Source organism: Humulus lupulus, chromosome 2 (assembly GCF_963169125.1).
Source record: "Humulus lupulus chromosome 2, drHumLupu1.1, whole genome shotgun sequence".
NCBI classification, from domain to species: domain Eukaryota; kingdom Viridiplantae; phylum Streptophyta; class Magnoliopsida; order Rosales; family Cannabaceae; genus Humulus; species Humulus lupulus.
Genome location: NC_084794.1, coordinates 227,439,122 through 227,511,210, shown reverse-complemented (window position 1 = coordinate 227,511,210; position 72,089 = coordinate 227,439,122). Strand labels below are relative to the sequence as shown.

At 39.6% G+C, this 72,089-nt stretch overlaps 2 protein-coding genes, 1 long non-coding RNA gene and 1 other non-coding gene across 5 annotated transcripts; 1 reads left to right on the top strand and 3 right to left on the bottom strand.

The window, feature by feature from the left end:
• Positions 1–38,640: 38,640 nt before the first annotated feature.
• LOC133816556 (uncharacterized) lies at positions 38,641–39,410 on the bottom strand. Its single transcript, XR_009885329.1, has 3 exons — positions 39,293–39,410; positions 38,979–39,201; positions 38,641–38,899 (listed from the first exon to the last, which is right to left on the bottom strand). It is a non-coding gene; the product is annotated as an uncharacterized LOC133816556 (long non-coding RNA).
• A 632-nt stretch (positions 39,411–40,042) lies between these two features.
• LOC133816555 (protein phosphatase 2C 70-like) lies at positions 40,043–41,057 on the top strand. 2 transcript variants are annotated; one of them, XM_062248983.1, is made up of 3 exons: positions 40,043–40,227; positions 40,581–40,699; positions 40,779–41,057. In XM_062248983.1, exons 1-3 carry the CDS (start codon positions 40,082–40,084, stop codon positions 40,970–40,972), a joined length of 459 nt encoding a protein of 152 aa, XP_062104967.1. In that variant the 5' UTR covers positions 40,043–40,081; the 3' UTR covers positions 40,973–41,057. The 2 variants fall into 2 exon arrangements, with proteins under 2 accessions (XP_062104967.1, XP_062104968.1); XM_062248984.1 differs by having other exon boundaries at positions 40,058–40,227; positions 40,584–40,699; positions 40,779–41,026.
• A 3,701-nt stretch (positions 41,058–44,758) lies between these two features.
• On the bottom strand, positions 44,759–59,062 carry LOC133815231 (TOM1-like protein 3). Its single transcript, XM_062248087.1, has 6 exons — positions 59,027–59,062; positions 49,667–49,798; positions 46,306–46,407; positions 45,771–45,857; positions 45,544–45,657; positions 44,759–45,075 (listed from the first exon to the last, which is right to left on the bottom strand). The coding sequence occupies exons 1-6, from the start codon at positions 59,060–59,062 to the stop codon at positions 44,908–44,910; spliced, it is 639 nt and encodes a 212-aa protein (XP_062104071.1). The 3' UTR covers positions 44,759–44,907.
• Positions 59,063–60,940: 1,878 nt separating this feature from the next.
• Positions 60,941–61,047, bottom strand: LOC133820698 (small nucleolar RNA R71). The gene has a single exon (XR_009887100.1). It is a non-coding gene; the product is annotated as a small nucleolar RNA R71 (small nucleolar RNA).
• Positions 61,048–72,089: the final 11,042 nt, after the last annotated feature.

The following is a 72,089-nucleotide window of genomic DNA, read 5'->3' as shown; positions in this document are numbered from 1 at the left end:
GGTCTAAAGTGATATAGTAAGGTATCTAAGCATGTCCAAAAAGTTTGAGAACAATTGGAGGTATTTAAGGTCACTTTTGGACAAGTTGGATAGGCTTTGAGGCGATGCATTGCCTCCTTGAAGACGATGCATCCTATGCACGCGACAAGGCTTGTTGTTGTAGGGTGACACATCGCCACACAGTAGGCGACCCGATGCTTGTTGCATCCGTAAAACTTACTTTTTCTGCCTCCAAAATGTGTTTTAAAATGTCTAGTGCTATTGGTTAGACTCAATGTTGGTGCCTGACACATTTGATGGTTTTTTTTAGAGTTTTTGGGATTTGATCACTGATTTAAACTCTCTCTCTCTCTCTCTCTCTCTCTCTAGCTCTCCAAGACTCTCAATTTTCTCCAAGAAATTTATCAAGATTGGTCGACTTGAAAATTCCGTAGGCTTGTTGTATCCACTCCTTATTCCTTCACGGTGGAAGCCTCAAGATACTTTCTATGGGATGTTTGGTATGGGGGTTAGGTTTGGTGGGAATGGGAATGTCAAATGCAACCCATGTTTGGTAAATTTATTTTTAATGGCTTGGGGGTTTGTGTTTCCAGGCAGGTCCCCCTTTTTCACTTGCTTTGATTGTAATCTTGAACCCTACAAACACTCAAGTTCTACATTCTCTTAATCTAAATACCCCCTAACTCTACTACCACAAAACCCAACCCCCATACCAAACACCCCTAGTGGTTTGGAATAAAGGTTTTGGACAAAGATCCATGTCTTGTGCAAGCCTTTGTGTTATTGTTTTCCATTGTTTTATGTTATTATTTTAAGTATTTGTTGAATTCCATTGTGGAGTTATACAACAACCCCCAACAAGCTAGTGGCTTTAGGGTTTTCGAAAGTCACCAGATTAGTTACCCAATTTGTTACAATTTAAATATTCAAATGCAAATAACATAATTAGATATAAGAAAAGTATCTTAAAATGTTTCTTATTTTGGTATAGTTTGACCAATAAACATTCATTTATCTTCTAAATATTGATCATGATATGAATTTGGTCCAAAACCAATGTAAGATTAATTGTGGGATCTGTTAATCTCTTTGCAGCTATAACCACCATACTTAAGCAAGCCTCACAGCCTTGGGCACTATTAACATTGACCTTGTGACCATCCCTCTCCCTTGGAAATTCTCTTTCTATCATACAGATGTGTTCATTTTTTCCAATGCTGGAGCACCTTCATGAATTGGGTATTTTAAGATTGGTTAAATATAATGGTTATGATGTTTACACATTGAGGTGAAAAAACGATTTTCACTTAAGGAGAAATGAAAACATGAGATTGTGTAAAAGACATCTAAAAGTGACATTTTATGGGTCTAAAGTGATACGATGAGGAATCCAAACATTCCCAAAAAAAATTTGTAGCATTTGGAGCAATTTTAGGACCATTGGAGGGGTCCAAAGTTAGAGAGGGCGGCGATGCGTCGCCCCCTAAGTGGCGTAGCATCGCCAAAATGCGAAGGGCTTCAAAAGCCCTAGCATGCAATGCATCGCCTGCTAGTAAGCGACGTATTTCCTGGCATGCAATACATCACCTGGGCAGGTCTTTAAGGGTCGTACAATTACGTAAAATGCTTAAATTATGTGTTTAAATTCTCTAATCCTATTGGTTATACTAATGACAATGCCTGCAGTATAAATATGGGTTATTAGAGTTGTAAAGCCTTGATCCAACTTTCCAACTCTCTCCCTAACCTCTCTCTCTCTAGCTCTCAAAGACCAAATTTTTCTCCAAGAAACTCATCAAGCTTTGCTTGACTTGTATGAGTTTTAAGTCTTGTTAAATCTCAATTCTCATTCTACTTAGTTGAAGCTTCAAGCAATAAGGGAAGGCTTGGAATAGATATTTTGGACAACAATATTCTTATTGTGTATAAGCCTTAGAAATTCCCCAAGTTTGAAGATTCAAGTTGCTCAATACAAAAGATTCTATCTCTCTAACCCTAATCTTATATTTTGTCATTCTATTGAGTTTATGTTATTAGTATTGATGGCTAAATGTTTCTAAGTTTATCTTATAATCATTTAATCACTTAATCCTTTATTTTCAGGAATCACATTAATACCATGAACATGGTTATTTGATTATCAAGATTTGCATTCATACTTTGAAAAAGGTTCTTGATTAGCATCTAAGGTTTCTATTATTGAATTGTTCCCATCATTAATTGTTGATTTAGAAAGTGTAAAGCCATATATTCCCAACAATCAAAACCTATATATCAATTACTTTCATTTTGTGTTTTGCATAATAAACAATGAGAAAAATTTGTTCATCTTCTACAACCTTCAAATCCTTGCTACAAGATTTGGTTTGCGTTGAACACATAACCATGAAAGATCAATAAAAGTTCTATTTGGAAATACTCTACATGAATGTGGATATGGATTCAAAAGTCCTCATCAACAAATGATGAGATAACACAATGGGATTAAATACTTAAGGAGATTGGTATCATAATATTCCTTATTTCTAAATGTGTAGATTTCAAGAATTTGAATGAAAGATTTTTGCTGACATATTTTTGTGAATTTGAGTTTATTGCTAATATTAAGAGTAAAATTGTGAATGTTAATAAATAATTCAAGGGTTATTGCTATACTTGTTTTATTTGTAAAATTATTGATCATCATGTGAGATATGGTAATTGTAAAATTAACCATAATGAGATTAGGGTTAAGATAATTGATGGTTAGATCATTGCACTTCTAAATGAATTTAATTTGGTCACTCTAATTGATGATGAGATCTTTGTGACTTTAATTAAATTTAATGAGGAATGCATTGTAACCCTAATTGAGAATAATACATTCGATGAGGAATGTATGATAACCCTAAAGAGAATTGACATAGTACATGCATGTAGAGATGATACTAATGCAACCTTAAGAGAAGCTGAACATGTCAATCCAATTGATGATGAGATTATTACAAAAGAAAGTGAAGATATTAAGTTCAATGCATTTGATGTTGAGATCATTGCAAACCTTAGTAAAGAGACCGAGGCCAATGCATTTGATGTTGAGATTATTGCAACCTTGAGTGACGTTAATGCAACCCAAGGAAAGGTGAAAGGATGGTGGTATGATACTTGTGCCACCATTCATGCAACCTATGATAAAATTATTTTCATGTAATGCCCCGACTATTTCTAAGACCTCGGACCATTAAAATCTACTATGACATAACTACTATTTTGAAATACATTCATATGAAATATCATAACTTTATTTCAAACCCAAAATATTGTACGAAATACAAAATATGGTATGGGATCCCATTGTTATAAAACATAAACATAAAATTTAAATCAATTGTTTAAAATACTAAGCGCAGAAATACATCAAAACATAAATTTGAAGACTTTAAACAACGGCATCCTCGATCTTCCAGCAGTCCATTCAATCCATTCATCCTCAACACACATGCCAAGCTGCCACAAATCCTTCCCGCCTTCCACGTTCATTTTCCTGCATCATTGTAAAAAGAAATGAATGAGCCTACTGCCCAGCAAGGAAAATCTACCAACAACATATATCATAAATCATAAACTTAAGACTATATCATAAACATATACTATAAAACATATGACTATAAAAACGTATATCATATAGGACTACAATATTAATGGCCATTAACTCATTAACATGGTCTGTGATAAAACCATCTAGGTCATCTGTCTACTAATCGAGGTAGGTTAGATCACAACTATAGTATATGATAACCCATATAGGTCCTTTGTCTACTAATCAAGGTAGGGTAAATCATAACTCTAAACCATGAAAATGATAAAAATTCTAGGGGCTTGCTATCTAAGCAAGGCATATGCCCAAGCGACTATAACATAAATTCTTTGGGCTTGCTATCTAAGCAAGTCATATTCCCAAGCGACTACAAAACATATTTATACATATACATATCATAGCATAAAACATATCATTACATAAACATATAAGCACATATAATCTAACCTATTTTCCTTACCAAAACCGGGATATGGTGACAATAAAGAGATTTGGGAAAACTCCTAAAATCAATAGTAAAAACCATGAGTTTCTAAAGAAAAGGGATGAAAAAGATAACTAAACCATCAAAGAAGAAACTTAAGTTTCAAGAAACTTAAACACCTAACCAAGAATCATAAACAATAGTTAGGATCTGAAAGAAAATAAAAGAAAACTAAAGAATTATGAAAAACTGAACTTAAGGATAGGAATACCTTGGATAACTATGTCTTTGATCTACACCTCGATACTGAAATAACTGTTGCTATGAGTATCCAACTAAGTCCCGGATTGAACCAAAATCCATGAAAACTAACATACTACAAACTAATACTAACTACTACTACTACTACTACTATCTAGCTAAGTAAAAATTCTGGGACACTGCAAATCTCCCCTACTTATAAGAATTTGGTCCCCGAAATTTACTTACCAAACAATTCTGGATACCGTGCTAACATGTCTCCCTCCAACTCCCACGTCATCTCCCGTTCAGAACTATTACTCCACAGGACCTTGACTATCAGAATACTTTTAGACCGTAATTCCTTCATCCCTCTGTGTAGGATGCAAACCAGTCGTTCCTCGTAACTCAAGTCTTTCTAGAGTGCTATCGTATCGTACTTGAGGACGTGAGATGGGTCTGACACATATCTACACAACATCGAGATGTGAAACACATTGTGGCTATCTGCTAGAGCTGGCGGTAGGGCTAATCTATATGCAACTGTTCCCAGCTTGTCCAATATCTCAAAAGGACCTATAAACCGAGGACAAAGTTTGCCTTTCTTCCCAAACCGCTTCACACCTTTCGTAGGAGATATCTTTAAGAAGACTTGATCGCTGACTTTGAATTCCACATTTTTCCGCTTGGCATCCACGTAACTTTTCTGACGACTTTGAGCAGCAAGCATACACTTTCTAATCAGTGCTACTACATCCTAAGCTTGTCTAACAGCTTTGGGTCCCAGAAGTTGCCTTTCTCCTACCTCGTCCCAATGCAATGGCGATCAACACCTCCTTCCATAAAGTAACTCATAGGGTGTCATACCGATCGTTGACTGGTAGCTATTGTTGTAGGAGAATTCTATCAGTGGAAAATACTTACTCCACGATCCTCCAAAGTCTAGTACACAAGCGCGTAACATATCTTCTAAAATTGGTATGGTACACTCGAACTGACCGTTGGTCTGAGGATGAAATGTCATACTAAGACTTAACTTGGTACCCATAGCTTGCTGCAAGCTTCCCCAAAATCTTGATGTAAACACTGATCCTCTATCGGATACTATGGTCTTAGGGATTCCATGTAGTCATACTATTTCTTGAACATAAATGTCTGCGTACTGGTCTGCTGTGTACGTAGTCTTGACAGGCAGGAAGTGAGCTAACTTGGTTAGTCTATCTACCACTACCTAAGTCGAGTCATGTTGCTTATTTGTTTGTGGTAGTCCTGTCATGAAGTCAATGGCTATATCTTCCCACTTCCATTCTGGGATACTAAGTGGTTGCGAAAAGCCTGCATGCCGCTGATGTTCTACTTTCACTTGTTGGGATACTAAGCATTTTGACACATATTCTGCTACATCTTTCTTCATTTCCGGCAAACAATATAGTGCCTTAAGGTCGTGAGTCATCTTGGTTGACCCTGGGTAAACTAAGTATGGGGTATTGTGTGCTTCTTCTAAAATCTTCATTTTAATTCCATGGTCATTCGGAACGCATACCCGACCCTTATATCTCAAGAACCCCTGTCCTGATAAAGAGAAAGTTGTGGCCTTGCCTTCTTTGACTATAGCTATGTGAGATACTAATGCGTCATCATGCCCTTGCCCGATCCATATATCTTCTTACAGACTTGATTGGATGGAAAAGTTAGCCAGTTGACCAATGACTACTTCTATTCCGACATTGATCAGCTCTTGTTGAAGTAGCTTTTCTATTCCGGATAATGCTGCTAGATTTCCGTAATTCTTCTTAGTTAGCGCATCAGCAACTATGTTTGTTTTTCCTGGGTGGTATAAGATTTCACATTCATAATCCTTTACAAGTTCTAACCACCTACGCTGCCTCATGTTGTGCACCTTTTGTGTGAAGAAATACTTTAAGCTCTTGTGGTCCGTATAAATCTCACATTGTTCTCCATAAAGATAGTGGCGCCAGATTTTCAATGCAAAGACCACCGCTGCCAACTCCATATCGTGCATTGGATAGTGTTTCTCGTATTCCTTCAGCTGCCTTGAGGTGTAGGCTATCACTTTGTCATTTTGCATCAGCACACAACCCAAACCTTGCTTCGACGCGTCACAATATACTACAAACTTGTCATTGGGTGTCAGTACACAAAGTACTGGTGCTGAGCATAACTTATCCTTGAGTAACTAGAAACTCTCTTCATGTCTATCCATCCAGTTAAACCTTTGTTATTTCAGGGTTAGGTTGGTAAGCGGAGTGGCTATCTTAGAAAAGCCTTCTTTAAAACTTCGATAATAGCCTGCTAGCCCGAGAAAACTTCTAACCTCTGACGCATTCTTAGGTCTTGGCCAATCCTTCACAACCTCTACCTTAGCTGGGTCAATAGCAACTCCGTCCTTGGATATTATGTGGCCGAGGAATGGTACTTGCGAAAGCCAAAATTCACACTTCTTTAACTTAGCGTCAAGTCAATGGTCCTTCAGTCGCAACATGGTCAATCTTTATTGTTCCTCGTGCTCAACTTTTTCCTTGGAGTACACAAAAATATCGTCAATGAACACTACGATGAATTTGTCCAATTAATCCTGTTATCCAAAAAATTAGCATTGGACACGTGGCTGACACCTGGAAACGTTCTGCTAGAGTATCGACCAGAAGGCACGTTAGAAGCAGTGCGAACCAGTCTTACCTGCGACCAGTCTGGTCAATAGCTCCGCATACAAGGCAACATTAATGGGAAGATCTTTGTAGAATCCCGAATTTATCTCACACAATCTCCTGAGTATCTGATTATTCAAGAAAGAATATCTGTAACAATCTTTTGTAATCCCCCTTGAGCCTATAAATAGCAAGAGATAGCTCAAGGGAGAGGACTTTTTGGCTTTTGAATCATTTGAGACTATAGTAATTCTCTTAGTAATATTGTATTGTTCTTCAGAGATTAGTGAAACTCATTGAACCCTAGTTCTTTGATCACTCATCTGATTTTTATATCAATATCAGCCTAAGTGGACGTAGGTCATTACCAGATCCTGGGGCCGAACCACTATAAAATACTGTGTCTTAGTTACTTTTGTCATTACGTTCTTCTCATTACTTTCATTCATATCAAGCATATAATGACTCCGTGTCAGTTGGCCAAATCGTGGGTCAACATTCTGGTGCTTTCATTGAGAGCTTGATTTATCGTTGTTGAGAAAACTAATGGAGAAAGCTGGAAAGAAAACTGGACAGGCGATCGCCGCTGCACCATCAAACCCGCCACCTCCTCCTCCTCCTGCAAGTATGGCAGAGGATGAGCCACAACTGGACTTTGAGGAGGAGGAAATGGATGATGCAACGTTGAAGAGTACCCTGGGCGCGTTGCAGGAAGAACTGGCTAGTCTGAGAGCCAGTCAGGAGACTGCCGCTGAAGTTATGGCACGGCAGCAGCAAGAAATTGAACGGCAGCGCGCAGAATTGAGCGAAAGGCAGGCGGAGGTGGACCGCCGCCAGAGCGAAGCCATGGCAGCCCTCGAGGCAGCCTTGCTATTGGCGAGAAATCAGGCTGCACCTGCCTCGCAACCTGACCAACCTATGAATGGGCCACCTCAGAGGGGTCCCGATCCTAGCCCACCAATCCAGCCTTCAAGTCTGCAGAGGCCCGAGCAGCCTCAGATGCCTCGTGATGATGTCCCACTGGATCCTGAGGCACAGCCACCATCCCAAGCTGCTCGGGGTAATCCCCCGCAACAGAGGCAGAATAGGGCCGAGCATCAGCCTCGCAGCCCTAGACACCGTAGGGATGATGGGCCGAACCTACCGAACAGAGGTCAGTACCCTCCTGGCAACAGGAGGGACTCAGAGTTAGGCTCTGTGATCCGGGGCCCCCCACAACACGATGATGCACGGGGACACCACGACCAGCGCAGGCCACCCTTTAACGATCGGGATGATTCAGCCAGGAACGGACATCGAGGGAACAGTCGATCTCACCATAGCCAGTCGAGGTTCAGAGATGGCCACGGATATAATGAGGCCGACTCAGGCAAAGGAAATGCCGATGGGAGGAATGAAGAAAGAGGTAAAGGCAGGAGCCAGGTACCTCAAGATGACCAACCAAATAGACAGGATGCTGGGGGGCAGCCTAGGAAAAATAATGTCTTCAACCGGCTCGAGGGTAGCGAGCAGCAGAGAAGAGAAGAGGACCTGAGAGATGTACTCAACGACCGCCGTGAGCGGCATGGCGAGAATGTCCCTCCGGCAATAGAGGCCACAGCGATTCCTGCCGCTGTGCAGGCCCAGATAGACGCCCTCAACCAGGCTGTGCAGCAACTGGTCGGGGGAAGGACTTCTTACATCGACCACGATAGGAGGAAAGGCACTCCTTTCGTACAAAGGATAGCTAACGCCGAAACTCTCAGCAAATTCAAGATGCCTACGCTCCCAAACTTTGACGGATATGGGGACCCAGTGTCCCATGTCAACAAGTTTGAAATTCAGATGGATATTCAGAAAGTGTCCGAAGACGCTCGGTGCAGGATCTTCCCTGCAACACTTTTTGAAGCTGCGCAAGAATGGTTTTTCAAGTTCCCTCCTGCAAGCATAGATTCTTGGGAAATGTTCGTAAGGGAGTTCTACGGACAGTTCTACGCAGGTCGTGTGCATCCGACCGAAGCGAACCAGTTGGTTAAAATTCGCCAACAAGATGGGTAGTCAGTGAAAGACTACATCCAACGTTTTATGCGAGCAGCAGCTGGATTGAAGACGGTCGGGGACGAAGGGAAGATGATGGCCATAACTGCAGGAGTAAAATGTCGTTCTCCCCTCTGGAAGAGTCTCCGAAAGGAAGGGGTGAGAACTACCCAAGAATTTTTGGATCGAGCTGATCACTATATCATGCTTGAAGAAGCCATTGCCGACGACGGAAAGCCCTCAGGCAAGGATAATAAAGCTTCCGAACCCGCCAAGGCCGCCAATGGGTCTAAACCTAGTGGTAATGGCAAAGGCAACGGGAACGGCAATGGTAATGGCAAGAACGGTGGAAAACGGCCGTATAACGAGCCTTCCACCTCCGACAACAAACGAGTCAAGGGTAATCGTTATGAGCCTCGGTTCACTAACTACACTGCCCTCGTTGAGTCTCGGGGAGAGGTTTACCAGGCCACAAGTTCCAGTGTGCCTTACAAGAAACCTGGGCCTATTCGAAAGGACATTTCGAAAAGAGACACCACCAAGTTCTGTCGTTACCATAATGACTACGGACATGACACTAATGAATGCAACCAGTTAAAAGACGAAATCGAGTTCCTTATTAGACAAGGACACTTGAGAAGATACGTACGGGCCTCGGGAACTTCCCAACGAGAAGCTCCTGGTGGCAACGAGCAGGCGTCCACACGCCAACGCTCACCACCATTACAGCCTGCCCTCGTGGCTAGAACACTCTTAACCATCTGTGGAGGCCCGCACCTCGCGGGAAATAGCAGAAAGGCCAGAGAACGGTATGCTCGGACTCTGCGCCACGACCAGGATATCGAGATGATGACTGTGGAGGACCTTGCACCAAAAAAGGCTCGGTCAGAGGGAGGAGAGATAACCTTCTTTGATGACGATGCCCAACACGTCAGGTTCCCACATTCCGATCCGCTGGTCGTGGACATCCAGATGGACAATATGATGGTGAAGAGGGTACTGGTCGATACAGGAAGTTCAGTGAATATCCTGTATAAATCAACACTGGAACGCATGAAATTGTCCGTGAAGGACTTGGAGCCCTGCAATCAAACGATATACAGCTTATCTGGAGAAGGAGTCGCCCCAGTCGGATTGATCAAACTCCTAGTAACGACGGGTACAGCGCCTGCAACAAGGACATTACTCGCCACTTTTGTAGTGGTCGATTGTCCTTCGGCGTATAACGCCGTTATTGGAAGGCCCATACTGGTTGATCTACGGGTTGTCATCTGTATGTGGCACCTAGCCATGAAGTTCCCAACAGATGCGGGGGTAGGACGCGTTTTGGGAAATCAAAGGGAAGCCAGGGAGTGCTACAACGCCTCGATCACAAAGGCAAAAAGTGGAACGCCGAGGAGCACTACCCCAGATAGATTGCAGATGGAAGTTGATACGCAAGCCCAATCCGGTGATGAAGTCACCAAATAGGGTGCTGCCCAAAGTGAGGATGGAGATTTGGATCCTCGCTTTGGGGATTTTGAAGAAAATGTTGGACCCATCGAGGACCTGGAGGAGGTCCAACTCGACAAAGAAGACCCAACCAGAGTCATAAAGGTTGGGAAAAACTTAGAGCCTACCACGAAGCACGCACTGGTGGAATTCTTGCGAAAAAACCAGGAGGTTTTTGCCTGGTCGCATAAAGACATGGTTGGGATAGATCCTGCAGTAATCAGCCATGTCCTGAATATAGACAAAACCTTTCCACCCATGCAACAAAAGAGAAGGTTGCTCGACAAAGATAGATCACGAGCCTTAAAAGAAGAAGTCGAAAGGCTAAAGGAGAATGGGTTCATCCGGGTGGCATTTTATCCATCGTGGGTCTCCAATCCAGTGCTGGTTCCCAAGCCTAACGGCAAATGGCGAACCTGCGTGGATTTACAGACCTCAATAAAGCCTGCCCAAAAGACTGCTTCCCACTCCCAAGGATCGACCAGCTGGTCGATGCAACTGCAGGACATGAGATCCTCTCATTCATGGATGCATATTCAAGCTACAACCAGATTAGCATGCATCCCCCTGATGAGGATCACACCAGCTTTCGGACCGATATGGGCTTGTATTGTTACAAAGTAATGCCCTTCGGACTGAAAAATGCAGGTGCGACTTACCAACGGCTAGTCAACCACATGTTCAAGGAGAAAATCGGTGTAAACATGGAGGTATATGTGGATGACATGCTGGTAAAGTCTAAGAAGGCGGAAGGGCATGTGAGGGATTTACAAGAGTGCTTTGATGTGTTAAACAAGTACCAGATGAAATTAAATCCCCTCAAGTGTTCCTTTGGAGTCGGATCAGGGAAGTTTTTGGGGTTTATCGTAAATTCAAGAGGAATCGAGGCCAACCCCGACAAGATAAAATCCCCGATCAACATGAACTCGCCAGAAAGGATCAAAGATGTACAAAGTTTAATCGGGAGGATCGCAGCCCTAAGTAGATTCATTTCGAAATCAACGAACAAGTGTGTTCCTTTTTTCAATCTACTTAGAGGAAACAAGAATTTTGAGTGGACAGGAGACTGCGAGCAAGCATTCCAGGCCTTGAAGACTCATATGGCACAGCCTCCCATCTTATCAAAACAAATCGAAGGAGAAACTTTGTTAATTTATCTGGCGATTACTGAAGTTGCTGCCAGCGCGGTGCTAGTGCGAGAGGAAGAAGGTGTACAAAAAGCAGTCTACTATGTCAGCAAGAGACTGATCGGGGCAGAATTGAGATAATTGCCAATCGAGAGGTTAGCATATTGCTTGATCCTTGCCTCTAGAAAGCTACGCCCCTACTTTCAAGCCCATCCTATTACAATTCTAACTGATCAACCCCTTCGGCAAGTCCTCCAAAAGCCGGAAGCGGCTGGACGATTATTAAAGTGGGCAGTCGAACTGGGATAGTTCGATATAACTTATTCACTACGAGCAGCAGTCAAGGGACAAGTCTTGGCCGACCTTATTGCAGAATTCACCGAACTCCCAGACAGCGAACAGTGCGGATAGCCTGAAACGCCCGAGCCTCAAGATAAAACTCCTTCGTGGAAGCTATTCACGGATGGCTCATGCAACGAATCCCACGCTGGAGCGGGAGTGATATTGATAACGCTGGAAGGGCATCGATTTCACTGCGCCATCAGGTTCGACTTTACTGCGTCAAATAATGAAGTAGAATACGAAGCACTCCTCACTGGATTTAGAATGGCAAAGGATATGAGCATAAAGACGCTTGATATCTACAGTAATTCACAGCTGGTGGTGAATCAGGTTCTGGGAGAATACCAAGCGCGAGGCTTGAAAATGGTGGCCTACTTAAATAAAACAAAAGACTTGTTAGCCCAGTTCACGAAGTACACCCTCCAGCAAATCCCGCGAGATCAGAATTCAAACGCAGATGCCTTAGCCAAACTCGCGAGCGCAAAGGATGCTGACACCTTGAACATCGTGCCAGTAGAAAGACTGAGTAAGCCGAGCATACAAACCACGAAATCCAGTATGGAGAATTGGATGGAGGATACGTGGATGGCGCCTTACTTGGAATATCTGACAAATGGTTCGCTGCCAACAGATAGAAACAAAGCCAGAACTCTACAAAGACGAGCTGCTAGATACATACTGGTCGATGGCGTTATGTACCGAAGAGGATATTCGATGCCACTACTCAGGTGCGTTACACCGGAAAAAGCTAAGGAATTCATGAAAGAGGTGCATGAAGGCTTCTGTGGGGATCACGCTGGGGGCAGAGTTTGGCAAAGAAGATTCTAAGGCAGGGCTACTTCTGGCCAACGATGAACGAGGATTCGATGGAGTTTGTACGAAGATGTGATAAATGTCAAAGGTTCTCAAAGATTCCACGAGCAGCTCCGAACGAATTGAAACAAATGCAGAGTCTGTGGCCTTTTGCAGTATGGGGGATAGATTTGATTGGATCCCTACGTACAGGGAGAGGCGGAGTAAAATACGCAGTTGTGACAGTTGATTACTTCACCAAATGGGCCGAAGCTGAGCCACTCGCGACCATCACGACCAAGAAATTTCTCGACTTTGTCATCAAGAACATTGTCTGTCGGTATGGTTTGCCCAGAAAGATAGTTTTAGACAATGGGACCCAGTTTGACAGCGACTTATTCACCGATTTCTGCGAAAGGCATGGAGTTATTAAAAGCTTTTCTTCAGTCGCACACCCCCAGGCGAATGGGCAAGTCAAAGCCATAAACAAAACTCTTAAAGACACCCTGAAGAAAAGACTTGAGGAAGCTAAAGGAGCATGGCCAGAGCAGTTGCCTGAAGTCCTTTGGTCGTATAGAATGTCTCACCGAACAGCGACAGGACATACTCCATTTTCCTTGGCCTATGGGTATGTGGCTATGTTGCCTGTTGAGTTAGATCCCCCCTCACATCGGCGTTTGACCTACGACCAGGAACAGAACAGCCAGCTAATGATGGAGTCCCTTGACTCAATCGATGAGATACGAGAGAAATCTCAACTCCGAGTAGCTGCATACCAGCAAAAAGTCGCCCGGTACTTTAACTCCAAAGTTAAAGAAAGGAAATTCAGCGTCGGTGACTTGGTGTTACGACGAGTTTTCTTAAATACCCGCGACCCTACTACTGGAGTACTCGGACCCAATTGGGAAGGACCTTACCAGATTGAAGAAGTCCTTCATCCAGGCACCTACAAACTTGCACGCTTAAACGGAGATCTCGTTCCACGCTATTGGAATGGAGAGCACCTGCGCAAGTATTATCAGTAAACAGCCCTTTTTAAAGGGCTGGCTTGTATTAAATTTCAATTTTTACAAGTTTTGCAAAGAGGGTTAGCCACGTTGTATGGCTAACTGCTCGTATATGTAAGGTTCTATTATAGAATCACTCGTACAAACATGTTTAGTCCATTTTTAATACGAGATTATAAGGGACTGTGCGCAGCCAGTCATTCTTGCCAACCATTGTGAATTTACATTTGCAAGTATTTGTTCATTACGTGTGTTGTTTTGCTGTATTACAAGTATCATTTTTCATACGACCAGGAATGTTCGAACAGGCCATGGTCAGGGCAAGTGACCAAGGACCTAAAGCTCCTCGATCACTTAGGGGGCATATAAGGCACATCGATAGCAAAGCATACTCGCAAGGTATGTAAACACATGAACAAAATGAGTGAAAGCATGCTACAGTACTTAGAGTATTTTTCAAAATTTATGTTTTGTTAAATCATGCCAAAGTACTATGCTAAGTTCGGTCATACGGACAAATGTTATAATAAATTAAGATATTATAGCATCAAGATTTAAGCTTTTACACCGCAAGCATCGCTGCTTGGATGTAACTGTTCAAGTAAAAGAAAAAAAGATTTACTGCCCGTGCAGCAAAGTTTAAAAAGAAAGTATTGTCTTTACATCACGACCCGTGGGTCGTGTAACCAAAAAGAAAGAAAAAACAAGGGAAAAGTTTAAGAGGCACTTGGGGATGGAGGGTCCTGAGCAGCATCCTGGTTGGTCGCATCCTCAACAACTTCTTCTTCTTCCACGGCAACAATGCTTGGAGAGGCGGGGATCCTCGCTCTTGCCTCCTCTTCGGCCAGTTGGGCAGTGCAGCGAGCCAACTCAGCAGTCCTGACGTCTTCAGAAAGATAGCTAAAGTCGGCACCCTGATTATGTTTCCAAAAGTTGTAGAAACATCGGAGCATCATCCTCTTGTACCTCTCCAGATTTTTGGAGTTGTCGAGTTCCAACTGCACGACTTTGCCTTCGAGAGTAGCAATGGCCTCATCCTTGGGCTTGAGCATCTCTTCCAGCCTTTTGATTTCGCAAAGATGGGTTACGCTGGAGTCTCGATACTGCTGTCGCGACTTTATTGCAGCTTCCTTTGCAGCTTCAGCCTCTGACAGCTTAGTCACCGCAGCATCCCTCTCTCGAACCATTGCCTCCAACTCCTTGGCATGCCTAGCCTCTGTAGCCGAAAGCTCCTCAGCCGCCTTCACCTGATGCCTCTCAGTGGCCTTCGCCTTAGCCTGCTCGATGGAGGCCTTGACACGGGTACAAGCAGTGATAGCAGACAGCAAGGCCTGTGAATAAAGGAAAAAGTTAGAGCCTACCGTGAAGAATAAAAGACTAAGGCTTAAGAAGTGAAGAAGTACACACACTGGAGATTTCATTCAGGGTCCTGTTCAGAACCTGGTCGACCCCCATGTTTTCAGCCTCGACCATTGCATCCTTGACGCGGTCACTTTTACTGATGCGTTCAAGGCGATCCTTGGCGGATCGAAGGGCACGACTCATGAGTTTGGCCCCGAGAGCTTCTTCACGAGTAATTTCCTCTCTGGCGGGCGTAGCCGGAGGATTTGGCGGGGCAAGAGAGGTCTGCTTCTCAGTAGGAGCTGGTGGATGGGCAGAAGTTTGCCCAGTTGGTGCATCCTTGGGAAGGTCTTCTGTTCGACCCTTCTTGGCTGGAGGACCTCGGCTGGATTCACCAATTCTCCTCTTGGACCTTCGGTGGAGTTGAGGAACTTCCTCCTCCTCCTCAGCCTGATACATGTCAAAGATGTTGGAAGTGGCCATGTCTGCATACAAGTAAACACAGGAAAATGATAAGATAAGAGGCAGATGAAAATCCATTATACAACAGAAAAGAGGTAACAAAGTGAATACCCGAGCTACAACTACTGGTCGTTACACTATTGACTCTATTAGTCATATACTCATTATCTGGCATGAAGAAGTCTGGCCCTAGGTTTGGAGCATATGTAAAGTTACCCTCCCCGTCAAACATATGACAGGGAATTGGCAAACCATTTAAAAGCGAAATAACTTTACCATTATCATCAGAGGATTCTTCCAAGTCCACAATAGGCTCTTTGGCCTTTTGTTTCCCCTTGCCTTGGGGAGCAGAAGGTCTTTCTGCGGAAGGATTGCCCCGTGGGCTCCCTGATTGTAACCCACGTTGGCCTCCTTCGAGGAGGAGGCACAGGGGGTTGCTGCTCGGGAACCCCCTCGGCAGTGGTTTCGTCCACCACGGACCCTCTAGTTTCATGGCGAGGAGCCAGGAGGCCAGACAGCCTAAAGTTTTCTTCATTCACCAGGGTCTTGACGCTTTTTGCTTCGTCGGACATCCTGGCCAAAGTATTGGACCTCAACACCATGTCTGGTGTTGGGGTCGGACGTAACCAGGGGCCTGAAAAACAGATTACAGTTTAAGAAAAATGAAAGGGAACACATCGACGAAAAGTATCGACCAGTCGAAGACAAGCACTTACCTCCTCGAGCGAAGGCCAAGTTATTGCTGGTTATGTTTGGAGTAAGGAAGTACTCCTTACTATACTGCCCCACATTCGAGATGTGCGTAGTGTCACTCAGGAATGTTCGATTGGTTTCCTGGTGACAGAAATGGAAGAAACCCGTTCCGTGTTGTTGCGGGTTAGACTTATGGTCAAAAAGATAGTTGACCTCATGGGGCAAAGGTTCTGGCCATTTCTTAAGTTTATATAGGATATAGAGTGCGGCCAGCATTCTATATCCGTTTGGAGTTATTTGGAAGGGGGCGACACCGAAATAATTGGCCACCCCCTCAAAAAAGGGATGAAGAGGGAGATAAGCTCCCGCCTCGATGTGATACCGGGACCAGGCGCTATTTGCACCTCCGGGGAGGTTAGCCCTCTGGTCTGCAGCAGGACGTATAATGGAAACCCCTGTGAGAGGGAATTTCCTGAAGCAGTAAGCAACCATCCGAAGGGTCACTGAACTGGCCGGGGAAGTATACCACTCGACATCAGGCAGGTTCTGATGGCGAGGGCGGGCCATAATTTGGATATTAGGGTCAGGAACAAGATTTTCTCGACCACTGGTCAAGGGAGCCCTTGCCTGCGAATCAGGCCAAGCAGGAGAATTTGGGATGTTTTCAGACTCGGGCCTTTTCTTGCCCGAAGATTTGGAACGGGCCATTGGAGGAGAAGGATGGGGTCTGGAAGAGGATCGCGAAAAAGGGATCTCGTGGATACGGTTAGCTGGTTTTTCTTCTCCCTCGAGCAGCTGGGCGAGAAGGTCGTCGTCAATAGGCATTTCACCTCCCCACAAATCTGGCATTAAAGTCTGCATACAGAAGAATGGGGAGGTGAGGATAGAAAACTTTTAAAAGCTTTTTAGAATAATGCTGATCGAGTATAAAAGTTAAGCTTTTATACAATAGCATTCTAACAAAAAGCTAAATTTTTCTACACGAACAGTTTGAAAAACGGATCAAAGGGTGAAAGTAAAAGAATTTCTGAAAAAGCTTTTTCAACTCCCCTTAGGACGGGAAAAACTTATTTTTTCAACTCGCTTAAAGATCGAATTTTTACTTCGATTTTACGTCCTAAAAAGCATGATCCTCGATTTTAAACTAACTTGTAACTCTATTTTGCCTACAAAATATTCTGTCTACAAGCGTCTCAGACAAGAAACAGATAAACTCAAACAGTACACATTCAGAAGCATGCACCACGAAAAATTAGAAGCGTGGGAATTCGAATACTTACCAAGAAAAGTAATCGTGGAGATGGAAGAAGGGTCTGCGGAGATCAAGAAGCTCTCGGACGGGGTCCTGAAAGTACAGAGGGAACGGTCTTCGGGAACGATAAGAGCTCTAGATTTTAGGTTTTCTGGTGAAGACGATGGCGTGCATAAAAAGAAAATAAAGACTTCGAATGTCTTATATAAGTTTGTCTGTGGCATTAAAAAGATGTAATCATCAGTTTCCCTTTTTTCAAAGTATAGGGAAGCGGGATGGCCGTCAAAATCTTTTCTGGGGAACCGAAAGGACATGATTAGACAGAAGTGGGTTACTTTTTTCAAGAACACACGAAGGGTTCTGACACGTCAGGCGGGGTTACCGAAGAGTCGTTCGTCCAAAGGTTTCCAAAGAGTCGTTCGTCCAAAATTTTATTACCGAAGAGTCGTTCTGACACGTCAGGCGGGGTTACCAAAGAGTCGTTCGTCCAAAAGTTTATTTACTGCTCGTGGTAAATAAACTTGGGGGGCAAATGTTATCCAAAAAATTAGCATTGGACACGTGGCAGACACCTGGAAACGTTCTGCTAGAGTATCGACTAGAAGGCACGTTAGAAGCAGTGCGAACCAGTCTTACCTGCGACCAGTCTGGTCGATAGCTCCGCATACAAGGCAACATTAATGGGAAGATCTTTGTAGAATCCTGAATTTATCTCACACAATCTCCTGAGTATCCGATTATTCAGAAAAGAATATCTGTAACAATCTTTTGTAATCCCCCTTGAGCCTATAAATAGCAAGAGATAGCTCAAGGGAGAGGACTTTTTGGCTTTTTAATCATTTGAGATTATAGTAATTCTCCTAGTAATATTGTATTGTTCTTCAGAGATTAGTGAAACTCATTGAACCCTAGTTCTTTGATCACTCATCTGATTTTTATATCAATATCAGCCTAAGTGGACGTAGGTCATTACCAGATCCTGGGGCCGAACCACTATAAAATACTGTGTCTTAGTTAATTTTGTCATTACGTTCTTCTCATTACTTTCATTCATATCAAGCATATTCTGACTCCGTGTCTGTTGGGCAAATCGTGGGTCAACAAATCCTTGAAGACCCGATTCAATAAATCCATAAATGAGGCTGGAGCATTGGTAAGACCAAAAGACATAACTAGAAACTCATAATGTCCATATCGAGTTCTAAAATCTGTCTTTGGAATATCTTATTCCCGTACCTTGAACTGGTGATAACCGGACCGTAGTTTAATCTTTGAAAACACGGTCGCTCCTCGGAGTTGATCAAACAAGTCGTCGATCTGGGGTTGCTGGTATTTATTCTTAATTGTCACCTTGTTTAGCTCGTGGTAATCTATACACATCTGCATGCTTCCATCCTTCTTCTTCACAAATAAACTTACGACTATTTTGTACGTAAGTTTTTCTTAAGATTAGTATAGTATATTTTAATGGTCCAAGTTTAGAATAGTTGGGTTGTTACAGTTGGTATCAGAGCAACGGTTCATCCGCATGAAGTTCTCCTCGATACACACACTCAAAGCTCTAAATCTGACCGCCAAGTAAGTGTTTAAGTTATAGTTATTATGTTTATAAGTATAGATAACGATTTTAGTCTTTATGTCTTCAGTTAAGAATGAAAGGAGCATTGACCTATGAGGATATCCGAGCCATTAAGGCTTTAAAAAGAATTAGAGAACCGATAAACACCATAGGAGTGCAAGAAAGAATCACTCGATTTGTTCCACAGAGAAATAGGTCACCTCCAAGAATCTAAGCAGATTATGATGAGAGCAACGGAGCAATAAGTTTTAGTAATTAGACTATTTCAAGATTATCATACTATAACAGCAGCCTTAGAGGAAATATGGGAAACAATGGATAATGAAGACGAATTTTCGGTAGCAGTGAGATATTATTTTCTCTTAATTAGGTTCACTTCAAAAATGGAATTTCAGTTTACAAATGAGCAAAAGCATAGAATTTTTACGAACCTTCCTCGAGGGCATTTTGAGCCACATGATAATGAGGACTATGAGGAGTTAAATGATGATATGCTAGATGAAGGATCGGATATAGAATATCCCAATTTTTAGAATAATTAGTTTCATTGTTTGTTTTAATTTATTATTTGTTTTATGGTTGTAAATAGTGAAAACTTTCTTTTCCAAATTAATATCATGGTTATTTTGTCATCATGTATGAGTTTGATTTTTCTTTGCTATCATAATAAATAATAAACAAAATAAATAATGACTAAGTACGATGAGGGTGGATACAAATCAATGAACCAAGTTTCTATATTGAGAGTTAGGGGGCCATAGTAGTGGGAACGATTTTACTGATCCCAGTCATCCCTCAATATGGTTAACTTTGGAACAAAGATGAGTTTCGAGCCTGAGAATTAAGTCATATAGGATGATTAGAAATAAACTTAGAAAATAATAAAGATGACTTATTTTTCTAAGTATAGAAACCCACTCTGATAATAAAGAAGTCTTATATAATTTTCATAAGAAGTCATAATTAATAGGTCCGAGTTATGTTTGTTTAGATTAAGCTTTTGCCTTAGAGCCTATTAGGGTAAAGTTCTGACATGTTTCTCTCAATTGTTAAAACTCTAATGCGATGTCTCTCCGAAGATCTACTAGCACCAACGGAAACGCCTCCAACGCTGCTCTGGTGAACAATGAAGCCCCTCTAGTTCGCAGAAAGGGAGTGCTTGCCACTGCCAGCCGCAACGCACCGCCGCCACCAGTTGACAACACTACAGAGATCGCCAGACTGCGACAACAAGTCGAGGAACTATTGCAGCAACAGCGACAACAGGCTCAGCCCCAGACTCAGCCTCCGCCGCAGCCACAGCCGCAACAAATGGCCTCAGCACCCCAACAAGTTGGTCCATATGGAGGATGGCCAGTGGCGAATTATGCGTCAAATCTAGTACAGCACATGGAGCTAGTTTAAGAGTGGTTCCGTAAGCAACACGCTCCAAACTTTGAAGGGACTACAGACCCCTTCGAGGCAGAAGAGTGGCTAAGAAACATGGAGCCAATCCTAACGCACATGAACCTCAGCAAAGCGGACCGCATATCCTGTATTTCGTCCTTGCTCAAGAAAGATGTCAGGATATGGTGGGACTTAGTCCAGCAAATGCATGATGTTGCCACCATGACTTGGACTCGATTTGTGGAGCTGTTCCATAAAAAGTACTATAATTTGGTTGTACTCACTTCAAGAGTTGAGGAGTTCGCTGGCCTGAAGCAGGGAAAATTATCAGTGGCAGAGTATGCTCGGCAGTTCGATCGATTGGCTAAGTTCGCCCCAGAAATGGTTCCAACTGACTATCTGAGGGTGTCTAAGTTCGTTAGAGGACTTCGACCGAAGATCGAGCTAGGGGTTAAGTTAGCAAACCCAGGAAATACTACTTATGCCGATGTTCTAGAAACGAAAATAGAAGTAGAAAGGTTGCAGGCTAACGTTAGTAAGGAAGAAGCTAGTAAGCCTAAGCCTAGACAGCAAGGTCAATCTCAGAAAAATTGGAACAACAACCACCACAACAACAACAATCAGTCCAGCAACAACAACAACAACGGTCAGAAAAGAAGGCATCCTGACAATAAGCAGTCCGACAGCGATAAAAGGGCACGGACAACTAATGGAGGTAGTAGGTCGGGTTATGTAGAATACCCTCCATGTGCTAAGTGCCAAAGGAAACATCCTGGGGAATGCCGGGCAAACACCAAAGGATGTTACAACTGTGGCCAAGAGGGAGACCAAAAGAAAGAATGTCCTCAGCTCAAGACAGAAGGGAAAAAGGAAGATAAAATGGTTCCTGTCAGGGTTTTTGCCTTAACCCAAGGAGAGGCTGATGCTAGCAATAAGGTGGTCACGGGTCAGGTTTCTATCCTCAAAAATATATGTTCTGTAGTATTTGATTCGGGAGCCACTCATTCGTATATCTCGTTAGGAATGATAGAAAAACTAGACAAACCTTGTGAAAGATTTAGAACTAGGTTTGTAACCGAGTTGCCTTCGGGCAAAGTAGTTCTATCATCACGGATAGTACGAGGCGTACCGATCAAGATTGAGGACGTAGAACTAGAGGGAGACTGGATAGAACTGGAGATCAAGGACTTCGACGTGATACTAGGCATGGATTGGCTAGCAAAGCATGGCACGACCATCGGCTGCAAACGCAAGAAGGTGACGTTCGAGACTCCTGACGGCCAGAAATTATGCTTCATGGGACAAGTTTCACGACTACACACACCGTTAATATCATCTCTAAAAGCTCAAAGGATGATGGAAAAAGGATGTCAATCATTCTTAGCCAGCATCACAGATATGGTAAAGGAAACACCACTTAAGGTTGGAGACGTCCGCATTGTAAGAGAATTCCCAGAAGTATTTCCCGATGACTTGCCAGGGTTGCCGCCGACTCGGGAAATTGACTTCACGATTGAATTAGTACCGGGCATCGAGCCTATCTCCAAGGCACCATACTGGATATTACAGAACTCAAGGAGTTAAAGACGCAGCTACAAGAACTCCTAGACTTGGGTTTTATTAGGCCAAGCCATTCGCCATAGGGAGCACCAGTGCTATTCGTGAAGAAAAAGGACGGAAGCATGCGTATGTGCATAGAATACCACGAGCTGAATAAGGTAACGATTAAGAATAAGTACCCATTGCCTCGGATTAATGACTTGTTTGATCAACTCCGAGGTGCAACCATATTTTCAAAGAGTGATTTACGGTCCGGGTACCATCACCTCAAGGTGCGGGGAGAAGATATTCCTAAGACAACTTTTAGAACTCATTATGGGCATTATGAGTTCTTAGTTATGTCTTTCGGTCTTACCAATGCACCAGCCGCGTTTATGGACTTGATGAATAGGGTCTTCAAGGCTACTTAAATAAATTCGTCGTAGTGTTCATCGATGACATCATAGTATACTCCAAGGACGAAGTCGAGCACGAGGAACATTTGAGGTTGATTTTGTCATGACTAAAGGAGCATCAACTCTACGTCAAGTTCAATAGATGTGAGTTTTGGCTTTCGCAAGTGGCGTTCCTTGGGCACATTATATCCAAGGACGGAGTTGCAGTAGACCCATCAAAGGTAGAGGCCGTAAAGGATTGGCCAATACCAAAGAACGCATCTGATGTAAGGAGTTTTCTAGGATTAGCAAGTTATTATAGGAGGTTCATAGAAGGCTTTCCTAAGATAGGCACTCTGCTCACCAACCTGACCCAGAAACAGCAAAGATTCAATTGGAATGATAGATGTGAAGAAAGCTTTCAGTTGCTTAAGTACAAGCTGTGCTCAGCACCAGTACTCTGTGTACCGACACCCAACGATAAGTTCGTAGTCTACAGCGATGTGTCGAAGCCAAGGTAGGGTTGCGTGCTGATGCAGAATGACAAGGTGATAGCCTACGCCTCAAGGCAACTGAAGGAGTGCAAACAACGCTATCCAACTCATGATATGGAGTTGGCAGCGGTGGTCTTTGCGTTGAAAATCTGACGCCATTATCTTTACAGAGAACGGTGTGAGATTTATACGAACCACAAAAGTTTAAAGTACTTCTTTACTCAGAAGGAGCTCAACATGAGGCAGCCAGGTGGTTAGAGCTAGTGAAGGATTACGACTGTGAAATCTTATACTGTAATGCCTTGGATAGCCAAGACCGTTACACTGTGTGTTTATAAAAGTGCTAGACCTGCTAATCAAGTTATTTAATTAAGAACGTGTTTTAGAAACTATAATAGAACTAGGGTTAAAAGATTTTGGTCTTAAAAGTCACTTTTCTTATAAAGAAACATTTCCTGTTTACACGGGATCCCAAAAATATTAAGATTAAACCATTTATAAAAGATTTAAGAATTAAATACAGAAGTAGCCATATTAAGGCAAAATAGACAATTAGGAAATCTTTGTCCGGATCCACTCCACGACCATGGCGACCGAACAGCTAGCTATGTACATTCAACCCCGTAGCTCTCCACCTCAGGATTGGTCCAACTTGCCTTTGCCTTTACCTGCACCACGTAGCACCCGTGAGCCAAGGCCCAGCAAGAAAACACAACAATAGAGCATAAGCAATCAACAACCAATTCAATATCTCATATTGCATAAACATGTTCACAACCACATAAACATTCAGAATAACCAAGTATTCAGCATACTAAACATATCAACTCATATCATGTATCAATTTACAAATGATAACTAGGGTTAGCGCCCTCAAGCCGCACCCTCCATTATCCCACTGACTCCGGCCCGCTTAAACCGAGCTCAGTGAATAATAAGCTGTCCTCAACTACCAGTGGCCAAGCCGCGCCCTGTGCGCAAATATTGAATACGGCACCCTTAGGCCGCTATCACATGTCCCATGGCGTAATACCATCATTGACATTATACAAATATTGGGAGCTCTTAGTCCCATCACAAACATATAACCAGGTGCAGTTTTCTTACCTTTAGGTTCGCTAGCTTTAATCACTTGACTCCTTGAGCACGATCCCTCTCAAGCCCTAGCGCTCACCTAATCACAACCATAGGTCAAAGTCATCACCAAACCTCAAGTCCAAAACCTAGCCTCGGGACCAATCCCGAGCCCCCGGGAAGTCCTAATTCCACCAAACAGGGTGGTGGAATCGAACCCCGAACCTTTGGTCAAAAACCCTTGTAAATAACCCTAAAATCCCTTTCTGGAAACAGGGCAGCACTACAGCACTCTAAGGAGGGCGCTACAGCGCTACAAGCAGAACCAAAATCCCCCAGAAAGCAGGACCTAGCGCTACAGCACCTAAAGGCTAGCGCTGTAGCGCTAGTCTCAGACAGCCAACACCACATTTTCCCTTCCTGCGATTTCCCCGAGCCAAACTCAACCAAAACTTCTCCAAACCTTCACCAAACTTAAAAACAAGCTTATTAACACACTCCACTCATCCCAAGTATCCCAAATACTCAAAACCCAATCACATGCATCCCTAATCTCAAAATTCACCATTGTTCCTCATAGACTTCAGAAACTCAGCAAAACAGTAAGAACTTCAAAGTTTAAAGCTTAGAATTTTATACCTTTGATGGAAATTCGATTTCAAGTTAACTTCTTGACCTCCTTAGCTTGCTCTTCCCCAATTCCTTGGCTTGAATTCCCCTAAAGTTCCCATCAACTCAGCTTAGACACCATAGTTTAAACTAACCAAACCAGAAACTAAAAACTCTAAAGGCTTACCTCAAATATTGATGTGTTCTTGCTAATCCCCTTGCCAACCTTTCGAGTTTAGCTCAATACTCGTGTTGCTCAACCTAATCTAGCTCCCTTCTGAGTCTTGCTCCAAGAAAATTGAAGAGAAATGGTGAGAGAACCACAAACCGACCCTTTGGAAAAACTACTCTGTTTTCTCCCTTTTCTTTTTCTTTCTTTTCCTTCTTTCCTCAGACTTCTACATTACTCTACAATTTCCACTAAGTATAAAGCCTCAGCATACTTATCTCTTGTAAGCCAATTGACCATAATGCCCTCCCTCTTAATTTTAAACCTTTAAGTGTATCTAGGGCATTTTAGTCATTTCACCCCAATTCCCGCTAATTCCTTGAATGTCTCTAATATTTATCGCTTACTTCCTGATACCTAATTAATCACCAATTATATTCCTCATTATCAAAATTAACCTCAATATATTCTCTAAATTCCCATTTATATCCCTAGGCTCGCCCCGAGCCGGGTATAAATCCCCGCCGTGACTTTTTCGCTAATTTTCTCACTAGGATCGTCTTGAGTCACAGATCACAGATATATCCACATAATAATGTGGTCTCAACAATAATCGCATATATATACAATTATGCCCGCAACGGGCCAAAATTACGATTATGCCCTTCTAACCAAATCAGGGCCGACATGCATACTAATACACATAGTCATGCATCTCAAGTATTCAAATAGTCATACAACATGCTTTAAATCATTAAATCACATATATTCCAATTATGCCCTCCCGGCACACTAATCAAGGCCCTTAAGCCTTATTAGTAAATTTGGGTCGTTACATATACCATCTGGGAAAGGCAAACGTAGTTGCCGATGCGCTAAGTAGGAAGAGTTATGGAAGTTTAGCAGCACTAGCAGGAATAGAAAAGCCGCTGCAGCAGGAGCTAATCAATGCTGGAATAGAAGTAGTTGTCGGCAAGCTGGCTAACTTTTCTATCCAGTCAAATCTGCTAGAAGATATCTGGATTAGGCAAGGGCATGACGACACACTAGCGGCACATATGGATACAGTCAGAGAAGGCAAGGCCACAGATTTCTCAACATCAAGTCAAGGATTATTGAGATATAAGGATCGGGTATGTGTACCAGATAATCAAGGGATTAAGATGGCGATTCTAGAAGAAGCGCACAGTACCATGTACTCAGTTCACCCAGGATCAACCAAGATGACTCACGACATCAAGGTGATGTATTGGTGGCCAGGGATGAAGAAGGACATAGCGAAATTTGTGTCTAAGTGTCTAGTATGCCAGTAAGTGAAAGTAGAACATCAGCGGCCTACAGGCTTATTACAACCGCTTAGCGTACCAGAATGGAAGTGGGATGATATAGCCATGGATTTCATGACAGGGTTTCCACGAACGAACAAGCAGCATGATTTCCCTTGGGTAGTAATAGATAGACTAACCAAGTCAGCTCATTTCCTGCCTGTTAAGACTTCATACACGGCAGACCAATATGCAGGCATCTATGTCCAAGAAATAGTAAGGTTGCACGGAATCCCCAAGACAATAGTGTCTGATAGAGGATCGGTGTTTACATCGAGATTTTGGGGAAGTTTATAGCAAGCCATGGGTACTAATTTAAGTCTTAGTACAACTTTTCATCCTCAGACAGACCGTCAGTCCGAGCATACGATTCAAATTTTAGAAGATATGTTGCGCGCTTGTGTACTTGATTTCGAAGGATCATGGAATAAGTACTTGCCGCAGATAGAGTTCTCTTACAACAATAGCTACCAGTCAATGATCGGCATGGCGCCTTATGAGTTGCTTTATGGAAGAAGGTGCAAATCGTCGTTGCATTGGGACAAAGTAGGAGAAAGGCAGCTTCTCGATCCCGAAGTTGTTAGAAAAGCTCAAGAAGCAGTAGTGCTAATTAGACAGCGTATGCTTGCTGCTCAAAGCCATCAAAAAAGCTATGCGGATGCCAAGCGACGCGATGTGGAATTCAAAGTCAGACATCAAGTCTTCCTAAATATATCTCCTATGAAAGGTGTGAAGTGGTTTGGGAATAAAGGCAAGCTTAGTCCCCGATTTATAGGTCCTTTTGAGATATTGGACAAAGTGGGAGTAGTTGCATATAGATTAGCCCTACCGCCAGCCCTAGAAAATAGCCACAACATGTTCCACATCTTAATGCTATGCAAGTATGTGTCAGATCCATCTCACGTCCTCAAGTACGATACGATAGCACTCCAGAAAGACTTGAGTTATGAGTAACGATCGGTTAGCATCCTAGATAAAGGGATGAAGCAATTACGGTCCAAAAATATTCCTATAGTCAAAGTCCTATGGAGTAATAGTTCTGAACAGGAGGCAACATGAGAGTTGGAGGAGGACATGCAAGGCCGGTATCCAGAATTATTTGGTAAGTAAATTTCGAGGACGAAATTCTTTTTAGTAAGGGAGAATTGTAGAGTCCAAGAACTTTACTTAGCTAGTTTGATAGTGGTAGTAATAGTAATAGCTAGTAGTAGTTGTAGTATATTTATTACTGTGGATTTTGGTTCGAGCCGGGACTTAGTTGGACACTAATAGCAACACTTGTAGATTTTATAAGTTTAACCTATAGTTTAAGAATATTAATTATAACCTAAGGTTTGATTAATACGACTGATTATGAAGATGATAATTATTATACTATAAGATTTAGATACACCCAATAAGATATTAACACTTGTCATGTATATGTTTAATGAGAAATTAAGTATTTTTGAGGAATAAGTTTATTAAGAGTAATATTTGAAAATCCTAGAGTCTGCCAGCAGCTTTGAAATCGTTAAAAGACTTAGTCAAGGCTGTTTATTCAATTCAAATTAGGCTGAAAAAGTGTAATTATGTGTATAATATTTCAGCGTATGCCGATATATCGCAGCTCTAGGGGGTGATATATCGCCGCACGGGGATACGAAAAACACGTAACTTCACACGAACACCTCGACGAGCCTCATGCATATGAGCCCAGGCAATATATTGCCTATGGTAGGCGAAATATCGGCCCTAGGGCATAAATTTTGAATGATTTTGAAATCGAGCTCATTTTAATCCTTAACCTCTTGATAAGTCCAGAATCTTTTTTACCGAGTCTTCAGCCTCTTCTGAACGATTATTCAAATGTTTTTCAATTAAAAAGTCATTATTTTATTCAAGCTAAATGAAGATCTTTTCATTCTTGAACTCTATAAATAGGACCTAGTACCCAACCATTTCTTCATTCATCAAGCTGAGTTCAGAATTCTACAAGGTGCTAGGTTTACTTTAGAGTGTTAAACACTTGGGTTGAGGTTATAAGCTTTATCATCTTAAGCTTATCAAACACTTGGGAAGTAAGGTTTATAGTGTATTTCAGTTTCAAGGTGTAGTTCTAGTATAGCAATTTCAAAGGTATTCTTATTCTTAGTTCTTTTCAATATTGCTTCATTAGTTTTATAGTTTTTCTCTACTCAATTCCTAACTTAGTATTCTTTATTCTTGGTTAGGCATCTAAGTTCTTTGAACTTGAGGTTCTTGTTGGTAAGTATCTTTTCGATGGTTTAGTTCATTCCTTTCTTCTTTTTCTTTTAGAATACTCATATTTCTCAATTATGGTTTTAGGAGAGTTCCAAAATCCCAACCTTGTCCTCTTCATCCCAGTATATTTGGTAAGGAAAATAGGATAGTTCTTATGTGTTATGTGTTATGTTTATATAAAAGTGTTATGATTATGTTATAGTATGAATTTATGTGTTATGATATATGTACGTTTGGGGCTTATAGTTGTTATATAGCAAACCCTATCACGTTTATGTTTTGGGGCTTATAGTTGCTATATAGCAACCCCAATAGTTATATGTTTTTGGGGCTTATAGTTGCTTAACTAGCAAACCTCATTATAGTACGAGGCCGATAGTTGCTTAGTTAGCAAACCCCAATAGTCACCATGTACATGGGTTAGAATTATGTGTTATAGTATATGATATATGTTCATAGTTTATGTGTATGATTATGTTCATGCTTGTAGTAGATTTTCCTTGCTGGGCATTAGGCTCATTCCTTTATGTTTTATATGTGCAGGAAAATAGTTTGGCGGTGGGAAGGTTCTTGGCAGCTTGGGAATGTGTATTGATGTAGAATGGAATCGGTGGGCTGCGTGAACGATTCGAGGATGAAGTTGTTTAAGTCTTTCAATCATATTTTCTATGTATTTTTCCACGCTTAAATTTTGTAACCAATTTATTTAAGTTACGTTCTACTTTATTTTTAAACAATGGGATCCCATATCCTAACTGAATTTTATGTATTTTAACCATGGTTTTACAGTTTTAATAAAGTTATGACTATTTTGTATGTAAGTTTTTCTTAAGATTAGTATAGTAGTTTTTAATGGTCCAAGTTTAGAATAGTTGGGTCATTACAGTTAGTATCAGAGCAACGGTTCATCCGCATGAAGTTCTCCTCGATACACACACTCAAAGCTCCGAATCTGACCGCCAAGTAAGTGTTTAAGTTATAGTTATTAATAATTATAAGTATAGCTAACGATTTTAGTCTTTATGTTTTCAATTAAGAATGAACGGAGAATTGACCTATGAGGATATCCGAGCCATTAAGTCTTTAAAAAGAATTAGAGAACAGAGAAACACCGTAGGAGTGCTAGAAAGAATCACTCGAAGGCTGGTTTTGTTCCATAGAGAAATAGGTCACCTCCAAGAATCTAAGCAGATCATGATGAGAGCAACGAAGAAATACGTTTTAGTAATTAGACTATTTAGATATTATCATACTATAACAACAGCCTTACAGAAGATATGGGAAACAATGGATAATGAAGATGAATTGTCGGTAGCAATGAGATATTATTTTCTCTTAATTAGGTTCACTTCAAAATTGGAATTTCATTTTACAAATGAGCAAAAGCATAGAATTTTTACGAACCTTCCTCGAGGGCATTTTGAGGCGCATGATAATGAGGACTATGAGGAGTTAAATGATGATATGCTAGATGAAGGATCAGATATAGAAGATCCTGATTTTTATAATAATTAGTTTCATTATTTGTTTTAATTATTTGTTTTCTTTTATGGTTGTAAATAGAGAAAACTTTCTTTTCCAAATTAATATCATGGTTATTTTGTTATCATGTATGAGTGAAGATGAATAAAATAAATAATGACTAAGTTCGGTGAGGGTGGATACAAATCAATGAATCAAGTTTCTATATTGAGAGTTAGGGGGCCATAGTAGTGGGAACGATTTTACTGATCCCAGCCCTCCCTCAATATGGATAACTTTGGAACAAAGATGAGTTTCGAGCCTGAGAATTAAGTCATATAGGATAATTAGAAACAGACTTAGAAAATAAAGATGTCTTACTTTTCTAAGTATAGAGACCCACACTAATAATAAAGAAGACTTATATAATTTTCATAAGAAGTCGTAATTAATAGGTCCGAGTTTAGTTTGTTTAGATTAAGTTTTTTCCTTAAAGCATATTAGGGTAAAGTTCTGGCATGTTTCTCTCAACTGTTAGAACTCTGCTACAATGCTGCTCTGAAGATCTGCTCGCACCAACGGAAATGCCTCCAACACTGCTCCGGTGAACAATGAAGCCCCTCCGGTTCGCAGAAGGGGAGTGCGTGCTACTGCCAACCGCAACGCGCCGCCGCCACCAGCTGACAACACTGCGGAGATCTCCAGACTGCTACAACAAGTCGAGGAACTATTGCAGCAACAACGACAACAGGCTTAGCCCCAGACTTAGCCTCCCCCGTAGCCGCAGCCACGGCCACAACAAATGGCCACAGCACCCCAACAAGTTGGTCCATATGGGGGATGCGCCATATCTTGTATAGCATATGGAGCCAGTTTATGAGATGTTCCGAAAAGAACTTTGAAGCAACTATAGACCTCTTCGAGGCAGAAGAGTGGCTAAGAAACGTAGAGCCAATCCTGACACACATGAACCTCAGCAACGTGGACCGCATATCCTGTGTTTCATCTTTGCTCAAGAAAGATGCTAGAATATGGTGGGATTTGGTCCAGCAAACGCATGATGTTGCCACTATGACTTGGACCCGATTTGTGGAGTTGTTCCACAAAAATTACTATAATTCGGCTGTACTCGCTTCAAGAGTTGAGGAGTTAGCTGGCCTAAAGCAAGGAAGTTTATCAGTGGCAGAGTATGCTCGGCAGTTCGATCGTTTGGCTAAGTTCGCACCGGAAATGGTTCCAACTGACTATCTGAGGGTGTCTAAGTTTGTTAGAGGAATTCGATTGAAGATCGAGCTAGGGGTTAAGTTAGCAAACCCAAGAAACACTACTTATGCCGACGTTCTAGAGATGGCAATAGAAGTAGAAAGGTTGCAGGCTAATGTTAGTAAGGAAGAAGCCAGTAAGCCTAAGCCTAGACAGCAGGGTCAATCTCAGACAAGTTGGAACAACCACCACAACAATAGCAATCAATCCAGCAACAACAATAACAATGGTCAGAAAAGAAGGCATCCTGACAACAAACAGCTCGACAACGATAAAAGGGCACAGACAAATAATGGAGGAAGTAGGTCGGGTTATGTATAGTACTCGCCATGTGCTAAGTTCCAAAGGAAACATCCTAGGGAATGCCGGGCAAACACCAAATGATGTTACAACTGTGTTCAAGAGGGACACTGAAAGAAAGAATGTCCTCAGCTCAAGTCAGAGGGGAAAAAGGAGGATAAGATGGTTCCTGCCAGGGTTTTTGCCTTAACCCAAGGAGAGGCTGATGCTAGCAATAAGGTGGTCACAGGTCAGGTTTCTATCCTCAATAATAAATGATCTGTATCATAAATCATAAACATAAGACTATATCATAAACATATACTATAAAACATATGACTATAAAAATGTATATCATATAGGACTACAATATTAATGGTCATTAACTCATTAACATGGTATGTGATAAAACCATCTAGGTCATCTGTCTACTAATCGAGGTAGGTTAGATCACAACTATAGTATATGATAACCCATCTAGGTCCTCTGTCTACTAATCGAGGTAGGGTAAATCATAACTCTAAACCATGAAAATGATAAAAATTCTAGGGGCTTGCTATCTAAGCAAGGCATATGCCCAAGCGACTATAACATAAATTCTTTCGGCTTGCTATCTAAGCAAGTCATATGCCCAAGCAACTACAAAACATATTTATACATATACATATCATAGCATAAAACATATCATTACATAAACATATAAACACATATAATCTAACCTATTTTCCTTACCAAAAATCAGGATATGGAGACAATAACGGGATTTGGGAAAACTCCTAAAATCAATAGTAAAAACCATCAAAGAAGAAACTTAAACACCTAACCAAGAATCATAAACAAGAGTTAGGATCTGAAAGAAAATAAAAGAAAACTAAAGAATTATGAAAAACTGAACTTAAGGATAGGAATACCTTGGATAACTATATCTTTGATCTACACCTTGATACCGAAATAACACTATATCTCACTTCCCAAGAGTTTAGAAAAGCTTGGATTGGAAAATATTTTAACCAAAAATCCAAGTGTTTCTCTCTATAGTAATCTTAGCAGCTTGGAGGCTCTGAAGAATGCTTTAAGAATGAAGGAAATGGCTGAGTTCTAGGTCATATTTATAGAGTTCTAGGAGTGAAACTAACCCCTTTTAGGATGAATAAATAAATGAATATAAAATGAAAAAGATTTGAATTTTCATTCAGCAGATGCCCAAAACTCGGTCAAAATCGTTCAAAGGCAGGTCCAAGTGGTTAAGGCTATTTTTTAAATTAAAAAACCTTAAGCTTCCAAAAATATATGCCAGGGGTGATATATCGCCTACCCTAGGCTATACATCGCCTAGACCTATATCCCGAGCCCTGTTCGTTCGTTCGTGCGAAGTCGATGTATTTTCCGTATCTCCCGTAGGTGATATATCATCCCCTAAAGCTACGATATATCTTCATACGTTGATATATCAAACACGTATTTGCACTTTTTTAGCATATTTTGAATTGATTAAACAACTTTGACTTAGTCAAAGCGTGATCCTAACAGCTGCTGGAAGGTTCTAGAGCTTCTAGATCTTTCTCTTAATAAAACTATTCATAAAAAATACTTAAATCCTTAATAAACATGATTATGACAAGTGTCGCATTCTTAATAATTCTATCTAAACCTTAGGTTATAATAAATAATATTTCTAGGGCTAGCAATATTAACCAAACCTTATGTTATAATTAATATTTCTAAACCATAGGTTAAACTTATAAAATCAATAATTGTTGCTATGAGTTTCCAACTAAGTCCCATCTTCAACCAAAATCCACGGAAACTAACATACTACAAACTACTACTAACTACTACTACTATATTGCTAAGTAAGAGTTTTGGGACACTACATTTCAAAACTTTTGAAAGTGCAAAGGTGGGACTTGAAGTCCAATGAGAAATGAAAAGAGAACAAAAGTACTTGGAAGGGGCTGCATTGATGTGTGCTTCACTAATGGAAAGAAAGTGACTCTAACTAATGTTTTCTATGTTCCCAATATGACTAGAAACATTATGAGTGGAAGTCTATTGAGAAAATCTGGTATCAAAATGGTGATTGAATTTAGTAAACTAACTTTGACTAAATTGGGCACATTTGTGGGAAAGGGTTATACATGTCATGGAATGATCAAACTTTGTGCTCTTAATAGTGACAATAATGATAGGGCATCTAAATCTTGCAATGTGGTTAATTCTAATTTTATTGCCTTATGGCATAATAGACTTGCTCATTAGGTTATAGCATAATTAAAAGAGCTCTAAAATGTTGATTGATTAATAGTGGTGTGAATGAGCATGATAAATGTGAATTATGTGTTAAATCTAAAATGATAAAGAAACTTTTTTCAAGTGTTGATCGATGTTCAAACTTGCTAGATTTAATACATAGTCATTTATGTGAATTGAATGACATGTTGACTAGAGGATGAAATAGATACTTCATGGCTTGTATAGATGATTGCTCTAGGTATACTTATGTGTATTTGTTTAAGAGTAAGGATGAGGCTTTTAATGTATTTAAAATCTATAAAGCTGAAGTAGAAAATTAATTGGAAAGGAAAATAAAGACTCTTAGAAGTGATAGAGGTGGTCAATACTTTTTAAATGATTTTAATGTATTTTGTGAACAACATTGCAGTATACATGAATGCACGGCACCATACACTCCACAAAAAAATGGAATAGTTGAAAGAAAGAATAAGGCTTATCTTGAGAAGAATAACTCTATGCCTTTACATGCTAAATTGTGTTATAATTTTTGGGGTGAGGCTTTGCTTGATCCATGTCATATATTGAATCAAATTCCTTTGAAAAAGAACAATGTATCTCAATATAAGTTATGGAGAGGAACCAAGTTAGGACCAAGGGTCATAAAGTGTGCATTTGTTGGCTATGCCTCAACTAGCAAGGCCTATAGGCTACTAGACTTTGAGTGTAATGTTATAATTGAATCAAGAGAAGTGGAGTTCTTTGAGAATATATTATATTGTGATAGAAACTCTCAAGAACCCACATTTGTTGGAGAATCTCGTAAAGAGAAAGATCCAAAGGTTGATGAGCAACCAATATTACCTTGGAGAACCCAAAAGCTTAAAGAGTTGGGATCAATTAAGCAATGTTCTCAAGTAGAGATAATCTATGATAGACTTGAAGAAGTCACATACAAAATCCTATGATTCTTCAAGTTGAGGATGATCCTAAAATATTCCAAGAAGCAATTTCTTTGAGAGACTCTGCTTTTTGGAAGGAGGCAATAAATGATGAGGGGGATTCAATTATGTAAAACTATACATGGGAATTGGTAGACCTTCCACAAGGTTCAAAACCAATTGTGTGCAAGTGGGTATTTCAGAGGAAATATCACACTGATGGCATATACAATCCTTCAAAGCTAGATGAGTATCTAAAGGGTTTAAACAAAAGGAATGAATCGATTATTTTGACACGTATGCACCAGTTGCTAGGACAACCACAAAAAGAGTTTTGTTTGCCTTATCATCAATATATAACCTTATGTTCATCAAATGGATGTCAAAATGACATTCCTAAATGGAGATCTCGTTGAGGAGATCTATATAGAACAACCAGAAGGTTTAGTTTTAAGTTGAAATGAACAGAAAGTGTGTAGGCTTGTTAAATCTTTATATGGTTTAAAAACAGGCACCGAAATAATGGCAAGAGAAGTCGTATTTTTGGATGGGTGTAGACACCTATAATGTGGATAAGTGCTTATACTCTAAGACTTGTGATGACTATGTCATCTTGGTGTGTCTATATACTGATGATTGCTCATTTTGAGTAATGAGATGAGAGGCATAATAAAAACGAAGAGGTTTCTATCTTCCACTTTCTAGATGAAGGACCTTTAAGAGGTCGATACATTCTTTGGTATAAAAGTTAGAAGAAACAAGGGGTTTATGCCTTAAATCAAGCTCACTTTGTTGAGAAAGTGCTTGACAAGTTTAGTAATCTCAAAATCAAAGAGGCGAATATACCATTTGATTCAAGCATAAAGCTTGAAAATAATAATGGTAGAGTAGTGGCTCAACTTGAGTATGAAAGTGCATTAAGGAGTCTAATGTACGCCGCTCATTGTACTAGAGCGGATATTGCATATGCAGTTAGTAAACTAAGTAGGTTTACTATCATTTCAAGTATCGAACATTGAAAGGAAATTGAGATAAATCTAGGGTACCTAGAGGGGACCAAGAAGCTAGATCTCCAATATTTTCTAAGATACTTGGGGGATACTCTGACACAAGTTGGATATCCAGTGTGGGAGACAATCTCTCCACCATCTGTTGGGTGTTATGCTCAAAGGAGGAGCGGTTTCTTGGGGCTCAAAGAAACAAACGTATATTTCACTTAACCATGGAGAATGAGTTTATAGCTCTAGCGGCAAATGGAAAAGAGGCCAAATGGCTTAGGGATTTCATGAGGAATATCCCAATGGTGATAAACAAGCCACATTAGCTAGAATTTTTAATGAGAAGTCTAGACATATAAGTCTAAGACATGAGTATGTGAGAAAATTGATTTGATGAGGAATCATATCGATCTCATATATTAACACAAGCGAGAACTTAGCAGTTCCATTTACAAAATCCTCTTGCGAAAAGGTTAGTAAATCCTACTTCAAACGCGATGGGACTAAAACCACTAGAATAATATATTCATCAATGATGGCAACCCAACTCCAAACTTGTGAACATCAAGGGAAAGAATGCAATGGGTAAGAAAAATTCATTGGGTGAATAGTTTCAACACTAACAAAGTCGTGAGTTTCATCCATGGATGGGTAGTGTTGTTTGCTACCGAGTGAGGGTTAAGCCTAAGGCTTTTAATGAAGTCCAGTTGTGTTCAACAAGCATCTCTAAAGGTAGCAAAGATGTTGTAAGAAATTCACATATGTGAACTTAGAGGTGGTGCCACCTCTCATGGGAGTTGGGGTTTTCTCCCCAAAAAGTCCATGAAATGGATAGGCACAAGGCCATGAAAAGTGGTAAGGGCAACAGTGGGAAAATGAATGGTCAAGTGGAGGTGTTACCGGTCCAATCATTAAGGAGTACTTGGTTCAATCTCTTAGACACCAATGACTTCGATAAGGCTTTGTAATACTTTCACTAAGATAAAGTTCAAATCAAAAGATACTTTATTTTGTGCACCAAAATTGTTAAGCTAAGAAGAGAGGATTATATTTAACCAAGTGGGGGAATGTTGAGATTGGTTAAATATAATGGTTAAGATATTTACATGTTGAGGTGCAAAACACTTAACAGTTTTCACTTAAGGAGAAGTGAAAACATGAGATTGTGTAAAAGGCATCTAAAAGTGACTTTTATGGGTATAAAGTGATACAATGAGGTATCCAAACATTCACAAAAGTTTGTTAGAACCATTGTAAGGGTCCAAAGTCAGAGGGGGTGGCAATACGTCGCCCCCTAAGTGTCGTAGCATTGCCAAAATGTGAAGGACTTCAAAAGCCCTAGCAGCCGATGCATCGCATGCTAGTAAGCAACGTATCGCCTGGCAGGCAATACATCGTCTGGGTGGTCTTTTAAGGTCATACAGTTATGTAAAATGCTCCAAATTATGTGTTTTAAATGCTCTAATCCTATTTATTAGACTAATGGCGATGCCTACACTATAAATATGGGTTGTTGTAGTTGTAAAGCCTTGATCATATTTTCCAACTCTTTCTCTAACCTCTCTCTCTCTCTCTCTCTCTCTCTCTCTGTGTGTGTGGCTCTCAAAGACCAAAATTTTCTCCAAGAAACTCATCAAGCTTTGGTTGACTTGCATGAGTTTTAAGTCTTGTTAAATCTCAAATCTCATTCTACTTAGTTGAAGCTTTAAACAACAAGGGAAGGCTTGGAATTGAGATTTTTGAAAACGATATTCTTATTGTGTATAAGCTTTAGAAGTTCCCCAAGTTTGCAGATTCAAGTGGCTCAATACAAAAGGATGTATCTCTCTAACCCTAATCTTGTATTTTGTCATTCTATTGAGTTTATGTTGTTAGCATTGATGATTAAATGTTTCTAAGTTTATCCTATAATCATTTAATCACTTAATCATTTATTTTCACGATTTTCATTCATACTTTGAATGAGGTTCTCAATTAGCATCTAGGGTTTCTATTATTAAATTATTACCATCAATAATTGTTGATTTAGGAAGTGTAAAGTCATATATTCCAAACAGGGTACACCTTCTTCTCGAGGTCATCCAAGTGAGGCAGCTTAAATATCATGTCTTTCGTACATCCAAGCACCTTCTTATGGTTTGGCGATATAATGTCATGTCATTTTCTATTAATATTTTCATATGCAAAATATAGGTATAACAAACTTGGTGTCCAACCTGGTATTAAAAGAAATAGAGGACCCAAAATATAATAAACCATTTAAAAACTTATATATAATTAATATTATAATTTTATTTAAAATATATATTTTCTAAATCAAAATAAAATGTTGTTCTTGTTTGTGATTTATGATATATGAGGTGTTGTTATTTATGACTTTTAGAGTTTATTTACATTGTTACTTAATAGTTATGGAATTTAAGATCGTTGAATCAAATTTTAAATTGATGTTTTATTTCAATATTTGAGTAGTTAACTAATTTATTAATAAAATATATATAAATTTTTGTGATAAACTATCAAAATTAATAAATAATTTGACGTTTTAAAAGAACATAATTGATCAATGAATTAGAATATATTGTGAATTAGATTGGATTTAAGATATGAAATCTCCACTTAGTGTGAATAAGATTGGATGAACACCGTTATATTTTATTACTAACTTATTATTAATTAAAATGTAAATATATATCTTTTATGATTTAAAAATATTTATTTTGAATAAAAATATACACTACAAGAAAAAACAGTATTCATAACACTTAAAAACTGCTAACTGGGACTATTGATAACACTTCTGAAAATGCTAACATAGCCCCTGTTATTAAAAGTCCAGTGTTTTCTATAACAGTATTTGAATGTTATGTTCGGTGCTATCTTAAACTATTCAATAACACATTTTTAGGTGCCATAATATTCAAATAATAACATTTAAATAGAGTTTTTGGTTATAAATTTGAAGTTTAATCTTATACTTTTTTCATAATACTTTTCAACTGTTACATTTGATTATTTTGATAACATTTTTAGTTTGTTATATTATATAAACCATAACGATTTTTTACGCTTATAATATGTTTTTAAATCATAAAATATAGTAATAAAATTTTAAATTTTATTTTGATAAGTATACTTATAAGGTTTTTTTTTTAATTAAAAGATTTTCATTATTGTATTTTGATAAAAAAAAAATCAAAATTAATCATAAAATGTAATTCTCAATAGATTGATAAACCATAAGTATTACATTAAACAATAACTAATTCAAACCATGAATGTGTCTACTTCATGAGATCTTAGTTCTAACTTAAGTTTGAAAGCATAACATAATAAAGTTTTATAATCTTGAACAATTTTTACTTCAAAAATGAAAAATAGAAACATTACAAGATACACAAAAGTAAACGAAACTTGCTCCATCCTTCAATTCATCATCCTTTGTGCACTTGTCTTTGTTGTGAGTCCATTTGCTTAGCTACAACAAAATTTAAATAATTAATGCTTCAACTTAAAGTTATAGTAAACTAAAAGAGTACATAAAAAAAGTTAATTACCTAATTATAACTTTATCAGCTGGCCATGCAATTATACTACCTATAGCATCTTCTATAGTAGACATAACTGTTGAAGGCCTCCACAGAAATGCATCATTCTTTCTCACAAGATCTATCCCCACTTTCATAGCACTAGGCCCAAGAGGAACATGGTGAACCTCATCCTTTGGGTCACTTGAAATAAAATAACCTTCTGCAACAATTTCTCCAGATCCAATCCAATCTAATATTTTGCATTTGGAGCCATTGATTTTAATGCAGATATTAGTGAAATAACAACTATAATTGATACTACAACTCAAACGAATCCATACCTCTATAGGTGTTTGGCTAGAGTCAGAAAGTTTTAATGACAAACGTATGCCCCCAATCCCATCATAATAGAGAGGTACCTGCCAAGAAAGAGATGAGGTTAACCATACAATCTACAAAACAAAAATTATTGGTGCTCACAGATTCATAAGTAAATTCACGACATAAAAAAATAAGCCTATAAACAGAACCAATACAGGGGAATATTTATCCCCAAGAGATTAAAATGGCCATGGCACTCACATGGCTTCAACAATAGTTGGGTATTTTTAGTTAATAAAATATAAAATATTAAATAGATCTTAATAAATACCTAAACTATAGCCACTATAAAGAAAAAATAAACTTCATTCACACACCAAAAGAAACACAACTAATTGGGCTTCACTCAAAGACACATAGATATTGAATAAAACATTTCACAAATCCAAATTTTTAGACAATCAACCCAAGCTCTGATTTAATTTTTTTAATAATTGTCTACTCAAACTACTATTCACTAATCTCATAAAACTGTATTGCATTATTATTATTATTTGAAAAACAGAGAAGAAGATAAGACAATGTTAGCAGCATATACATATGTATGTATACGTTTTAGTATTGTTATTATTATTTGAAACTCTTGTTTTAGTGTGTACAAAATATATTTAAAAAGAAAGTCACCGCCCCTATAAATGTGCACAGCAAGCAGGAAAATCATAAAATAAAAAAAAACATAAATATATATTATTACATATATGGTGTATTCATATATCCACTTGATATCTTTTTGATAATTTTGTGTAGTGATGAATGTTGATAATGCTATAGTTTGTGCTAATATAACTAGTTTTACTCAGGGTTGTACTGCAACAGTGCTTCTGGTATGGACTGATGGTGCTGAAAATTTCTTTGCACAATGTGCAAATGTGGGGGACTCAGCATGTGTTATGAAGTACGTATCATGTTATTTTAGTCTTCCTTAAATATATCTCTGTAAAATTAAAATATCATGAACCAACCCAACCAGCAATGAAATTCAAATAAATCACAAACTCATAATAAACTTCAGCAATTAATGAAACACATTAACGCACACATGATCATGACAATGAACTTATGATGTTTTAATACAGTTTAGTAACTACTTTCACGTATCATGTTATTTTTGTCTTCCTTAAATATATCTCTGTAAAATTATTATTGTTTAATACTTATTAGATGTGGCCCAAATATAATTATAGAAGTACCTGCATTGTAATTTATACCAGCAGCATGATAATTTATACTGAATATGTTTAATTGTAGCAGTGCCAATGGGAAACCGATTAAGATGACGGAGGACCATAGAGTAGTTAGTCATACTGAAAGACTGAGAATGGAAGAAAGAGGAGAGCCACTGAGAGATGGGGAAACACGATTATGCGGTACTTAAACTTCATTTTTTTGTTTTTGGACTACCATAATCTTAAATAAAGAAGTAGTCACTTTTTGCCTCTTCTTCAGGCTTGAATCTTGCTCGGATGCTTGGAGACAAGTTTCTTAAAGAGCAAGATGCTCGGTTCAGTTCAGAACCATTTTATATATTGGTTCTAGTCTTTGTACTATTAGAAGGGATAATGGTTTGTGTACACAGTTATAGACAGACAGTTTCCTTCATGTTTATGTTTCTGGATCATAATTTTGATTCTATTTTCTAATATAAATTTCTAATTCTATTGTGACTATCAGTTTTTCTCTTTCTTTCCTTTGTGCCTAAATATAGTGAGGCTTGGACTCTACTTTGACTCTCAGATGATTCTCTTCTATGGATGAATATTCTGCTGAACTATAAAGGTGTGATTTAGTTTGGTTTTAGTATTTTAGCAGCTGACTATATAAGGTGTGATGCAACTGTAGTGGTCAAGATGTATATGAATTATAATGGGTTTCTTTTTATTAAATCCATAATAGTCTACTTATATGCACTGCAAATAACATATGCCCATGCATCAGAGCAATTACACTTGATAATTGAAATGATCTATTGCAACATCTAGGAACTACTATATAGGAAAAGTTTAAGCTGCTACATGTTGCAGTATCTGGTTATTCTAAAAATTACTAATACTATATGTAGGAATTGGTTCGGTCAGCTATGCTGACCTGTTCATTTCAGTCACTAACAACTTAACTGTTTTACTCTTCTTAGTAATGTTAGTTAAGTATAAATGTCTATAAATAGACATTACATTGTACAGGTTATTTTTAATGACAATTTACATTGTATTAGCTCTGTAATCTTGTAAACAAACTGATATAGAAGGTGTTCACGATTGTAATGTGGATTGATATTCAGCAATAAAGAAAGTGGCTATTTCATTCAAATTCTCTTCTTCTTCTCACCTCTATTTTTTAATTTTCTCTGTCTAAAGTTCTATAAGATTATTCTTAAGCTATTTGATTAAGGATTCACAACACTATCAGCAGAGATGATTATAGTCATAATCATTTTGATCCATTTGCACTCAATACTTGTTATGCACATGTATTGAAGATCAAGTTAAATTTTGAGATAATGGGCCACACCGTTAATTCTTTTACGATGAGTAGTAGTTTGAGGAGTAAGAACCCATTGATGAGTATATATAGAGAGAGATAAGACAGAAATATAATATTACTGAGAAAAGCTCCTATCTGTCCATACGAAATGGGACTGAAAATGCAACTTATTCATTATCTTACTCCAAATGTAACAATCTCAAAACCAAATTCCATGATACCAGTTCACTAACATTTATTCTCTTCTCTTCATAGATTTTATTGGAAAAACAAACTGGAATACCATAAAAAGTTTAGTTTCCTGGGATACAAACAGAACATTAAACTACCATGTGAAAATGACTTGTCTTGACCAGGGGAAAACTACAATAAAAAACTTCAGTTATTTGTATACTTTTAATATAGAAGAAATATATTTATTATGAGAATCTCTCTAAGCTTTCTATTTAGTTATATAAATATTATATTCTTAATAAATTTTTTTTGATATAGTATTAATGTTTGTTTGTTTTGCATAATTTAATTGGGAATCATATGAGTTATGATGATTTTTGTATATAAAGCTCAATCTTGACTCTGTTTTTGTTTTGTGGTGTCAGATATCTATCTGAGCTGCTTTCGGAGCGTCTCAAGCTCAGTCCATTTGTGGCTGTGCTTCCATATTGCTACAGGTTATTAAACCAGGGTGAGTTTAGGTTCTACAACAACATATTTTTTAAGTTTGCCATTGTTACCCCACTTTTCCCATAAAGTTAAGGGAAATTCTGATATTTGGGATACTTTTTAATCTTCTGTGCTCATGGGGTTTCGATAAGAGTTAATAACATGTAAATATTGGAGCCATTGTGTCTTAATGGTGTGTAAAAATAAGTTAGTGTTAAAATCATTACTGAGTGACTTTTCTCTTGGACATGAATGCACAGGTTCTTGTAAACTCAATTTTGTATTCTATTCTTTCTTTTCTTTAGGAATATTCTGCTGCATTTCTGTTGGCCAGAAATGATCAAATTAGTTACTACTAAGTTAGCTAATTGGTGTCAGCATAGCAAAGTCAAGACACACTTTGCTGCTGCATTTTTCATGTTTAAAAGTTTGAAATTATTGTTTTTTCCATTGGAAGTTCAATGAAGTGGCAAAGCAACTGTTTCTTTCTTTTCACTGAAAACAACAGCGTCAGATGTTTTCTCCCCATAATGGCTAGCATTCTTGTAGAGTTAAGAGGAGAAATCTATCTAATGTTAAAAGGGGAAGTTTGCCTAAAAAATATGCATATTAAAGGTGTTATTATGTTTTTCATTGAGGTTTCAGAATTTTGTTGTCTATATCATGTGAGTTACAATACATCTTGAGAGGAGTAGTATAATTTTTTTGGGGTTATTACTAATTACATGTTGCCTAGAACCTGTATCATATTCCAATTGAGTTTTTTTTTCCTTTTCTCATAAATAGTTCTTTTGTTAATGGGATGTTACTCTTTCTTTTGTATTTGGTTTTTGATGTATATATTCAAACTAAAAAATTTTATGTACTGGCCTTGCACTAAAAAATGTTTTACATTTTATTACCCAAGTTTTTTAATTGCAAGAAGCTATTTTTATAATTATTCTAATACATTTCCCCACATGGGTTTGGATTCTACTTTCAAATTTCTGTGAGTTTTTGAAGTTTATTAGATATACATCAAATAACTAACAGAAAATCATAAAACATTTCAGCCATATTTATTAACCAACCATCAATCATTATCAATTCAAAATATTCAAACAACACACAAGTTTTCTTCCTTATCTCACCGCAGCACACAAATTTCTCAGAACCTACTTCACTAAGACACACAAGTTCTCAACCTTCCGTTATCACCGCAGCACACAATAATAATAATCTCAGGACCTACTTCACTATGGATGAATATCTAAGATATTCAAACTCCTCTAACATTTGCAAAATATTTTAACAAAAATAAAAGAGAACATACCTCTTTGAAACTGCTGCAAATAAAGTTCCTTCCAATTTTGAAATCCAATGAAGCCACTAAAATGAAAGCAAAATTACATACCAATTAATAAACTATCAACATCATTCGACCTTTAATTAGGAGTCATCATTAAAAAAATTACAACTCTTACAACCAAGAAACTATCCAAACCCACTATAGAGTCCTTGGAAACTAGAGCTCACAAAATAAAAAGAACAACAAAACTCTTAAATACAACGACAAGAGGCAGCAAAAGCAGCAGAAAAACTAAATTGAGAAAGAAATAAATAGAAACAGCCATTTACTTCTCACAAGGGAATGAAAAGTTAACTTTTTCTCTTTTGTACAATGCACCCAGACATTTACTTGAGCCGTGAATTATATAAATTTGACCCACAATAAAACTCTCCATTACATAAATTTTTCTAATAGCTAAGCTATGTTCATAAAAAAAAAATTAAAAAAAGTGCTACAATATGAATTCTTTGATAATGAATAGGAAGCTAATTGCACGGAACAATTTTGCAGTGATCACAAGATGCATAACCAAGTTTTTCAAGTTTACAACTGAGATAAAAAAAATCGTCAACTTTTGATGTGGTAGTGATATAATGGTATTTCCTCACCCTTAATTTAAATAACTAAGAAAAAAATATGATAATTTAATGAGGTAACACTTTGGTGGTGATTGTCCTTTAAAGGTGAGATAAGGAACCGAAAAAGAGTCACGACAAACTCTAATCAAATGCTAATACCAAGGTCTGTAAGCAGGGTTGCTAAGTGGTTACCACATTTTTTCCCTTAGAATATTACTTGAACAAGTTCAATGATCGGGTGTTGACTTCAATTTTATTAGTATAATTACATTTACATGAGTCAGACCGTTGCAAATCTGAAGTACAATTACGCATCAAAGGATGTATCTCCCACATAAAAATTCAATTATATTGAACATGTCCAGGAAACCATGGGTGGAAGGAGAATCATATCCCAATTTATTAATAAGAAAAAAACTAGTCTTTGCTAGAAATTTATTTTGCATCTATCTTGTGTTTAATATAAGAAAATAAAACCTAATAAGTACCAAGAATTTGAATAAATGTTTATGACAAACAAAAGTCAATTGTCATCGAGACAGTACCTGAGGCCTGAAGCATCAGACTGTAAAGAGGCCTCAATAGCAGCATCATTGTATTCAGTAACAGGAGAAATTATTGGCTGGGTCTGGGGTGGAGTAAAGAATGGTACACTGCTCTCTTCTCGAGGTGGGAATTCAACTCCAGCAGCCTATGATATATATTTATACATAGATTACTTATAATACTTTATTATAAAAGTGAGTTAAGAAATCAAAATAGGTTCCTTTCCAAATACTGTAGTAGCACATTAGCTATAAAAACTCTAAACAAAAAAAGGAACACATAGAATTAATACAACCCATCCAAACACAGACGCAAAACATTCATCATAACTTAAGCATCAAGGACAACACTAAGGGATTCAACTTCAACATATATATACCTTGTAGGCTAGTATAACCATGTATAACTAACATTCACATTCATCTGCAGCCCATGCTATTGCATATCTCACATAAAGCAGAAAGCAAAAAAAAAAAGGTTGATCATATGATATTTATACTTTAATCAACTTAAATAAGCTTTTGCCCAAATTCCTTGGCTGACGAAGTAATTAACAAGAGAAAATTGTGTATCAAGCTTAACATGCTAAAATAACATTTAATAAACTAACAACCTTCAGTTCATTATATGATGCATAGTATTGAGGATATCTCCCCTGAGGTCCCCCGAAGGCTTCTTGCCATGTGTCAATTAGGATTAGTATCTTTTCCCTCACATTCAAGTCTGGCTGCAGAATTTAAACAATTGCATCGGACAAGTTAGATTTACTAGGAATGCATAGGAGAGATTCACAGTGAAAGGACAAGAAAAACAAATAGGATCAGAAGAAAATTAGGGTACCTTCTTCTTTACTATTTTAACCATTTCATGTAAGATATCACGCTCAACTATCTGCTGGAAAACACTCTCACCACAATTTTTGATCTGCTAGAAAACACTCTCACCACAGTGAAAGGGCAAGAAAAACAGATAGGATCAGAAGAAAATGACTTACTTGAAGGTCTTGGCAGGCAACCTTGGTACTGGTTGAACAAGTTCTTAATGTCCATCAAAGCTTGAACTGCAAATTTTGTTTGTAAAAAAGGTTAAGTAAAAAAGGTTAAAGATGGAGGAAAGCATTTTCTTATTGATGTTGGTATAAGAGATATAAAGGATTGAAGAATTTGTATGGCTAAGATGGTAGTTCAGATGTCGCAGTGAACACAAACATGTTTAGAATTCTCTCTTTTAAAAATCTAAATCTAATCATTGAAACAATCAAATCAAAATCAACAAATAACAAAATTATAATACCTGGGGGAAGGGATTGCTTCAACTTGTCAGCCTTTTCAGAATCAAAGACACAAAATGTGTAGCGGTACTTTGAGTATCTGACCTTGAACTTGACCGCATCTTTGCTCCTCTTAATCTTCACTGAACGAGCATCCTTCCTTCTTGCAGTAAGAAGGAAATCTTTGATCTCATGGATTTTCTTAGGCTGTTCCAATCCAAATAAATTAAAATTAATGACTTCTTTGCTTGCACTCACACCACAGTTTATTTCAAAGGATAGAATATAATATAATTGGTTAGCCTTGCCACCATCGTTCTCGTACAATAATAGTTATCAGTCAACGATTGGAGTGGCTCCCTATGAAATGTTGTATGGGAGGAGGTGTAGATCGCCCATCCATTGGGACGAGATGGGTGAGAGGAGATACTTGGGACCGGACATGGTCCAGAAGACGAGTGAGGCCATAGAGAAGATCCGAGCTAGGATGCTCGCATCTCAGAGCAGGCAGAAAAGTTACGCTGATCATAAGCGTAGGGATGTGGAGTTTCAGGTTGGTGATCACGTCTTCCTTCGAGTTTCACCTCTGCGAGGGGTGAGGAGGTTTGGTAAGAAGGGCAAGTTGAGCCCTAGATTCATTGGACCATTCGAGATCCTGGAAAGGATTGGTCAGGTGGCTTACAGGTTAGCCTTGCCACCATCGTTGTCTGGAGTTCATGATGTGTTTCATGTCTCTATGCTTCGGAAGTATGTCTCAGATGTGACTCATGTTTTGAGGCATGAAGATTTGGAGTTACAGGCAGATTTGGCTTATGATGAGCGACCAGATCAGATCTTGGATCGGAAAGATAAGGTGTTGCGAAATAAAACAATTCCTTTAGTTAAAGTGCTGTGGAGAAACAGTAAAGTCAAGGAGGCGACCTGGGAGCTTGAGACAGCTATGCGGGATCAGTATCCGGAGTTGTTCAGGTAAATTTCGAGGACGAAATTCTTATTAGGAGGGGATAGTTGTAACGACCCAAATTCACTAATAAGGCTTAAGGGCCTTGATTAGTGTGCCGGGAGGGCATGATGGGAATCATGTGTGATTATTATGATTAAGATGTATGATTATGATTTTAAGCATGTTAAATGACTATGTGAATTATATTATGTGATAATAATGATATGTGAATTGTATTGTGTGGGTGCTGTGAAACAAACGTGATGCACGTGCCAAGACGGTCCTAGGAAACTAGATAATGGTAACTGGTGGTTTGGTAACCTGCGTAACTATTAGTAACCTTAGAGAGTAACAAGTTTTAAGGGGAAAGTGGTAGAATTGCAAAACTGGTGAAAAGACAAGTATGGCCTTGAGGTTAAGTTTGGAAGGGGTATTAGTGGAAGGGTAGAGTAGACATTTTGGTAGGATGGATGATTATCAGCTAAAGAGGGAATATCATATACGTATAACACTTTGGGAGTTGGTTATGCTGAATTGAGGAGACCTAGAATTAGAGCAAAAAGGAGATAGAAAGGAGAAGCAGAAATCTAAACTCTTGGAAGGAGAATCAAGGGATGTTTGAAGTTATCAACCAAGCTTAGGCCAAGAAAACTCAGAGGTAAGATTTTGATTATGCTATATCCAAGTTTTAAGTATGAATTTTAGTTAAGGAAGGTGAATTGAGATAAGTTGGTGGCTGGTTTTATGTAATTTCAGAATTGGGAACCAAGGGGGGAAGGAGGTCAAGAGCTGGAGGTTGAACCTATCACTTAAGGTAAGGTCTCTGTATGTTTATTAGGTTTGTTTTGTTAAGGTATAGGGAGTTTGAAGTGTGGATTGTGCTTGAGTTCAAGCAGTTCATAATTTCTCTGGTTTGAGTTGTCAAGTGGGAAATTCAAGAGTGAATTTTAGGATTGAAGGTGTGAGTGAGCTTGGGCATGATGTCTTTGGGTTGTTGTGAAGTTTGTTAGAGGTTTAGAGTTGGTTTTGGGGCTTAGGATAGAGTTTGGGGTGATTTGGTGAGGTTGGGGCTCGGGAAAATGCGAAGGAAAACCCAGAAATCTGGGTCTGCGATGGTGTGCCGCGGCACGGCTTTTGTTTGCCGCGGCCTAGGGGTCTCTGGAGGTGGGTGCCGCGGCACAAGGAATGTGGTGCCGCGGCACAAGGCAAATTTCAGGGAGTTAAATTTTGCAATTTTTGGTCTTTGCTCTGGGGGTTCGGGGAATGCCTCCGGGGTGTTATTCTAAGGTTTTGGGGGTTCCGAGAGTGTGGATTAGGTACCGGGGAGGTAGTCTTGGATTGGTTAATGACAAAGAATATTATATTTGTGTTTTGATTTGGAATTTGGAGAGGCTCGGGGTAGAGGACCGTGCTTGTGGCTACGTGGCATCGGAAATCAGTAAATTGAAAGGTAAGAACACTGCACCTGAATGTATGAATGTGATGGGACTAAGTGCTCCCGAGATTTGCTTTGTGTCATCGTTGGTATTACGCCAAGGGACACGTGTAAGCGGTCTAAGAGTACCGTTCAGGTATTTAGCGCATGGGACGCGAATTGGCCACTGGGAGCCAGAAACGAAAGGATAACAGAGGGAGCGGCTTGTGAGCGCTAGCCCTGGTCATCATTTGTGCATTGTGTTATATGAGCTGATATGCTTTGTATATGAAATACTTGACTATTGATATGCTTTGTAAATGAAATACCTGACCATTGATATGCTTGAAGTTTATGAGATGCCATATGTGAGATTGTCTTGACAGCTAAATGTGCATGTTCTATTGTTGATATGTGTTCTTGCTGGGCCTTGGCTCACGGGTGCTACGTGGTGCAGGTAAAGGCAAGAGCAAGCTGGACCAGTCCTGAGATGGAGAGCTCCGAAGTGAAATGTACATAGCCAGCCGTTCGATCACCACGATCGAGGAGTGTGTCAGGATGGAGATCACCTAACTGCTCATTTTGCCTTAGTATGGCTGTTAATGTATATAAACTTTGTAACTTTTGTAGTATGGCTTTTAAACTGTCATTTTTGGGATCCCATGTACATAAACAATGTTTAGCAATGAAAATGTATCTTTTGAGACCAAAACGTTTTTAACCCTAGTTCCTCTACTATTTCAATAACACGTTTTTACTTTAATGACTTGATTAGCGAGTTTGGCACTTTATAAACACACAGTGTAGCGGTCCTGGCTATCCAGGGCGTTACAGTTAAGGTAACGAAAAATTGGATAAAAAACGTTTAAGTTGGATTATATGTAAATGAAAATCATATTAAATCACAAATTGCATCTGATTTTGGGATGTAGAATTTGCATTAGACTACTGAAGTATTGCAACACCCTGTAAATAATTAAAAAATAATGTACAAACTTACAAAAAAAAACAATTTCCCCAAGAATTTTCTTGAGAAACAAAAGGAAAAAAAAATACAGAGATGAAAGATTGAGACCTGATGGAAGACAGACCATTAACTTGGAACTAACCTGGTACAAGACCGCCGTAGACCCACCACCGCAAGCACCGTCGCACCCACGAGCGAGCCACGCCGTAGACCCACAGTCGGGCATCCCTGTCACACGACCCAAGCCGCGGGCCCCCGTCACCATGTTACACACCTGCAACAAACAGTGAGAAAGAAAGAAAGATTGAACGGGAGAGTAGCTCAGAGAGAAAGATAGAGCGAGAGAGAGATTAGGGATTTTCTGTTGTCTTTCATTTGGCGCCTAAGTGTATTTTGTTTACCGCCTGATTTCATTTCATTTTAGTAAAATATTTTAGTCTTTTTCTATTAGCATAGCGACAATAGCACTTTTTAAAACATGTTATATTTTAATGTAATATATGGGCATAATTTTTGTAGTGATAATTGTATTATTGGTCCTTCAAAAGTAGTCATTAAAGAAAAATTACTATTTTTAATGATTTGTTTCTAATTATTGGCTCATAATCTTATAGAAGCGATTTCATACAATTGATTAATTTGGGCAGCAGCAACCTATCAATTATAAAGAAGGAGACAAGAGTTCAATTGGGAGCGCCAGTGGGGTGTTAGTTGTTGATGTTGTTTTTCTTCAACTTAATTATAAAGAGAACTAAACAAGAATGTAGAAAAAATTGAAGGATCCAAAGGTTTTTTATGTGGTTCAGCAATTAAAATCTGCCTAGTCCACGAGTCACCGTTATTATCAATCCTCTCTCAAAGCTTTGAATGAATGCAATTTTGCAGAGTTTTTTTCTAGTACAAATTGTGCGTTCCTACAAACGAATCAGACCAGGCTATTTATAGACCTGATTGTAGGAATATCTTCCACTAATTCAGGAAAGTTACAATCAAGCATTCAAATTTGAAATAAATACAATAAATGCATTAATTACATAATATTCCATGACAATAGGAATTTAATATATGATAATAACAAATCCCTATGAAATAGGGATATCCTAACAGCCTTTTGTGTGCCAAACGCGTCATTGAGCTCGATCATTGCACTGACGCACTTTCAAGACTGGCCAAGCTTTGAGCTCATCATTCCAGTTGTTACCTCCTTCTCATCCAGTAATTTGGTTGAGTGTGTTCCTCGGAGAAGGTTGGTATCTTTGAGCCTCCAGCTAACGCTCGAACACTAGTAACAGATCGTGAATCGTGTGTTAAATTATACAAGTGTACTGCTGACACTTATTATTTTACAGCCTATATTTCGAGGCTATTCTTTTAATCTCGAAATTTGGGTGTAACATTTTCCCCCTCAAAAGTGTTGGTTCGAATCCTCTAAGAAGGAAACTTTTGAACTTCACTTTCGGAAAATGTGCCCACCTACCATACTCGAGTGTGGACATGTGTCACTAGGGGATTGCTTATCGAGAGTACTCGAGTACCCTTTTACCTGTGCACATCCTTTCCCATTCTCTTTTTTTCGCCATCTCTTTGAAATCAAATGTGATCCCTTCGATCACTTTTTATCTCAAATCAAGGGCCCAGGTCCATTTGCCTTTTGCAATTCCTCTCTCCTATATATATCATTTCTTCTCCCTTATTTTAATCACTTTGGCATTTTCACTTTTAGAAAAGGAAACATGAACCAGAGCCTTGTATGTTTTTTAAGAGAAAACTAGACATATAAAAAATCCCACAGCTCCCCACTCAATCCCCCTTCGAAGGCAAGTTTCTGAGGATCTCTTTGCATCGTCACTACCAGCCGACCCTCCAGTTTTTTCATCAACTCCCAACATGTAAGTTTCCTAAATGGTTCTTCGTATTTTGCATGCAATTCTCACTATTCCTTACTGTATTTCTAAAAACTGTCTTTTCAAGAAATAACATTTTTGATTTGTGTATATTCATAGTGATCGGAAACCTGTTTAGGAAAACTATTAAGTAAAATCCAATAAAAATGGAACCTTTTTTAGGTTATGGGGTATTGGGTTTTAGGTTTCGTGTAGCTTAAGAAAAAGGGTTCTGGATTAGGGTTTTAATGGATGTATCCCAATAATATCTCCTTTTTGGGTAACTTCCCACTTTTTCCTAGAAATTTGGGATATTCTTAAACTGGCAGTAATCGCCCCACTCTCGTGTGGGTACACTCTCGATGCCCCGAATTTTGTAATAGTTCGGTGTTGGCATTTGATTTAATCTCGCCATTTCAATCCTTCAAGCTTGATTAAGGTGATCGCGTTATCACGAGCTTGCAAACTCGAGTTATCAAGATTTTAATAGTTTCCACTTTCCCCTTTTTTCTATAATGGGCCCTCACCTTTTTCTTTCTTGTTAGATGTCACAGTCTTCAGAGAATAGGTGGGGGCATGAGCTTGCTATCCCTTACCATCCACCATCTCCTTGACCTAAATCACCTTTTACATGAAACCAGTGGCTGATTCGGGAGCACAAGGAACATCTTGAGCAAGAGGACATACAAGCCCACTTTCGACGTCAGATCGATGAGGTCAATGAGGGAAAAAGAAAGAAGCTTCGAGTTGCTATGTATCCTAATCTGAACTCCGAGATCTGGCCAATTCCACTAGATCCTATGTCTAAGGTCACCATAGCCTACTCCCCTGGCGCACTCTCATTCAGCATCATAGAGGGTTCATCAAATCAACCATCCACACACAGCCCCTAAATCTCTTTCCATCCCAGCCTCAGAGAGCTCCTTATTCGAGGTCGAACATTACCAAAGTTCCATCACCTCGACCAGGCAGATTTTAGAACTGTTATCCTGCCATGGGTTAAAGCTATCTAGTAAGCTGATGTGTCGACCCGCTAGCTCTGACGAGAAGAGCTGCTTCTCTTCTGGTGAAGACGATCCTAAAAGGAAGGTTAAGCTCACGGTCTGGAGTCGAGATCACATGCGAGCTAAGGCCTTACTACCCCTAAGGGAATATTTTTGGAGCTTCATGGACTAGGCTAGCATCACCCTATTCCAGCTCCAGACCAACTCATATAGGTTCTTGCCCACTCTTAAGTCCTTATACCACGAGATGAAGTGGGACGGGCCTTCGGCACGGGAGTTTATATATCTCTTCTGCCTCCAGAGCAACCCCTCTCGACCTCATGGTGGAGACGGGTTTTATTATTTGTTGAGCTACCCAAAGGAGAGACGGTTGTTCGAGGATATCTCTAATCATCCTCCTAACTTCAAGACCATCTTCTTCTGGACAAACGGTTTCGATCCCTCCTTTTCTACTCGTTTCAATGGATTCGTAAGTATCTTGTCATGGTTCTTTGATTTCTTTTTCTATTTCTAGCTTGAAATTCGTATCCAATCTTTTCTTGTAGCCAATTATCATTGTTCGCAACCTATAGAGGCCATGAAGGACCATAGGGAGGTGATCCTCAAACTCCCTTTCGCTCGGCGATCCCTCAACTACCTCCTTCATGAAGACAAGATTCGGCTTTGTGGCCTTCTTAGCTCGGGCGAGTCCACAGACAACTTGGGAATTTGCAAGTACACGAGGTAGGAAGACATCCCAATACAAACAACCAAGCTTCATGCCAGGGGGAAGCATGTGAGTTCGAGTTCACGCGGCCCTATTCCCCTCTCCGTCAAACCTTCATGATTGGGTAATGAAGCACAAGACGATACCTCAATGAGCTCGTCTGAAGGAGGTAAAGTTGTCCTCAACCTATCAAAATGGTCTCCTACACTGCTTAGATAAGAACCCAACATCATAGTCTTATTTAACAATCCCCAAAATAATTTTATGATCTCGTCAGGGGTAGATCTTAAGGTACATAGGTTTTATAGTTGGTTGGGGAGATACCAAACGATGTATATACCAAACGATATTCGTCCAATACGGGACAGATGACTATAGGGACCTTTCGAGGATGTCCCCTAATTTTAGGGAGGGGACTCCCTTAGCCTTGTCTGACGATAAGGGGATCTCTTGGTCCCCAAGCTCAAGCTCAAAGTAGTCCTCCAGTTAGGTTTCTTATACTTAGTCATTTTCAATAGACTTATATGGCTTCTCTTTACTCAACATAATCAATCTTTTTCCTCTTTTTCAAGCGAGATGGACTTCGATCTAAACAACATCCTCAGGATGCTTCCCAAGGCCCGAGGCAGTAAATGGGGACCTGCTACTTCGAAGAAGGGTGCCCACCCCTCAAAATCCCCAAGGGTTACTAAAGATCCTCTTTTGGCGAGCTCGAAGGCCACCTCGAGTAAGACAAAGGCCAAAACTCCTCCCCCTCTATTGTCGCGAAAGTGACCGAGGACCCTCCTTTTGCAACCTCAAAGACTACCTCAAGCAAGCCAAAGACTGCAGTGCCTTCCCCCCAGAAAGGGAAGACTCAACCTCCTCCTCCCAGCCTAGTCCCTGCAGGGGACAAAGGCTAGAAGGACATCAGCCTTACAGCCTCGAAACCAGCGAGTGCGGCAATTCCGACCATGGTCCTCAAGTTCTGTGCCACACCTCACATGCCAAAGTATCCTTTGGAAAATGAGGTCGGAGCTCTAGGGGCTGACTTGTGCTCAGACTTGCTATCTCAGGTAGGCCAATCGTGCAGCAACCTTGATGCCACTGTGTGGAGGTTTCTAAAGGGCGACAACATGACTACCCTTTTCGATCAGACCATGGAGCTCGGGTCTTTGTAAGTCTACTTCACCCAATCTTTTATTTTCCTAGTTGTTTCTTTATTCTCTAACTATTGTTATTTTGTCTTTCAGACTCTCCTTGGTTGCATACGCCAATGCTCCCTCCTTTCCTTGAAAACAGCTGTTGCCGAGACTTTGGTCAATGACACCCACTAGGCTCGAATCCGAGCTGAGGACGACCTAAAGGAGGCCAAGGGAGCCAGGACCAACGCCAAAGATCTGCTCAAAGAGGCAAAGGAGGCCCAAGCTAGAGTTGAAACCTCGCTCCAAGAGACTAGGGAGGCCCAAACCAAAGTCGAGGATGCCCTCAAAGTTTTTCAGGCTAAGCTTGCTTCTTCTGAGTCCAATGATACTTATTTGAAGGCTGGGCTTGACACAAGGACGACTGACTTCGATGCTGCCAAGGCCGAGATCGATTGCATGAAGGAGGAAAAGAGTGTCGCTTATGAGATCCTCGAGAATGAGAAGAAACACATGCTCGAGGAATTCAAGGCCAAGAAGGAGTAGGCCACTGACCAGCCATGTACAGGATGTGGTCTTCATTCCTTTTGGACAAGGAAGAGGAGTTCATCACCAAGTGGTTAGCTAAGGATGAGGTAACTGGCACTACCTTGGATGGTAGCGGTGAATAAGAGAAGGGCAAAGAAGCTGAATCTGCTCCTGCTAGCCAGAAATGAACCATGTTTCTACAAGGGCTACATCCCTTATATTTTATCTTTTAATTAACTTTATTTTTTTAATGCCCTTTGGGCAAAGACAATTATAACTCAGAGTTGGAGTTATTTATATTTAATGGTAGTTTATATTTTATGCTTCAATCTCTTTCTCAAAATCTTTAAGCATACTGGCTACCTTTATCATTTTTTCCTTTAGCGCATGCTTCGCACTTCTAGCTTCGAAGTATTTCAAACATACCATAAAGTACTTTTATATTTGTTCATCTATACAAATATTATCTGCTTAAGTTCGAATTTCCATATATTCATACATAGTATATTCGATTGCACATTTTTTACTTCGTTATCTTTAAGGTCAAATATTATTTTTGCCACGATTTTTATTATGAAATACTTATTGGCATGTAATCTCATTAGTCTAGTTATTTTTTGCTTAACGATAGTAACTTTTCCTTATCCTCGAGTATGGTCTTCGAGGTTGCAAGGTCAAAACTTATTTGCGAAATTTCCCAACTCTGTCTCGACTTGTAAAATTCGTTGGTTTATCTAGAATTCCAACTTTTTAATCATGTCAATTAGAGTTTGCTGGTTCATTCCAGACTTGTCTACTTTGTGTTGGGTTAATAATCCATGCATTGTTATTTTTTAACTCATGCCTAGTTCATAAGCCATACATTTTGACTAATTTTATTTCATTTTTATTAATACTATATTTTTCGAGTCTATGGTATGATTGTATACCACATATGCCCCCTTAATATCCTATGATTGCAATCTTAGGTTATTGAATTTTGGGAGCTTGCAAAAAATTACAACAATAAAAATATAAAAAATTTGAATAAAAATCAATGCTTTATTGACAAAAGGCAAGAATTAAGTACAAGCTTTGTACCGACCCAAAATCACAAATATGGCTTAAGGGCCCTGATTAGCATGCCGGGAAGGCATAATTGACTTATGAGTGAATTTATTGATTTAATGCATGCATGTATGATTATTTGAATTTAAACATGGTTAAATGTTATATCTGTGAGAACCACATTATTATGTGGGTAGTTTTGCAGTGAGCGACTTGAGGCGATCCTAGGGAGCTAGATAGCGGGAAAAGTCACAATGAGGCTTAGTATTTGACTTTGGATGAGTCAGGGGTATTGTAGGTATTGGGTAGTTATTTGGACTATCGGGTCATGGAAATAAATATATGGAGATATATTGGGGGATAGAAAGCTTAGGCGGGAATATTAGGGAAAATTACCGTTTTGCCCTCGGGGACGTTTCCGGTACCCCGAGCCTCGGGATTGACTTAACTGGCTAGGATTAGATTACGTTAATGAAAAACAGGGGAACAAAACACAAACCGACTCATAATCTCTCTCTCCTCTTCTCTTCTCTTTTCTCTCCCAAGAAACTACAGAAAACCCAAGGGAAATCAGCTGGAATTTAGTGATTTAGGCTGGAAACTTGTAGGTTAAATCTAGTGCTCAGCTAAGGGAACCCAACCAAGATTAAGGTAAGGGCTTAATCATATCTCTGAGCATTTGAATTTTTAGTTTTGACTGGGTATTAAGGGAGTTTATGGTTTTGATGTTTAAGGGTTGAATTAAGCTGAGAAGCTTAGATTTTAGCTCAGGAATTCATCAAGAAAGGTAGTTCAACAAAAGAGGTAAGCTGCAATTCGTATTCAGAGGTTAAAATTTGAGTTTTTGCATGACTAGTTTTGGTGTTTAGAGTTGCTGGGTTTCAGAGAATCAAAGTGGAGTTTTAGTAGGTTTCTAGGCTGAATTCCTGTTGGATTATGTTGTTAAAGTCAAGTTAAAAGTTTTGTGAATAGTGGGTTTTGAGTTAGGATGCTTTGGAATGGTTTTGGATGGGGTTAGGATACTAGAAATGGTGGTTTTTCTAGGCACGAAGGGGAGGGCCGCGGCTCTGTTCTAGAGTGTTGCGGCCCTACGAAGCAAGAGAGCCAAGAAGGCTCGGCCAGGGGAGAGCGTCGCGGCGCCCTTGGGCAGGGCCACGACACGTGTCTGCTTGCTGGGGGCCTTGGGCTCTATTTTGGGTGCGGGCCACGGCTAGGCTTCAAGGGTCACAACCCTTAGGTGCATTCTTGAACATTTGGGGATTTTGGGCGCAGAAGTCTAGCCTAGGGTGCTCGGGATCGATTTCCCCACCGTGCTTGGTGGAATTCGTTGTCCCGGAAGCTAGTATTGTACCCGGAAACCTTTATTTGAATATTAATGGAATCCAATACCTTGGTTGTGACTAGGTGTTAAAGCTAGGGCTCGGGAATGGATCGTGCTCAAGGAGTGTCGCTCGTAATCAGTGAACGTAAAAACTAAAGGTAAGAAAACTGCACCTGATTGTATATTTGTAATGGGACTAAGGGTTCTCTAATGTGTATACTTGAAAGGATGGTATTATGCCATGAAAATAGTGAACCAACAGCCTAAGAGTGCCAAGGGTTACACTAGCGCACAAGGCGCGGATTGGCCACTGGTAGCCGAGGACAGCTTATTATGCACTTAGCTCGGTTTAAGCTGGCCGGAGTCAGTGGGGTAAACAAAGGGTGCGGCCTAAGTTGTCGGCCCTGAATATTATGTGACATGTTCATTATGAGACTTGAATGTTATTTGTGATTAGTTGCTTCTTTGATTATGAGTATGTGCTTAATGGTTAATGTTAAATATTTAATGGTTGATCATGCTTATATAATTGACTTTCTGTTATTGTTGTTTTTGTTGCACATTATGTTTTCTTGTTGGGCCTTGGCTCACGGGTGCTACATGGTGCAGGTAAAGGCAAGGGCAAGCTTGATCAGCCCTGACTTGGAGAGCTCTGCGAGCTAAATGTACATGACCAGCTGCTCAGCCACCACGGTTGGGGTTTAGGCAGGGACGCGAGAACCAGAAACGTCTATTTTGCCTTAGTATGGCTAATGGTTGTCTGTATTTTGGAGATTCTGTAAATCAACTTTTAAACTCTATTTCTTTTTGGGATCACATGTATACAACTGTTTCATTATATAAAGTGAAACTTTTGAGACCAAAACCTTTTTAACCCCTAGCTTATACATGTCTAGTGACACGTTTTTAAATTAATGACTTGATTAGCAAGCCCTGCTCCTTTATAAGTACACAGTGTAGCAATCTTGGCTATCCAGGGCGTTACAAGCTTGGTTACCACTGAATAAACATCATTCCTACATTACTGATAATAAGGTCATAGATGTTCACCATTCCAAGCTCGTGGTACCAATTCTTCATTTAATCTCGCTAGTTTATAAACACCAAGTTGAATAATGGATTCAATTTGGTAGGCTCCTTCCCAATTAGGCCCGAGCACACCTGCCGAGGGGTCTCATGTGGCCAACAACACTCGTCTAAGCACCAAATTTCTCAATCCAAATTTTTAGTCTCAAACCCTCTTGTTGAAGTATCTCGTATCCATTTGCTAGTATGTTGCGTTCTTAAGTTGGGCTTCATCTCGCCTCTCTTCAATTACATCTAGAGTTTCTTCGAGTTGGGATTGGTTTGAGGTCTGGTCGTATGCATCGCGTCTGGGCTACTGAGGAAAAACTTTTGATTATCCCATTCTTTTCGCAGAACTATGTAAACAATTTGCTAAAGAACTAGGTCCTGTTGTTTGGTACTATTTTCCTTGGTTCCCCGTATCTGCAAATTATATTCTTCACCATGAAATCCAAAATTTTCTTCGAGGTGATAGTGGCTAGAGGTTTGGCCTTGGTCCACTTCGTGAAGTAATCCACAGCAACTACGACATATTTTACTCCTCTTTTTCCTGTTGGTAAGGATCCTATGATGTCAGTTCCCCATACCATGAAAGGCCATGGAGAGTTCATCAGGGTGAGCTCGGTTGGTGGAGCTCGTGGGATTGAAGTGAACCGCTGACACTTGTCATAGCGCTTGATGGATTCAAATGATTCTGCTTTAACCGTAGGCGAGAAGTATCCTTGCCTAATCACCTTTTTTTACAGACTATGCCCCCAGTGTGGTCTCTACAAAATCCTTCATGGATTTCTTCTAAAAAATTTATGGCTTCTAGTGGAGTTACACACCTTAGCAATGGCATAGAATACCATCTTCTGTACCATTTCCATTTCAAGATAGTGTACCTTGGTATCTTGTACATAAGTTTCCTAGCCTCATTCTGGTCTGCTGGGAGCATTCCAGTTTCAAGGTAGTCAATTATGGGGATCATCTAGGTAGGCTGCGAGTCAATCATGTTGACATCTTCTTCTTCAGGCTCGGCTATGCTTGGGACCGGTAAAAACCCGACCAGCACCACATTGAGTGCATCAACTTCCTTGGTTGTGGCGAGCCTAGCTAAAGCATCTGCATTTGAGTTTTGTTCCTGTGGAACTTGTTCAATGGCATAGAACTCGAATTTCCCAAATGTTGCTTTGTCCTTCTCCAAGTAAGCTCCCATTTTAATGCCACAAACTTGATATTCTCCTAAGACCTAGTTAACAACCAATTGGGAATCACTATAGCAGTGAATGACTTTTGCTTTAAGCTCGAAAGCTATCTGAAGTGCCGCTAATAGTGCTTCGTATTTAGCCTTGTTATTTGATGCCTCGAAGCCAAATCATAAAGCTAAGTGAAAATGATTTCTAGTTGGCCAATCAATAATATTCTTCTTCTTCAATCTTCTTCAATTCCATATAACCTGTTCTTATAGATTGATTATTGATTGGCCATCTTTAGTCATTTACATATGTTTTTAAGTCAAAATCTGAGAAGTGAGATTTAATTCTGCTGTGGTTATATTGGACATAATTCTAATTTAGAACGAAAGTATCTGAATTAATTGTGTAACTGTTATTAAGTTATTGAGATTAATGCTACCTGTGTGGTTCAATTTACCATAGAAATATAGGAAATTGTCACCTAGGTTGAGTTTATAATTCATAGTATGATTATAGGCTGCTGTATCAACTTGTTAATTAAATTAGGTAAAAAGAAGAAGAATTCACACTTTGCATTAGGGAATAATAGGGAGGATAGTTGATGAGATTGAATATCCTAATTGTTTCTCAGTGATTAAATTAAAAGTTTTTCCATTAGTTGTTATTCCATTCAATTTTCAATTATTGTTTCTGCAATTTATAGTTTCTTTTGCTGTATTTACAAAAATCAAGAATTTCAATTCATCAAATAGAACAAGAAATTAATTGACTGGTAATTGATAAATCAGTCCTTGAGGACGATACTTGGTTTTACCATTTTATTACGAGTTTGCGACTGTGTGCACTTGCATAGCAAAAATATCGCAACAAGTTTTTGGCGCCGTTGCCGGGGACTGAAAATAATTATCAATATCAGTCTAATTAATTTTTATTCTAATTTGATTTTAATTTCTCTTGTTTCTAGTCTGTTTAGTTGCTTAATTTGTCTATCTCAGGTGAATTTTGGTATATGTGTGGTAGAAGAGGAAAAGACACACTTGTTCCTCTGAATCCTGAGATTGAAAAGTCTTGCAAGCAAATCAGAAAGAACAAGAGGGAGGCCCAGAAATCTGTGAAGATGGCACAGAATGAAGGGGATGGCAGGAATGTTCTAATTCCTGGAATTGTACAAGGGGGTCAGGCTCAGAACAATGCTGAGAGGAGCCTGAGATATTATGTACTGCCCACTCTGACGGGAGTACAAAATAGTATACGCCCACCAACTGTAGAGGCCAACAATTTTGAAATCAAGCCAGCTATTATACAAATGGTGCAGTCCTCTGTGCAATTCAATGGGTTGCCTTCTGAAGATCCTCACACTCATCTGTCTAATTTTCTGGAGTAGTGTGGAACCTTCAGATATAATGGGGTGAGTGATGACGCAATCAAGCTGAGGCTTTTCCCATTTTCTCTGAGGGACAGAGCCAAAAGTTGGCTGAACTCACTGCAGTCAAATTCTATCGTCACCTGGCAAGATCTAGCTTAGAAATTTTTTCTAAATTCTTCCCTCCGTCCAAAGCTGCTAAATTGAGGGGAGAGATCAATAACTTTTTCCAGAATGACGGAGAGTCACTGTATGAAGCTTGGGAACGGTTTAAGGAACTCCTGGGAAGATGTCCTCATCATGGCATTGAACAGTGGATGCTAGTACAAAATTTCTACAATGGTTTATGTCCTACAACCAGAACCATTATTGATGCTGCAGCAGGTGGCACTTTTATGAGCAAGAGTGCAACTGGTGCTTATGAGCTGCTAGAGGACATGGCCACAAACAATCATCAGTGGTCTGAGGAAAGATCATCAGGAGTTATAAAGGTAGCTGGGGTGCATGAGCTGGATGCAATCACTGCTCTAACAGCGCAAGTAGCCTCTTTGACAAAGCAGTTACAACAGAGCACTGTGTCAGCGAATGCGGTTCAGATAGCAGTGAGGTGTGAAATGTGTGGTGGTGCTCATTCTGTCGATCAATTCCCTATCTGTATGAATAATAACACCCCAATGGATCATGCTCAAGTTCAAGCGGTGGGAAACTTTCAAAGGCCGCTCAATAATCCATTCTCCAATACTTACAATCCTGGGTGGCGAAATCATCCCAATTTTTCGTGGAAGAATAATCAAGGCCAACAACCTCAGTTTTAGGGCCAATTTCATAATAACATGCCTCAACCACCTATGCATCAAGCTTCGTCATCGCAACAGACTAGGCCTCAACAATCAATGCCTCAACCTGAGAGGCCTAACGAACTACAAGCTGCATTGTTGACTCTCACCAATACTCAGACTCAATTTATGACTGAGACCAGATCCTCTATTCGAAACCTTGAGACACAAGTTGGGCAGTTGGCTAGTATGCTCAATAACAGACCCCAGGGAAATTTGCCCAGTAATACTGAAGTCAACCCCAAGGAGCAAGTTCAGGCAATTACTCTGAGGAGTGGGAAGCAAACTGAGCAGCCTAGACCTCCACAGGCAGTGGTTCAGAATAAAGAGATGGGTGCACAGTCTGATTCAGAAAGGGTTACTGAGGACCACCAGCAGTCAGAAAAGAGTCCGCCAGTTGTTATTGACCAGCCAGTTAGAGTTCCATACCCTCATAGGCTTAGAAAGACTACACTTGATAAATAGTTTTCTAAGTTTCTTGAGGTGTTTAAAAAGCTGCACATAAACATTCCTTTTGCTGAGGCCTTGGAGCAGATGCCCAGTTATGTTAAGTTCATGAAGGAGATTCTGTCAAAGAAAATGAGGATGGAGGACTATGAGACTGTAGCACTCACTGAAGAGTGCAGCGCGATTTTACAAAGGAAGTTACCCCAAAAGCTGAGAGATCCGGGGAGTTTCACCATACCTTTCACCATTGGCAAGTTTGAATGTAAGCACGCCTTATGTGATCTGGGGGCAAGTATCAATCTGATGCCCTTATCTGTGTTTAAAAGACTTGGTTTGGGGGAGGCAAAACCAACAACTGTCACTTTACAGCTCGCAGACCGATCGTTAACACATCCACGAGGTATTATTGAGGATGTTCTTGTGAAGGTGGATAAGTTCATATTTCCTGCTGACTTTATCGTTCTGGACATGGAGGAGGACACAGATGTCCCAATTATTCTCGGTAGGCCATTTCTTGCCACAGGCCAAGCTCTTATTGATGTTCACAAAGGAGAGCTTAAGCTTAGAGTTCAAGGAGATGAGGTGGTCTTTAATGTCTTCAAGTCTATGAAGTATCCGGTGGCTAGTGACAGTTGCTTTAGTGTGGATGTGATAGAAAAGGCAGTCTCCAAGAGAAGGATGAGCAGTGATGCCTTAGAGGCAGTATTATTGGGTGATGAGGGCAATGATGATGATGATGCTGAGATCAGAGAATGTGTAAACTGGATAAACTCCTTCTTACCATATTGGAAGAAGTTTCAAGAATTAGGAGATGCGACTGATAAACCGCTAACCTCCATTCAGCAGCCACCGCCGTTGGAATTAAAGGTCCTCCCAGATCACTTGCGCTATGCTTATTTGGGAGAGAATGAAACTTTACCTGTCATTGTGTCAGCTGACCTGTCAAAGGGAGAATTGGAGAAACTGTTGAGGGTTCTAAGGGAGCATAAATTGGCCATTGGGTGGACCTTGGCAGATATTAGAGGAATCAGCCCATCGACAGTGATGCATAAAATTTTGTTTGAGGAGAATAGCAAGCCATCCATAGAGGCCCAGAGAAGACTCAATCCAGCTATGAAGGATGTAGTATTGGAGAAAATTCTTAAATGGTTGGATGTTGGGGTAATCTACCCAATTTCTGATAGCGCATGGGTGAGCCCTGTGCAAGTGGTACCTAAGAAGGGTGGAATGACTGTGGTGAAAAATGAGAACAATGAACTCATTCCAACAAGGACTGTAACGGGGTGGCGGATTTGTATAGACTACCGCAAGCTCAATAAGGCAACAAGGAAGGATCATTTTCCTTTGCCTTTCCTTGATCAGATGCTTGACAGATTGGCAGGCCATAGCTACTACTGTTTCTTGGATGGGTATTCTAGGTATCATCAGATTGCTATTGCACCACAGGATCAAGAGAAAACAACCATCACATGTCCTTATGGCACATTTGCTTTCAGGAGAATGCCATTTGGACTATGCAATGCCCCTGCAACATTTCAATGATGCATGATGGCCATATTTTCAGACATGGTAGACCGGTGTATTGAGATATTCATGGATGATTTCTCTGTTTTTGGTTCATCATTCGACCTCTGTTTGGGTAACTTGGAGAACGTGCTGCGTCGTTGTGAGATGGCAAATCTGGTGCTGAATTAGGAGAAATGCCATTTTATGGTGAAAGAAGGGATTGTTCTTGGCCATAAAATTTCAAGTGAGGGAATTGAGGTAGATAGAGCAAAAATTTCTACCATTGAAAAGCTGCCTCCACCAGTTTCAGTCAAGGGAGTTAGAAGTTTTCTTGGTCACGCTGGGTTCTATCGGAGATTCATAAAAGATTTCTCTAAAGTGTCCAAGCCCCTCTCAAATCTGCTTATGAACAGAGTTGTCTTTGATTTTAATGATGAATGTTTGAGGGCTTTCAATTTCTTGAAAGAAAAGCTTATTTCTGCTCCAATTGTGATAGCTTCGAATTGGGAATTGCCTTTTGAGTTGATGTGTGATGCCAGTGATTACGCAGTGGGGGCAGTTCTGGGACAGCGGATTGACAAGGTATTCAGGTCTATTTACTATGCTAGTCGGACTCTAAATGATGCTCAGCTGAATTATGCCACTACAGAAAAAGAGTTGCTGGCTATTGTGTTTGCTTGTGATAAATTCAGACCATATCTGATTGGTAACAAAGTGATTGTCTACACTGATCACTCTGCCATTAAATACTTGATGTCAAAGAAAGATGCCAAGCCTCGCCTGATTAGATGGATTCTTTTGCTTCAAGAATTTGACATGGAGATTCGTGACAAGAAGGGCAGCGAGAATGTGGTAGCTGATCATCTCTCTAGACTTGAGGTGGGGGAGACTGAAAATAAGAAAGCAGTGCAAATCAATGATCACTTTCCTGATGAGCAGTTGTTTGGGGTAAGTGAGACTTTAGCTGTCCCTTGGTTTGCTGACATAGTGAATTTCTTGGTCGCCAAGATTGTGCCTCCTGAGATGTCAAAGCAGCAATTAAAGAAATTCTTTTATGAGGTGAAACACTAATATTGGGAGGAACCTATTCTCTATAGGCACTGTGTTGACCAGATTATCAAAAGGTGTGTTCCTGAAGAAGAGATGCAGTCCATTCTTAATCACTGTCATACTCAACAATGTGGAGGGCACTTTGGAGCATCAAGAACGGTGGCTAAGGTATTACAAAGTGGTTTTTATTGGCCTTCATTATTCAAGGATGCCAATGTTTTTGTCAAGGCTTGTGATAGATGTCAGCGAACTGGTAATATCTCGAGGAGAAATGAAATGCCTCTACAGGGGATTCTTGAAGTGGAACTGTTTGATGTATGGGGCATCGATTTCATGGGGCCTTTTCCACCATCTGACAACAATGAATATATTCTATTGGCAGTGGATTATGTATCCAAATGGGTGGAGGCTACAGCAACTAGAGCCAATGACGGTAAAACTGTGCTTAATTTTCTGCATAAACATATTTTTACTAGATTTGGCACTCCCCGAGCTCTGATTAGTGATGAAGGGAAACACTTTGTGAATAAGCAACTGGATGCATTTCTGGCTCGTTATGGAGTTTATCACCGAAAAGCTTTGCCTTACCATCCTCAATCAAATGGGCAAGCTGAAGTTTCAAACAGAGAAATCAAAAGCATCCTTGAGAAGACCGTTGACAGTTCAAGGAAAAATTGGTCGAAAAAGTTAAATGATGCGATTTGGGCTTACAGAACTGCATTCAAAACACCAATAGGCATGTCTCCTTACAGGTTGGTGTTTGGTAAAGCATGTCATCAACCAGTTGAATTGGAACATAGGGCATTCTGGGCTATGAAAAAGTTGAATTTTGATTGGAGTGCCGCTAGTGAACGAAGGTTGTTGCAACTGAATGAACTTGACGAGTTCAGAAATGAGGCTTATGAGAATGCCAAGATTTATAAAGAAAGAACAAAGGCTTGGCATGACAAGAACTTAATCAGAAAAGAGTTCCAACCAGGGCAGCAGGTACTTCTTTTCAATTCAAGACTGCGACTGTTTCCTGGCAAATTGAAGTCAAGATGGTCAGGGCCATTCACTGTTGTTCAAGTTTTTCCATATGGTTCTGTAGAAGTTCGGGGCAACTCAGGTGATTCCTTTAAAGTCAATGGTCAGAGATTAAAGCCATACTTGGGTGGTAGTTTTGATCAAGCGAAGTCTATCCTCCTTCTGAAGCCTCTCTTAAGAGGGGTTCAGCGTCCGGCTAAATGACGTTAACGACAGCGCTTGTAGGAGGCACCCTATGTTTTACTTGTTATTTATTTTACTTTTGTATTTGTAAACAATGGATATTTGGTTTATTTTTGGACTTTTAGAATCGTGAAAAACGTGAAAAATCAAAAAAAAAAATCAAAATTCAAAAAAATAGAAAATCCTTAAGGGCCGCGGCATAGCCATATGATGCCGCGGCATTGGGGGTTCCAGAGGCCCACGAATTTTGAAGTATAGGGGCGGGCCGCGGCATTGAACCCCAGTTTTTCCCAGAATATCGAGGCGGGCCGCGGCATAGGTATCATGATGCCGCAGCATTATACACTGGAGATTTTATGCGGGCCGCGGCATGGTCAAAGTAATGCCGCGGCCCGAGTCCGAGATTTGGGGTAAAAAGCCCTAAATTGGCCACATTCTCAGTCATTATCACTTTCAGACTTTGTTCTCCTACTCAAACCTCTTTTTCTCTCTAATTCTTGAGACTTCCATCAGCCAAAGAGACAAAAAGAAGAACTTTTGTGCCATTCAAGTAAGTGTCTCCTATCTATTCTAGTGCTTTTGATTGGAGAATAGATTGCATTGTGGTATTGTGGATTGCTCTATGCTTTTCTTGTGAGATGTTTAAGGGGTTTGTCAATTGTTTTTCTGGGAATTAGTGTTTGGGCTGTTGATTTTGTTAATTAGAAAGTTTTGGGGGAGTGACACCAAAGGGAAATTGTACTCAAGTTCTTGAAAACCTATTTGGGGGTTTAGTTTTTTCTTGTTTTGAAAGACACTATGGGTCCTAAGAGAAATCCCCCTAGAGGTACCTCCTCAAAGAAAGCCTCCTCATCCCGCACTCAACCACCACCAACACCACCTGCCCCAGCTGATTATGATACGAAACTACTTGTCAACAAGGAACCAGCTGAATTGTTTAAAAAGATTCATAAGAGATCTGTGGTAAGGGAAAGGGGATTTAAGCTTCATGAGGCCACTGTTGTACAAAACCCTGCCTATGATCTCATCAAAGCTGAAATAGTGCGACGTAATTGGGGTTTCTTTTGCGACTCTACCTATGTGGGATCAGCCAACTGCTCTCAGATATATGAATTCTTTGCCAACTTCTCATATCTTGATGCAGAACAGAACAATTTTATCAGGGGTAAATTGGTGCCTACAACATCTTATGCATTTAACCAATTACTGGGCCTCCCCTCATTGTCTGCACAAGAGGATGAACATTGGCAGTTGGCCCATTTTGAGGAGCCAGACTATGATGCTGTGGCTGCAGTTTTGAGTGTGGAAGGTGCACGCTTCAACTATCATAACGGAAAGCCCAAAGAGTTATACAGGTGGCAGCTAAATCCAATTGCGAAGGCGTGGGTTTATTTTGTGAGTTCACGTTTACTGCCGACCTCTCATCTGTCTTCTATTGATAGAGAGCGCTGCTTGTTGGTGTATGCTATCATGACCCAAATGAAAGTTGATGTGGGCCGAATAATTCGCTATAGCATTCGCAACATCAGCAGATTCAATACTACAGCTGGTGTCGCCCATGGTACCTTCCTCTCGACCCTATGCAACACTTATGAGGTACCAGTCTACCCAAGCGATCTAGCCTGGAGGCCAATGGGGGCAATCAATCAGACTATGTTTACGGCTTTCCCTTCAGCCTCTCTTACACCGCCTGCCTCTAGCCAGCAAAATAAGCGCAGCCGGGCTGATGACACAGTGGACATCGATCAAGCTGAGGAGGAGGAAGCAGATGAAGCAGGTCCCAGTAACCCACCTTCGAATTTGGCAATTGGTGGACCGATTGATGAGCACACGCAGCGCACGCATGCTCGATTGGATTACCTTATTCAGCAAAATCAATACTTAATCCAATCGCATCATGCGCAAAATCAGCACTATAATGACTTCATGGTGCAACAAAATGAGTACGGGCGGGTTCACATTGAGGAGTTGAATGCTTTAGTAACAAGGTGGACTATGAGCTCCACTGATGAGAATTACTTCACTCCTCCGCCCCAGTACACTCCATACCAGTGGCCACCTCCACCACCTCCTCCGCCATACTGATGTGGTGTCAGGTAAGTTCTTTTCCCTTGTTCTTTTCTTTATCACATTGGGGACAATGTGCATTTTAAGTTTAAGGGGAGCTTATTTTGTTTTATTTTTTTTGTTTTGTTTTGTGCGTTGTTTGGTTTAGTTTTTAGTCTGTTGTGTTATTTTCTGTGTTGTTTAGTGTAACTGTTAAGCCATCATTCTTATCTGTTGTTGCTCTGTCTTTGCTCGTGAAAAGGAAATTGAATTCAACTGTGTGCTTGGTTCAATTGAATTCAACTGTAACTGTTAAGCTAGCAAGTGCACACAGTCGCAAACTCGTAATAAAATGGTAAAACCAAGTATCGTCCTCAAGAACTGATTTATCAATTACCAGTCAATTAATTTCTTGTTCTATTTGATGAATTGAAATTCTTGATTTTTGTAAATACAGCAAAAGAAACTATAAATTGCAGAAACAATAATTGAAAATTGAATGGAATAACAACTAATGGAAAAACTTTTAATTTAATCACTGAGAAACAATTAGGATATTCAATCTCATCAACTATCCTCCCTATTATTCCCTAATGCAAAGTGTGAATTCTTCTTCTTTTTACCTAATTCAATTAACAAGTTGATACAGCAGCCTATAATCATACTATGAATTATAAACTCAACCTAGGTGACAATTTCCTATATTTCTATGGTAAATTGAACCACACAGGTAGCATTAATCTCAACAACTTAATAACAGTTACACAATTAATTCAGATACTTTCGTTCAAAATTAGAATTATGTCCAATATAACCACAGCAGAATTAAATCTCACTTCTCAGATTTTGACTTAAAAACATATGTAAATGACTAAAGATGGCCAATCAATAATCAATCTATAAGAACAGGTTATATGGAATTGAAGAAGATTGAAGAAGAAGAATATTAAAATTGCATTAGTTCATAACAGGGATTCAAGTGATTCAATTAAACATCCTAAACAGAAAATTAGTTCATAACCATAGTGCTAATCACAACAAAAATTAAAGATAACATCAGGAAAAGAAGAAAAACATGTAAAAATACTCTAAGCTTGAGCCTTCAAAACCAGCACTTCTCTCCCTCGTCCATACGTCCCCTTTTCTTCTCTTTTTTCGCCATATTAAAAACCTAGGACTTCAAATTTTAAAGAGGCGGGCCGCGGCTCTACATACACTATGCCGCGGCCCGTGTCCAATTTCCTGGGCAAAAAGCTCTTTCCATGCCGCGGCTTTAGTCAGCCATGCCGCGGCCCGTGTCGACGAGTTCTGGGCAAAATGCCTATCTATGCCGCGGCTCACTATAGCCATGCCGCGGCCCGAGGATTTCCTTAAAAACATTGCTTCTGTTTCCCACCTAGCCGCAGCTCCACTTTGCTCATGCCGTGGCTCTTAAGGGATTTCTCAATTCTTCAAGTTTTCATCCCAAAATTTCACCAACACTTCCAAATTATGTTGAGAACCATTCTTTCTCAAAATATGATGAAAAACTTGGTTATTTCTTCCCTTTCTTTGACATTTCTTCCATGTGCTCAATTCTTCCTGATATTCACAAAGACAGACAAACAAAGCATAAACCCGCACTAAATGAAAGAAAAACAAAATAAAAGACCACTAAAAACATCACCTAAACATGACAAAAACTAGACTCAACAGTAAGGCTAAGTGAAAATGATTTCTAGTTGGAGTGATTAAGATAATTCCTACCCTCGATCCGTTCTCATTTGAAGACCCATCAATGTAAAGTCTCCACAGCTCACGGGCTGGGGTTATGACTTCCTCGTTGGTGATTCCCGTACCTTCAACTATGAAATCTACTAAGGTTTGTCCTTTGATCATCGTTCTCAGGTGATATGTGATCTCGACTTTCCTGAATTAACAATCTCCTAGACGCCTCAAGTTTCGAAAACACCTGTCTTAGTGGTTGTTTAGTCAATACATGTACACGATGTGCCTGGAAGTAAGGTCAGAGCTTTCAAGATGCATGTATCAAGCATAATGCTAGCTTTTCCATTAATGGATATCTCGACTCTGCCCCCAGTAACCTTGTACTAACACAGTAAACATGTTTTTGTACTTTCTTATCCTCCCAAACAAGTATTGTGTTGATTATATGCTCGGTTGTGGCGAGGTATAAGTACAATAATTCTCTTGTGATTGATTTGGATAAGAGTGGTTGTTTGACGAGGTGCTTTTTAAAGGATTGAAAAGTGAGCTCACACTCGTCTGACCATTGAAATTTCTTGCCCCCTCTCAAAAGATTAAAGAACGGAAGGCATCTGTATGTAGATTTTGATATGAACCTACTTAAGGTCGCCATTCGTTCAGTCAAACTCTGGACATCTTTATGTTTTCGAGGTGAGGGCATATCGATTAATGCCTTGATCTTATCCGGGTTTGCCTCTATGCCCCAAGCATTTACTATGAATCTGAGAAACTTTCCCGAGGATACTCCGAATGAGCATTTTTGTGGGTTAAGTCTCCTGTTGTATTTTCGGAGTATAGCAAAGCATTCTGCGAGATCATCAACATGGTTACATTTATGCTTGGACTTGACCAGCATGTCATCTTTGATACGTGGCACCGACATTCTTGAGCCTGAAAGGCATCACATTGTAGCAGTACAAACCTTTATCAGTCATAAAGCTCGTATGTTCCTGATCTAGTACATGCATGGCTATCTGATTATATCTAGAATACACATCCATGAACGACATGATGTTGTGACCCGAGGTAGCTTCTACAAGCTGATCAATTTGAGGTATGGGAAAGCAAACCTTTGGACATGCCTTGTTGAGGTCCAAATAATCAATGCAAGTTTTCCACTTGCCATTGGGTTTCAAAACTAACACGGGATTGGCTATCCAATCGAGATAGAAAGCATCTTGGATAAGTCGATTTTCCTTCAGCCATTCGACCTCCTCTTTTCAGGCTTTCTTCGTCCAGGATCCTTCTTTTTGGTTGCTTTGGTGGGAATCCTTTGTTTATGTTGAGCACATTGATTATAATGTTTGGGCTGATCCCAATCATGTCTGAATGCGACTATGCGAACACATCTTGATTTTCCCTTAGGAAGCGGATTAATTATTATCCCACATCCTTTGGAAGGTTCTTTCCTATCTTTACCACCCCAGTGGTATCCTTTTCATCGAGCTCTACATTCTCGAGATCTTTGATTGGTTCTAGATCTTCCCTATCCTCTTCTATCCTGGGGTTTATCTCTTCTTTGACTTCGTAGATTGTCTCGCTTATTTCTTGGATGACCACAAGTGTTTGTGTAGCAGCAGATTAGTATGTTAGTTTTCGTGGCTATTGGTTCAAGTCGGCACTTTTTTGGAAACTCAGATAAATAGTTATGGATCAAGCCGGGACTTAGTTGGAAACTCATAGAAATAGTTATGGATTTTACAAGTTTAACCTATAGTCTAGAAATTAATATAGCTTGTCTTAGAAATGATATGTATTATAACCTAAGGTTTAGATAGAATAATTAAGAACATGACACTTGTCACGTTCATGTTTATTAAGGATTTTAGATTAATAAATTAATAAAGGGTAGATCTAGAAGGTCTAAAACCTTCCAACAGCTGTTAGGATCACGTTACATTCAGTCAAAGTTGTTTTAAAAAACTTCAAGTGTGTTGAAAGTGTGCAAAAACGTGTTTAAAATATCAACGTATGCCGATATATCGCAGCTATAGGGTCCGATATATCGCCTATGGGTGATACGGAAAACACGTCGACTTTGCACGAACGAAACCACTGAGGCTCAAGATATAGGGGAAGGCGATATATCGGCTCCCTTTGGCATATTTGAAATTTCCATGGAATCCAAGCTAGAAACAACCCTCAACAACTTGGACTTTCTCTTAAACATTTTTGACCGAGTTTTGGACATCTGTTGAACACAAAATTCAAATTTATTCAATTATTATTCATTTATTTATTTGTTTTAAAAGGGGTTAGTTTCGCTCCTTGAACTCTATAAATAGGACCTTGCACTCAGCCATTTTCATTCATCATTCAAGCATTCTTCAGAGCCTTCAAGCTACTAAGTTTATTCTAGAGAGAAAACACTAGGGTTTTGGGATTAAAAGCTTTTCACTCTAAGCTTTTCTAAACACTTGGGAAGTAAGATGGAGTGATATTATAGTATTGCGGTGTAGATCAAATTTCTATTCTATCCAAGGTATTCTTATCCTCAGGTTTAGTTCAT

What these genes read in the sequence shown, in the direction of transcription:
- LOC133816555 (XM_062248983.1), top strand. Translation starts at nt 40,082, where the DNA reads ATGAATGTTGATAATGCTATAGTTTGTGCTAATATAACTAGTTTTACT. An exon ending in GACTCAGCATGTGTTATGAA is followed by an intron (nt 40,228 to 40,580) that starts GTACGTATCATG and finishes GTTTAATTGTAG; the next exon opens with CAGTGCCAATGGGAAACCGA. An exon ending in TGGGGAAACACGATTATGCG is followed by an intron (nt 40,700 to 40,778) that starts GTACTTAAACTT and finishes CCTCTTCTTCAG; the next exon opens with GCTTGAATCTTGCTCGGATG.
- LOC133815231 (XM_062248087.1), bottom strand. Translation starts at nt 59,062, where the DNA reads ATGGTACAGAAGATGGTATTCTATGCCATTGCTAAG. An exon ending in TTAAAATAGTAAAGAAGAAG is followed by an intron (nt 45,658 to 45,770) that starts GTACCCTAATTT and finishes TAAATTCTGCAG; the next exon opens with CCAGACTTGAATGTGAGGGA. An exon ending in CATCATATAATGAACTGAAG is followed by an intron (nt 45,076 to 45,543) that starts GTTGTTAGTTTA and finishes TATATATCATAG; the next exon opens with GCTGCTGGAGTTGAATTCCC.